Below are 62,626 nucleotides of genomic sequence, written 5' to 3'. Positions count from 1 at the left end.
GGGGAAGGTGGAGGGTCAACAGCGGGAGGGCAGCATGGCAGAGACAAATCAGTGTATGTTGGTTGTAACTATTAATGTAGATGGCCTCAATTAAGCAGTAAAAAGATGCACAAGGAGAGTGGATCAAGAAACAAGATCCACTGATACACTGTATATAAGAAACACGTTTAACTGGAAAGGAATTTCATAGACTGACAATCAAAAGAGAGAAAACAATTGTTCTATGAGACAGGCGACCAGAAAAAAAAAAAAGGAATGGTTACTTGCCCATCAACTACAGAATGAATAAGAGAGACATGGTATTTTCTTACAATGGAAAGCTACCCACCTATAAGAATAATCTCAAGGCTGTGGTAGGTAAATGGATGTAACTGGAGATCATGTTCATGAGTGAAACAGTTTGTACTCATACTGGTGAACTCTAGCATAAAAAACAGAAGGAGTTTATGGGAACTCCTTGTAAAAGTGATAGGGAGGAAACTTCTGAGAGGCAAAGATGTTAACTACTGTTAATTTCTTGTGGTCTTGTCTTGAACTCTTGTATTGTTTTCACAATTTTGTTAGGTTTGGCTTTGTTCTGTCTTGTTTTGTTAGATTTTACTATGATGGAATGGGCAGCTATTTTGAACATAATGGGATGTACTATGGTAATCATGGTTGGTTTCCTATTATCTTGTTTTGAAGTCTCATAATGGTTTCATTCGTTTGTTTAATTGGTTTTATTCTGCTTTGTTCTGTTTGATTTTATTATGTGTGATGGTATGAAAAGCTATTTTGAAGAAAATGAGACATTATGGTAGCCATTGCTGATTTTCTATCATCTTGTTTTGAAGTCCTATCATGCTTCTATTGTTTTGATTGGTTTTATTCTGTTGTGTTTTATTTAATATTATTATGTATGATAGTATGCACAATTGTTTTGAAGAAAAAGAGATAATATAGTAACCAATGTTCATTTCCTGTTGCCTGGTTTTGAAGTCCTGTAATGATTTCATACTTTTGATTGGTTTTATAGTATTTTATTATGTTTGATATTACTGGGTGTAAAGGAATGGACAACTATTTCAAAGAAAATAAGAGGCATTATGGTAGCCCCTGTTGATGTCCCGTTGTCTTGTTGTGAAGTACTGTGTTGCTTGCATTGTTCTGCTCTGATTTGATTTGATTTGTTCTGTTCTGTTCTATCTTACTCTCTTTAAAATAAAAAAAAAAATTTAAAAAGAGGGAACCACTAAAGCTGTGGCAAAATGAATCTGAGGCCAGCTTGGCCTCTCAGGTCCTGGTGCTGCTTATAGTAGGAACATGTTCAATGTGTGAGAAAATAAATGAGAGACTCAATTCACATCCCAGCATCTCAAATGAAAATGCATGCCTCCACATAAATACAAGACTGAACATGCATAAGGTCTTTAGATATACTAATAAACCCATAAGAATATTGAATATTTTATCTTCAACTGGTTTTTTACCCATTTTTATATTTAAAGATAGATCTTTGTCAGTCATTGAGGATATGTCCCTATACCTGAGAATGACATAAAAAATAAATTCATAAAGTGTCAACAAGAGACTTAATTGTCCACAACAAAGAACCAACAGATAACAAAGTCTTCATAGAGAAATCAAAAATGTTTTATACATATGGTCCCTATGAACCATAGCTCCCTTACCCCCGGCACGTGCGTCACCACCATATATGTGTGATGGGCACGTATCGTGGCAACTTCACATAATGATGCTCAGACTTTACTTAAGGTTTTGTTTTGTTTTGTTTTGTTTTGTTTTTTTCCTGTGTCACTCTGAGGAAGTCAAATATCTTAGATATCAGTTCATCTTGGCAGAACTTTGTAATTCAACATGGTTCAATAATTTTATTATCCTGCTGAATTTGTGTAATCAGTAAGATCAAAATGCTAGTAGAAGACAATTAAGTGGGGCCCAGGGACACAGGAAGCCACTATACTTGCTGCTCAATTTTTTGCCAGCTTATGATTGCTCTAAAGATAAGGTATATTTTCAAAAATTAAGAAAAGTTATTTTCTTGCAGAGTTGTTTTTATAAAAACAACTTGAGCCACACACAACACATCTACAGGTATAAACTAGATTACATGGACCTGCATATATAGTGAGTGAAACTAAGGACTCAGCATGTTCATGTCTCCATTTCTTCCTCCATAAAAGCATTATTTTGATTCTTCTGAAACTGTTATACATATATATCCCATCCTCCAAGTCTAAAACCTAAGTCATTCTGTGGAGGTGAGGTCCGAAAGTGTAAAGATAGGAGAAATGAATCTTTACTCTCCCCTTTAAAGCACAATAGCACGTGTCCTGATCTATGCAGTAACCTGCTCTAAGCACTTCACACATATGCACTTATCTAATTCTTACCATCAAAGAGTAGTGCTACTACTATACCTGTTTAACAGATGAGAGTCCTGAAGCACCAGGGTAAGAATCTTATTCTGACCAAAGATAGCTGTGTACCTTACTAGCTAGTGAGTAGTGTGGTAAAGATCCAAACTTGAGCAGTTTGCCTACAAAATCAGTGCCTGTAACAAATCTACAGCTTGCCCAAAAGTCTCAGAGCCCACACACACTTCCCACATAAAGACCATAGAGTATTTCAAACTCATGCGATCTCCCCACCTCCCCACACATTAACTAAGGGCACAGAGCAAGGCTGAACAAATATGTGTAGGCTTTATGTGGAAACCAGACTCAGACTCCTGACACTGCAAATTTGACTGACACTGCAGTTAAAAGTAACCTATGTTTGGAGAAAAAAAGTGTAACCCTGACATTTCATTCACCATTATATTGATATTTGCTAATATACTTTGAAAATGAAAATCCAATGAAACTTTCAAATATTTTGTCCAGTCTTCTTAGTATAGTCTGACTGATCTGCATGTTCCTCCTGCATGTCCAAGGCTTTTAATTAACCTAGCTATTTGCCCTCAATTGATAAAACAGCTTTCACTCTACACTGGAAGATATTTAGGAATTAAGCCTTTATTCAATCTATCTCTAATGGGTAAGATACTAGATATTTTATGAGTACAAAGTCAACAAGTGTTTGCAGAATTGCTAATAAACATTTTAGAAAAGCAGCCAGTTTTCTTGTTTCATTTTATCACAACAAGATTAATGAATTTAATGGAGAACAATATTACCTGTAGCTTTTATAGATCAGTTTGTTTCATTCCTATATATAACAAATCACCACCTGAATTTCCTGACACAGGCTGATTTTTATTTGATTTTAAATATTATCCTTGGGCCTGGCATATTGACACTGCCCATAATCCCAGCAGTCTGGGAAGCTGAGGCAGGAGGATCACAAGTTGGAGTCCAGCCTGTACAATTTAGTAATTAAGCAAGATCTTGCCTCAAAATAAAAATTAAAAAGAGCTTATGATATAGCTGAGTATGAAAGTTCTGGATTCAATCCCCACTACCATGAAAAAAATATCATTAGACAATGTATACATTTTATAGCTTTCAATTTAAACTTGTAAAGAAAACAGAAACTGTTTGACCTTGAACATTTATCTTTTCTTGGAAATATGATCTTCAAAATTTAATAAAAGAAGCACTAGGCTTTTATTACAGAATCCTACAGGAAATGTAATAATGCTATCTATAATTTTAAATAATTCTAACAGCACTTGTAGGCAATAAAGAAAGTCCAAACAGAACAACCTTGTCTGAGATTAAGACACCAGTAAGCAGTAGTCCCAGAGGGAAGCCAGTTCTAACTTAGAGAGAAACACCTTCCATGTCTTAGCATCCATTTAAAATATGTCTGTGGCCCACAGAAAAGCAGGAAGGTTTCCCAAATGCTGCACAAACATCCATGACACACATTTGTTATGTGTAGCCATCAAAACTCTGCTGCCAAAATATTTTATTTTTATGACAAGTAAAAGGATGAAATTAGGAAATAAGAATTGTGGTTCAGTTATGTTTTATAAAGTTGAAATGTAAGTCTGTCTCTTAGAAACCATCAAAGAAAATTGAGAATTTACACATGAAAAGTGAAAAAGAGCAAACAGTGAAAACTCCAAAGATGCTCATTAACTGTGTATTTCTGTACATAAATACCTATTAACTGAGTCTTGATGAGGTTTAAAAAATTATATTTGATACATTTTGTTTGAAAGATCAGTCTTTGTTAACTGATGTACGAGAGGCCTCTTCAACTAAAAGTGAAAATTAATTCATATTGTGTTTCAACATGTGGGAAATTAAATTTTAAAAAGTCTCAATGTAAGTTTACTCGTCAAGCCACACATCTGATCTAGTTTTTTTAGATGACTAAAGGCCACTTCAGTTAAGTGCATTAGGTCATCTGACATTCACTAGAATCCACTGCATTAACTCACACTCTGAAAGACTAGTATAAAACAGTGACATACAGAGAGAAATGAACAGGGGGTATAGTCACCCATGGTGAGAACCATGTAAGCTGAAGTGGAATTACGTGACTACTCAAATCTCAAGGTAAACATTAATGATTAAAATGTGGGTGGTGGGTCTCAGCTTTTAAAACTTGTACTTGAGAGAGTCAAGGTTATCATTGCTTCTCTAAACAAAGTCTGAAGCCCACGCATGGTAACCTTTGAAATCTTAACTAAGAATCACCGGGGCTTCCTGATTGCTTCAGTTTACATGCCACTGGTCACAGAACTTTGAACTGGCCAGTTTTGTTTGGAAAACTTGTAGATTTTGTATCTATTTAAGTTAAACAAACCCTTGGACATACACACATGCTTTGTGGTCAGTATTTTTCCTAAAATGGAAAATTTCATTGGTAAGGAGTTAAATGAACACTACAGACCAAATCTATTAGTTCCTAGGGTGAAAAATACTTGTATTTCCTATCTTTTCTATCATCTACATCCTGTATGAAAAGAATCCTCTACCTTTCTGTTTTATTTTTCAAGAAAATGATCCCACATGATCTTGTGTTGCAACCATTTAGAAATTTATATTAAAATGTTTGTTATAGATATCATAAACCTTATTCTCTTTGCTTTATAGTATCCTTTATCAAAATACAGAGATGTTCCTGCATTTCTGCTTACCAGTATAGTTCTGTTTTTCCATTGAATTTTGATAATATATCAAGGCATATTTTTATGGGAGAAAATGTAAACTTTTGATAAATTAAAGCCACATAAGTCTATATCATGGATAATTTAAATTATGGGGTCAGGGGTTTAGCTCAGCGGCACAAGTGAGGTCCTGAGTTCAAACCCTAGTACCAAAAAAAAAAAAAGAAGAAGAAAGAAAATTTAAATTACTTAAGTAAATGAATCCAATTACTCATAAATATTGACAATGCTGTTCAGAATATTAATGCTGTTTCTGGGCTGTGATTACTACTATTTATTTGAGTAAAAATATTAAAAAGAAAGTAAACACCTGTGTTAAACCTCAATGGTATTCTGCTATTTCTGCCTGTACTGAAGAGTGTAAAACATTCAGGTCTTCTGTTTGCTGTTGTTCTAGATTGTTCTTGTGCTTCAGAAGAAGCTACATGTAATTCTTACCAATGAAAAAAGTGCCTTGCTGCAAGCATTTGGACAACACCGAAGCCACCCATGCTAACCATTCAAGTGAACTGCTGCCCTTACTTTTTCATTTCCTAGGCTTCTAACTTAATCATGAGCAAATATAAAAGCTGAGGTTTAACTTACATATTTATTTGATATGGGCCAACTTGTACGACCAATTTGTATGACCAGTTCACAATGCAAAAGAAGCTAAAATTCAGTAGGTATTCCTTCTCTCTACACCTCAGTCTAACATAAATAGTATTAAATACCTACTTAGTAGCATAGATATTCTTGTTCACTCTGAAGTAAAAAAGGTTTAATCCCCAATACGCTTTCCATAACAGGCATTGTATGTCGTTAGATGGAGCATGCCTCCCCAGTTCACTACCAAAACTCAGTCCAAACAATCTAACACTCGGCCTAATTCAGACATTTGTGTCCTACCTGTTTGGTCTTGGTAGATTGTTGAGTTTCTAATTGTTGTGTTAAACTGACTTATGCACATCAGAGCAAAGGTAACTTTAGAAAGATACTTCGTTGAAAACTAAGGCGAAGTTAGTTAGTTTTTAAGTCTAGGAATATTTACAATTTTATAAGTCCCACCCCTCAAAAAAGAAAAGAATAATCACAAACATCCAAGGAGTGTTAGACTTCGCGGAGTTCTGCAGACCTCCTCGTTGCTCTAGCAAAGGAGTCTGAGTGCAGACTGCCAGTGAGGTGGCTTCTAAGGTGAGACCTGAGGCTTGCCTCACACGTCTCCTGTAAGACACAGGAATCAACACACAAGTTGGTTCTTAATAAAAATTCTCAATGTATCCTGCGAAATCTTTCCAAAGTGAAAAGTCATATTCATGAGCCCAGCAGGCACGATGGCTTGATGATCACATTTGTTTAACTATTCACTTCTGCAGTTCCTCCAGGTGACTACTATCCCCACCACTGCTTTGAAACTGCATTTCAGGTCACCGTGTTCACAGGAAAGAAATTGCTACCTGTCCCTGTGTGTAGAAGGATGGTAGTCAGTGACATTTAGTTCATCTCTTCTATGTTATTTCAATGAAATTACATTAGTCTTGATCCAGTCTTCTTTATGAACCATTTGTGGCAAAAAGACTTCTTTGCATCTTGTTGGCCAGTCAAGACATGGTTTTATTTTTAATTCTTTCAATCTATTTGTCCTTTCTATTTCTCTTTTCCTCTCTTATTTCTCTTTTATTGTAGTAATGTATTAAGAAGTATACCTACTTCAAAACACATACATTCTCAAATGCACATTCTCCTGTACATCAACAAATATATTTTGTAGAACATCATATACGTTTGTTACTTTATTTTATTCCAAAGCTTATAATGGATTTTTACTTCTATGAAATGAAATCCAAATTCTAATGATGTTCAGGTCTGTTTAGTAGAGAAAGGGAAGCCGATGAGAAATGAAAACTTTTCAGAATCTGAATCACTTGATGAACCTAAGATGACAAATGAAAGTTCTTTTAAAGCAGTGAGAATTCAACAATTTGGTGAAGTACAAGGCGTCAAAAGGAGAAACTTGTTCGTAATTAGTTCTGATATATGCTCATCAGTGAGAAGGGCAACCAGCTTTCAACTGGAGGAGGAAGTATATTGAAGAGATAAGAACTAAACACTGTATAAAGGTCGGGAATCCAACCACGCTATTGGGCAAAGCAGGAAAATAAGAAACAGCGGTGAACTTAGAGACAACATGAGCCAGATGGAGAGAAACCAGGGCGAAGGTGGCAGTAGTTCTCTTCAAGGCTCTAGAGAAAAGAATAGGAGAAGCTTGGAAAGAGCTCAGCAAATTCAGGGAATATGGCCACGTTAGCAAATTAGAGAGTATAGCCCTTGACTGAAGGCAGGAAAGAGGTGTATACATAGAAATAAAAGTATTATAGATATTTAACAAGAATAATTTTTGAGAAATATGTTCTTTTTAGTATCCTTATATATCATTTTCTCCCTGTTCAGTTCTTTGGTGAAAATCAAAACTGCTGCAACAGAATGCAAAGAGAAAGAAATGTGAATATCCTCTATCACTCTGGACTTTCCAAAGGATACAGCGTTCAAAAGTAAGGGAAGAAGATGTTAGTCTTTCATCTTGTTCTTCCACAACTCAAAAATTAAATCTGAATGGTGTCAATCTACAATGTCTGTTTTCTTCTTTTACAGGACTTGGATAGTGAGAAACCTGAATGTAAATAAGGAACATTCCATTCTACCTAAGAGTAAAATAAACTTTTCAGAAACTTGAAGTTCAAAAAGAATGAGAAAATAGGATAAATATGTCACTAATGTCACTTGGAGATTCATCATCCCCTAAAAAGGAACAAAATGGAAATTCAGATAGATTGAAATGAAAGTCAAAAATAGTTCTGCAGTGAGAAAAAGGCAGCGTCTTCTGAGAATCAGCCATACTGGAACTCTGGAACCGATCAAGAAAGTAACCAGCCATCCTTCCTGGTCGGCAGCGTGAGCTGCAGGCCCGCCAGGGAGAGAGTAACTGTCTCCTGTGAACTCACCTACAGGTGGGCTGAGAATCAAAGTCTCTTCCCCCCTCTCCCTGATAGCAACAGGATGGTTTTAAGTCAGCCATTGATAGCAACTAAGGTACATAAAGCAACTAAATGCTTGGTTGGTTGATTATGCTGACCTGGGACCAGGATCTAAGCATCTCATGGGAGGATGACTGTATGTAATATAGCAAATATAGGGGATTTCCTTCTAACATATCTTTGATGGCCGAATTGTTTTCATTGTTTTGCTTTGTTCTGATTGTTTTGCCCTATTCAGTATTCTGCTTTGATTGGTTTTATAGTGTTCTTGGTTTGATTTGGCTATATCTGCTTGAATGGACCACTATTGTGACAATAAGAAGATATACTATGGTACCTGTTACTGTTATCCTGATATCCTGCTTGAAGTTCTGCCCAATTTCACTGCATTGTCTTGATTGGCTTTGTTCTATACTGTTTTGTTGTATTTTATGATCTTTAAAGTTAAAAAAAAAATAGTTCTGCAGTGTTTCTCATTTGGAAGCCTTAAAAATACTCCCTAAGAAAGTACACACCTGAGCAGCATGGAGAGGCTCTTGTAGAGAAGAAGCAATTGCAATTATGTCATAACAGCACAGTTCTAAATGGCTGGGGGATTGTGTCAGGAAAATTTACAATCACATTCTACATGAGAGAACGGCAGTCATGTGCACTAGGCCCCTACACCTGTGCACAGGCCTGACGTTGGGGTAGAGCAACCCTACTTTGTGAATCCATCTGGTAAGGTATGCGAGAACAACAAAACCTCTTTCTTCAGAGCTTCCACATGGATGCAGAAGGTTAAACTGTGGGGTTTTCAGATACACAGGCTTTGAAATATCCACACAGGATAGTACACTGTGTGGATAGCAAGTGTAGGGGTTTGTGCAGTAAAATAATTAAAACCAAGGACACTGAGCAAAAGACTGAAAAGTGCTCTAGAACAATAAAGCTTAGAACCTTGCATACTTGGTAAATTCTGGAGTTTTCCTTTAGATTATCTCCACATCAAAAAGAAATGAAGTCCTGAAGAGCGATCATCATTCTAGTCATACTCTGTGCTTAGTACAACATCACGCTGGGGTAAGAACATGGTGTTCTGGTCAGGTTTAGGGCAAAGCCATGCCAACCGTGAAGAGGCAACAGTCCCTCTGGCAGCAGTTTATCAGAAAGTCCAATGTCACATAGAAAATCATCTAGATCATTCACAACGTGTCTTGCCCAGGGACCCCACCCCCGCATGTCTGTCACGTGTTCTTCCATGAAACCTCACCAGTGCCGACTGAGAAGTTGTTGTCTAAGGCCATGTTAATATATTATCATTTCCAATATTGAACAGATATCAAGAAGTCATTTATTTATCTAATCATTGATAAATTTTATCCCACTATCATGGTAACCATAGGAAAGTATCACTAATCCCATGAGAGATGAAGTTTAAAGTCATGCATTTCAGATACTATATCATATCGCTGATGGGGAGAAAATTCTGATCCATTTCAAAAACAGCTGCTGCTAAACTTGGTCCATGTTCAGACCAATCTTGAATGACACTGGTTTTGGTTACTGCGGACAATGAACAAGTCCAGCCAGTGCCATTAGAAATTACTGCTTTCTCTTTCTCTCTTCCTCTTTCTTTCTTTCTTTCTTTCTTTCTTTTTCTTCTTCCTTTTGGTTTTTCTGAAGCAAGGTCTCACTATGTAGCCCAAATGATCCTCTTGCCTGCTTTGGACATCCGAGATTCAATGCCACTGAAGACTCCCTGAGAGACTATGTGGGACATACTTGAAAACTGTTGAAACTCCATTACTTGTTGATTGAAAGTTACTTCTGGGAACATGAGTGCCCACCCTTCCTCCATGCACCTGCTTTTGGAGCAAGACTTCAAGGGCTCAAGACATAATAAGCTATCAATAAATACTTACTAAGTGAATAAATAGCATATGGAGAATTTTATGAAGATATCAAATAAAATAGGAATAAGAAAGAAATTTGAAAAATTTTGAATTTATTAATGTTTCTAAAATTAGGACTTCTGGGAAAATGGTAGAGTGATAAGCAACAACATCTCAGCCTCACTGAGACTCAGAATCCAGATGGTGTATAAATAACAAGTTGAGGAAAAGAAAAAAAGATAAAAGTTAATCTCAGGGATCAGAAATGTCCTGACAGGAAAATTATATTACAGAGAAATTGAAGATATAGAAAAGAAAAAGGACAGTCTGCTATTTCTGCCCAGCTTCTAGCTTGCAGAGAGAAATTAAGGTCAAATCACAGAGACACAGAGAGTGGGGCACCGCAGAAGCGTCAAGGAGAAACACGTGGAAGGACAGACTGCTGGAAACTGGATGCTGGGCCCCAGCACCTGCCAGACCTTCTAAAGAGAGCACTTAGGCAGACGCAGTCCCAGAGGACTGACTGCTTGACTCTGGGACACAGAGGAGCCGCAGTTGATTTCAATTCAAGCTTCCAGTGTTGTTTGCACTCACATAATGACTATGAGAGAGACATCCCTGGGAGACAGCTGTGGCCAGGGAACCATGGAAAGGGTATCACTGTGCCCTCACCCTAATCCTAGTGCCTGCTGGTGCCTGCACCCAGCATGGAAGTAGGTTCTGACTGCTTTTTAATTTACGAACATGAATAGGGGCATGTCTTGACATGGACACTACTCCAAAATTGTAGACCCTGGAATATGTAGACATGTTCAGAATCATAAATTTCTTCTTTTCCATTGTTATTTTATTGGAGAGGAAGAGATTTGGTGTTTTTGTCTTGTTTGTTTAGTTGGTTGGTTTTTATCTGCTGTGTGCAACATCTTTTGTTTTGGTTTGTTTTGGTTTTGGATTTTTTTAGTATTTTTCTCATTTAACTCCTTTCTTCTTCACCAGTTTATTGAGGCTTGGAGAATTTTCCTTTGTCCTCCTTTACATCTTTTTTTGTTTTGTTTTGTTTTTGTTTTTTAGGACAGAAATGCGCCACATCAGGAGGGAAAGGCCAGCAAACAGGGCCATGCTAGCTCCTCCCACCTCCATTCTGAGGCCTCCTGCCAGTATCCAATAATCCTTATTAAAACGTGCTTTGCAGCCTGGCATGGTGGCACATGCCTGTAATCTCTAAATTTGGGACACTGAGACAAGCGTACCTCCATGAATTCCAGTCAAGCCTGGACCACATAGTGAGCTCAATACCTTGTCTCCAAAAAGAAAAAAAAATCCAACACTGATCAGTAATTCAATCAATGTGTTTTGCTACATCTACAGGCCAATGCTTCTTGTTTTTCTTAAATTTTTTATTTTTATTTTAAAGGGGGTAAAATTGAACACAACAAAGCAGAACAAAATAGGACATAAAGAAGCAGTGTAAGAGGTATAAATTTCAAAGCTAGACAACCTGAGATGTTCACTATCTATCATATTGTCTCGTTTTCTTCCAAATAATTGTGCATATCTTCACCTACAGATATTTCATACAAAACAACATAGTATTAAACTGATCCAAACAGAATAAAGAAGACGATTTAGGTCTTCAAAACCAGACAATAGAGAAGTCACTAATGGTGGTCGTAGAATCTCTCGTTCTCTTCAAAATAGCTGTCCATACTTTTATGTACATTGAAGTTCAACAAAACAAAACAGGAAGACGGGGAGAAGTTGCTTGGTTTCCTGGTGCTCCAGGTCCCAGCATGGCATGGTTCCCAGTAAAGCCTGGAGGCTCCTGTCCTGGGCCACCAGAGCACACCACACTCACAGCGGCTCACCAGGGGAGGGAGGGGTTGCTTAGTTTTCCAGTGCACCAGGTCCCAGCATGGCGCGGGTCCTAGTAAACACCAGTGGCTCCTGTCCTGGGTCGCCACAGCCTACCACACTCATAGCCTCTCATGGCGGGGAGGAGGTGTTGCTTCAAGCTGTTTCTTTCTAATGAATTGACCACTTCACTGCTCAAGTTCTGAAATGCTCAATAGGTCATAGAAAGATATCTCTTTAGGTTCCTGCTTAAAATCAACAACATCAGGAAGCTGCCGGCCTTGATTCAGGGCCAGTACATCTTTTTTTTTAAATTAATTTTATTGGTACAGTTTAGATACACATAATGATCACATTCATCACAGAAAATGATGATGTTATTCACCTGTGAATAACATACCTGAATTCCTTTTTCCCCAACCCCCTCCTCTGCTTTCAACCCCTCTTCCTCTCCATATTTAAAAGATTTGTTTCTATTTTTCTTTATTCTCTTTTTTCATTTACCTTCTTTGCTCTCCCCTAACCCTCTTGTTCCCCTTTCCATTTGAATATTTTCTTCCTATTTCAAATTATTTATTTTGAATCTTATTTACCCTTTCAATTTCTCACACAAGAAAGAATGCAGTATTTAAACATGTGTGTACATTTTGTTTGACTTGATCAGTGTGGTCTCAAAATCCACCCATTTACGTAGAAATGTCTCAAATTTATCCAAATTTATCTTTACGGCAGAACAGTATCTATTTTATACAATAAAAACCACACTTTATTTATCCATAATCTGTTGATGAACATTTAGGCTGTTTCCAGGATGTAGCTACTAGAAACTGTGCTGCTATAAACATGGGTTTACATACATTACTGTGCTGTGGTGCTTTTAACTCTTTCAGGAAGATGCTGAGAAGGTGAATAGCTGGATCCAGTGGGACCTCTAGTGCTAGTTTTGTTAAGGAATCTCCACACTGAATGCACAGTTCCACAATGGCTCCACTTCCTCCAGCAGTGGAGAAGGGTACCTTTTTTGGCAGCTCCATATGCATTTCTATTGGTTGATTTCTTGATAAGAGCCATTCTTTCCGGAGTGAGATGGCTCAAATGTGAAGTGGCACTGAGCATTTTTTCATATACTTATTTGTCCTTTGTACTTCTTCATCTGAAAAGTTAATTTCAGATGTTCATTTTTGGGTTGGATCTCTACATTTTGTGGCAGTCTGACTTTTTTGAGGTGTTCACATATTCTATATATTATCGCTTGGTGTGAAGTATTTTCCCACTTGGCAGAAGTATTTTCCCACTCTGGGGGTTGTCTCTTCATTCTGTTGCTGTCTTCATCACTTCTGCACCTTTTGGATAAGGTCAAATGTTGGTGGTTTCTTTTGCCATGTAAAAGCTTTTTAATAAGATGAGAACCTTGTTGTTTTTCATAATGCATCCCATAAGATTAGAGGTTTTTCCCACAAAGTCTTTGTCTACACCTATGTCTTCAAGAGTTCTACCTGTTCTATTGTCCACCAGATTTAGTAATTATTTTAATACATATTTGATCCATTTTAGTTAAGTGCATAGTGAAAAACATGGGTTGTAATCTTTGGCATATGGAAAGCCAATTTTTCAGGCATGACTTATTAAAGAAGCTATCTTTCTTCCAGTAAATATGTTTGGCCCCTTAGATGAAAGATCAAGTAGTAGGGTGTGTTTGCAGTTGTTTTTGCATCTTCTAATCTGTTCCACTGATCCTTGAGTATTTTTTTAAATCACAATAGCTTTATAGGATAATTTGATGCAGGGATTGTGATATTCCCTATCTTTTCTTTCTTCCATGGAATCACTTTTACTACTCTGGGTCTCTTCTGGTTCCAAATGAATATTTGGGCTATTTTCTCTAATGTTGTGTGGTACACTATTTTTGCATTTTGGTTGGGATTATGTTAAATCTATATAACAATTTTAGAAGTATGGTCATTTTCACTATATAGTTCTTCCTATCCAAGAATTAGGAAATCTTTCCATTTTTTGATATTGTATTTGATTCCCCTCTGAGTACTGTAGTTTTCAACATACAGGTCTTTTACTTCCTTTATTAGAGTGATTCCCAAGTATTTCATTTTATTTTGATGTATTATAAAAGGTTATTGTTTCACTGATTTCTCTTTCACTCAGTTTATTATTTGTGTACAAGAATACTTTTGATTTTTCAGTGTTAACTTTGTATCCAACTACATGACTACATTTGTTAGTAAATCTAGAAGTCTTGGTGGAGTTTTTAGGCTCTTGTATCATTTGCAAATAATAATAATTTAACTTCTTCCTTTCCTAACCATATTCCCTTTCATTCTTTCTCTTGTCTTATTGGCCTGTATTATGTTTTCAGAACAATATTGGATAGGAGTGGTGTTGGGAGCCGCCGACACCAGTTGCCTTACTTGGCGGACGTAGGGCCTGTGGGTGGGAGCGGAGCCTGAGCTAGATTGCCCCTCCCATCGAGTGAGTCAAGTTGGCGCCTGCTTCCTGCCCCCTGATTGCGCTGGCGACTTAAACAACCCGCTCTGTAAGATAGTCTGCCTAGCAACAACTGATGTTAGCCAATCAGCCCGCATCGCGCGCTTTGAACTGATTGGCCACTGTCACCCTATAAAAGTGAATGCCTCTCCCGCCACGAGACAGGAAGCACAGAGAAAGCACAGAGAGAGATAGAAAAAGTCCACCGGCGAGAAAGGGCTGGTGGCAGAGTGGAGGCCTCGCGGGGCCCACGCGGAGATAAATAAAGGCAAGGTTGCACACCGCCAGACTTTGTCGTGTGTCTTTCCTGCCGGCCGGGAGCGACCTCAACATTTGGTGACCCGCACGGGGACTGATCAACCCCGAGACACGGCGGTGGTGTGCAATGCTCCAGTGTGGTGCTGCCGGACAGGTGAGTTGGGGATAAGCCTGGGCTCTGGGTGGCGCGCACCTACAGGGCTTTTAGACTCCCCTCAGGCTCACGCGTAGGTGACGGGTTCTTTAAGTCACACGCGGTGAGTAACAGCCCTTAGAGGTTGAGGATGGGTAATTTACCGAGCGCGGAGGCGCGGCCCTTGGTAAAGGCCCTTAGAAAGCTTTTAAAAGCTAGAGACCTCAGGGTAGGTCAAAAAACACTGGAACTATTCATAGCAGAGGTAGATAGGGTGGCTCCCTGGTTTTTACCCACGGGGCATTTAAACCTGCCGTCATGGGAGAAGTTAGGCGGGGACCTCGCTTCGGCGGAATTGGAAGGGGATATTTTGCCGGCTATTCGCCCCCTGTGGGAAATGATACATGCGTGCCTTGACTCCTATGCCGAGTTGCGCCGCGAATTGTGTGCGTGCGCCGCTCGAAAAAAGCAAAGAGAGGAAAAAGGGCCCCCGAGCGCTCTCTGGCGGGGAGGAGATAGAGAGCCATCCGCTCCGCCCTGGAGCTCTTCTCCAGAAGCGGCTCCCCGCCGAGAGGACGCTACAGGGAACCCTCCCTTCTCTCAGCCGGCACAGGAAGTGACGCCCCGTTCCACTCTGTCGCGACCGCCGTCCTATGACGTTGCGCTGCGGGGCGGACGGTATTTTCATGGGCGGCTACTCTGCCGAGCAGGCTGAGAAAAACGCCGGTTGAGGAAACGGGGGCTGGGGATTTAGCTTAGCGGCATAAGCGCCTGCCTTGTAAGCAGGCAATCGCGAGTTCGATCCCTGGCACCGATAAAAAAAAAAAAAAAAAAAAAAAAAAAAAAAAAAAAAAAAAAAAAAACGAAAAAGACCAAAAATAAAAAAAAATAAATAAATAAAAAATAAAAAACAAAAAGGGGGAGTAAGCCAAGGCCTGCCTCCAAAGGCGCGGTTATCTATGGCATGACAATGGATGGGCCCGGATCCGGTGGTTAGCTGGAACCGAGGCGCGGTTTGTGTTTTTCCGCAGGAACCGAGACGAAAACCACTGTGGGTCCCAGAGAGGTTGACGCAACAAGTCCCTCGACTAAAGATCAGGCCTGTTCCACCAGAGGCCAACCGCAGACCCAACAACAAGATGAGCCCTAAAAGAACTGCAGGACAATCCCTTTTTGGGGAGCCTGGAATGGCTTGCTCCCCTATGTTTTACCATTGTTAGGTCCCCTGTGCTCCTTGCTTCTGCTCTTACTTGTAGGACCATTCTTGCTCCGATGGGTTACATCATTTATTAATGGGCGCCTTGCGGCGGCCCGGCGTCAAGTACGCCTGGTTGCCCATGCGGCCCTGGCAGCAGCCTGTGATGGGCACAATGACCCCCAGGCTTACGCATGGCTCGCTCGACTGGCCTACGACCGGGTCTAGGTGTGGCGGGTCTTCCGCATTCCTTCCCTAATGACACCACACAGCAGGGTAGGTGAGTCAATGACGGGTAAGAGCGTGCCTCCCCAGCACGACTCGACCTAAGCCAGGCCCTACCCCATGGCGCACGAAAGCCGCTGGATTACTAGAATCTGCCCAGATCTAGATACCTCTCCGAGGGGATCACACGGAGGGGCATGAGTGCATGCCTATGTGCATCCAGGTTCCGTCCAGTTCACTCCTGGCCCTGGAAAAAGGACGAGGGTCTCAAGGCCTTGGCGGACCCAGGGGCGGCCGACCAGGGTCCAAGCCAAGGGCCTACGGTGGGCCTCAACACAGGGCATAAGCCTCTGCACTCGATCCAGGGCGGGCTGTGATGCATACATTCATTCAAAGTAAATAAAATAGGGGGAGATGTTGGGAGCCGCCGACACCGGTCGCCTTACTTGGCGGACGTAGGGCCTGTGGGTGGGAGCGGAGCCTGAGCTAGATTGCCCCTCCCATCGAGTGAGTCAAGTTGGCGCCTGCTTCCTGCCCCCTGATTGCGCTGGCGACTTAAACAACCCGCTCTGTAAGATAGTCTGCCTAGCAACAACTGATGTTAGCCAATCAGCCCGCATCGCGCGCTTTGAACTGATTGGCCACTGTCACCCTATAAAAGTGAATGCCTCTCCCGCCACGAGACAGGAAGCACAGAGAAAGCACAGAGAGAGATAGAAAAAGTCCACCGGTGAAAAAGGGCTGGTGGCAGAGTGGAGGCCTCGCGGGGCCCACGCGGAGATAAATAAAGGCAAGGTTGCACACCACCAGACTTTGTCGTGTGTCTTTCCTGCCGGCCGGGAGCGACCTCGACAGAGTGGTGATGTGGACATCCTTCTCTGTTTCCTGAATTTAAAGCAAAAGCTTTCAGGTTTTGCCCATTTCTTATGCTGTTAGCCATTGGCTGGTCATAGATGGACTTTACGAGGTTGAGATTATGAATTCTGATTTTGTGTAGGGTTTTTATCATGAATGGTTGTTGGACTCCCAAGAGCTTTTTCTGCATCTATTGAAATGATCACATAGTTTTAATCCTTGATTCTATTAGTGTGATGTATTGCATTTATTGAATAGCATATGTTGAACCAACTAGGATGGTTCCTAGATGTTCATAGTGTATAATGTTTTGATGATTGCTGCGTTCTGTTTGCCAGTATCATATTGAGGATTTGAGCATCTATGCTCATTAGGGAGGCTGGCCTGTAGTTCTCGTTCTTGGTTGGGTCTTTGTCTGATTTTGGTATCAGAGTAACACTTTCTTCCCAGGATGAACTTGAGAGTACTGCTCCTCTTTCAATTTCATTAAAGAGTTTGGGGAGTACTGGCAATATATCTCTAAATTTCTTACAGAATTCAGCAATAAATCCATCAGGACCTAGACTTTTCTTTACATTTTCAATTTCATTGACTGATAGTGGGTTGTTTAGAATTTTTATATCTCCTTGATTCTCTTTGGCAACTCACATGTATCTAAGAATCTGTGATTTCTTCTGTATTTTCCAATGTATTAGAATATAAATTTTTGAAGTACATATTGATGATCTTCTGGATTTTGCCAGGATGTGTTGTGAATTTACCCTTTTCATTCTTAACTTATAGATTTGAGTCTTTTTTTCCCCCTTATTTGATAAGGTTGGCTAAGAGTTTGTTAGTTTTATTTCATCTTTCAAGAAACCACCTCTTCAAATCACAGATTTTTTTGTGCTTTTTCTTAGCCTCAATTGCATTAATTTCTGCTCTTATATTTATAATTTTCCTCTTCTACGAGCTTTGGGCTTGACTACCTATTCTTTTTGTAGAAACTTGAATTTCAATATTAAATTGTTTATGTGAGCATGTTCTGTTTTAGTAATATAAGAATTCACTTCTGTAAGTTTTCCTGAACCCACAAGCTCCAGCATATTTTATTGGCATTACCATTTTATTGTAGAAGCTGACTAATTGCTTCTTTAATTTCATCTGAGGACAATTAGTTGCTCAAGAAGGTACTATATAACTCCTATACGTTTATATAGTTCTTGTGGTTTCTTTTGTCATTGATTTCCAATTTCATTGCATTATGGCCTGATAATATGCATTGGATAATTTCAGTTCCTTTGCATTCTTTAAGCATGCTCTGTGAGCTAGTATGTGGTCTATTTTAAAGAACATACCATGCACAATAGAGAAGAATGTGTATTCTGATACTGTGGGGTGGAATACTCTGTAGATAATCTACTAAATCCACTTGTTCAAAGGTTTGCTTAAGTTGTGGTATTTTGTGGTGAATTTTTGGTCTAGTTGATCTGTCTATTTGTGACAGTGGGGCATTAAAATCTCTCTGCCATTACAATTGCATTAGTGCTTACTTGATTTTTTTATATCCATTAATATTCTATACAGTTGGGTCTACTGGCATCTGGTATTTGTGAATGTTATCTCTTCCTCTTGGAGTGTTCCCTTAACAAATATGTATTGACCTTCTTAGTCTCTCTTGATTAGTCTTGGTTTGAAATACACTTTGTGTACAAATAGAGTAGCTACCCCTGCTTATTTTTGAGTTTCTGTCACATGAACTATTGTTTCCCATCCTTTGACTTTCAGTCTATGATTTTCTTTTTGAGCTAATTGTGTTTATGTAGCATATTGTTGGATTTTGTTTCTTTATTCATTCTGCTGATGTTTCTTTTGTTTGGTGAATTGAGACCATTTATAGTGATGGTTATAACATATTTATTGAATTATATTTGCCATCTAATTTTTCTGTTGTTGATTCCCTTTATTTCCTCTCTGTTAAATTGCTTCTTTTGCCTGGAGAATTAATTCTATTAGGTCCATGGAATTTCTAGAATATTCTTCAGAACATTTTGGACTGCTGGTTTGGTGCTCTCATGAATTTCTTCAGGTGATTTTTCATGGAAGTCAACCTTAAAGCAAGGATAAAAACACTAAGACATATATAGTTATGGATAACCAGGAGGGTTGTAAGTCCAGACAAAATGGTGGTTCACCAGAACCAAGCCCATGACCCAGGGCCCATCACAGATTTTATTATTTCTCCATGAGGATAGTGGCTCAGGGATGAGTGACAGTGAGAGTGGGGGAAAACACATGAGTGCTATGAACTGGGCTAGGCCTGAGATCACCTCTGCAAAATGCAGGGGGACAGAAATGCAAAGAGAATAATCTGCATAACACAACTGAGACAGTGTCTAATAGTTTGGGGTTGGTGCTTCAGCTTTGATGTACAATCTTTTCTGCCCTGGGAAGTCATAGCCTCTTGTCTCATGGCTCAGTCCCAGGTAGCAGTGTGGAGTCCGGATGTTCATCCCACTGTGTAAAATTTCAGTAGAATTTTTTAATTTCCTGGATAGCTGTTTGAAATTGTTTCATGGATTACATTTCTTTCCAATGTTGGGCATTCATGGTATCCTTCATTTTCCTAAGCACTTCTATTTTTTAATCTGTATCTATTCTGCATTCACTAACTATGTCTTTATTATAATCATCATCCTTTAGTTATTCAAAAAATTATTTCTAATTTGGTTTTTTTCCACAACCTCATTTATCTGCTTTGTTAATTTCACTGTTATTTCAAGAGTTTCAGAGTGTTTTCAGCTGCGCCTCTTGGATCCACTAGATGGAGCCAACCCGAGGCTACTCTGAGTCTGGGATTTAGCTGACCACTTTCCAAATGGTGACTGAACAATCTCCCTCTGCTGAGGACGTTTGAATTGGATTGGAATCATTCACCAGACACTGAGGTGCACAGCATCCACTGTTCTGTTCTATCGGTGTGTTTCTCCATGGAGGTTTTGGGGATCACTGGTCACCAACATGCTTCTTTAAGTTCAAGTCACCCCTTAATGCAGAGCTCATTAAGGAGAAAGTCCCACTTGCCACTTCTCTCTTCTGCATTGCAGTCCCCTCTGAATCTCCTGTGTACCTCAAGTCTTGGTTCATACCCTTACTGGGCCCAGAGAGCTGTCTTTCTTCTCTTCCTCACATTGCTGTATTCCAGTGTCTGGGCTTGCAGTCTGAAAGAGGCTGATTTTCTGTTGCTCAACACTCTGCCATTTTCCTGGAAGCCCTTCTTTGCTTCTTATCTTTCTTTTCTTACTTTTTTCCTTGATTTTATCATCTTCTCACTGTAAACATTTATTCTTTTAATATTTGTCACTTATTTTTACTTTCCATAATATTTATTTTTTCTACCTTTTTAATCTTCTGTCATTGATTTCTATCTCATATCTTTACCTAACTCTGTAACATCCTTCTACCATGCCGATAAGGTCCTTTGTTCTGCTTCTTTCTCCTCTTTCTCATATCACACACTTTAAGGTTTCAAAATTTCCCTCTCGTATTCCTCCATTTCCAAAGCTTATATCTTTAATAATATAGCCATAAGTTTTGTTCTTCTTCAGATAGTTCACTTTGTTAAATTACTGTCATTTTCCATCAGAGGCGCTTTAGCCATCACATTTAGTGCATATTAGCTGTAAGTCAATACCTGCATTGTCTTAATATTTATATCATAATTGTAAATTTCTTCTCTAGCCCTAAGGTTACTACATAATTGGTTTGTATTCAGTTTGTTTACTACTGTAGCTGATTGACTTGATAATAGTATTATAAGAGTTATATTGTTGTCACTATTTCTTTGTAACCCCACACTCAGATTAAATTCCGGATATTAAGAATACAGGTATACTTTCCCAGAGAACTTGGTTATTGCACTAACCACACTGCTTCCTCTCCTCCCATATTAACCAAGGTGATTTAATCGTGAGGTTGAGGCAAAGGACTACAGATAGCCATGCCAAACAACAACACAGAAAGATAGCTGAAGAGATCTCTTATAGCAACAAAGTCTTTATAACATAAGCATCCACAAACCTTAGCACAAAGCAAAGAAAACAAAAGACAAGGCAGTCAATGTCTCTCAAAACTCGCAACTACACAAAACTAATTCAGGAGCACTGGATACACACAGCAGTATAAGCTACAGACCAGAATTATTCAAAAGGAAAACACACAAGGTGAGAAAACAGGCAAATAGGAAACAAATGGCAACAGAAACGATGTAACTAATCAGATAATGAAAGCAACAATCAAAAAGATTCATGAGCTTTCAGAAGTTGGTAATAAAAACAGAGATGAACTCTAAACAAAATGCTACAAAACCACTGATCAGCCAGCAAAGTTTCAATCAAAAATTCAGGAGATTAAAAATCATATCAAAACAGCAATAGAAACAACAATGTGAGGATCAAATTTCAGAACTAAAAGATGATGCATTCAAAAAGCAACTACTAAAATACACTTTTTAAAAAGAGAGCATAAAAAATAAATCCATCAACTGTTAGATGTTGCAAAGAACATTAAACTAAGAACTGTAATAAGCAAAAAACAGAAGATGGCACAGAGGACATAAAACACCAGTTCACAGAAATATAGGAAGAAGAAGATAGAGCCAAGCCTCTCCCCAAAAGTTAGCAGCATTTACAGACGGGGGAGAGAGAACAAAGGCACACTAGCAAACAAGCCTGGTCTAGGAGCCAGCACCATGCATGGGCTGCCACTCAACTGGAAACAGCTAGATCCATGCCTCTCTCCATGAGTCAGTGCCATTCATGGACTGGGGGAGAGAGAACAAAGGCCACACCAGCAGACTAAGAAAACCCAAACCCCATCGCCCCCACCCTCTGTGAGCAACCGGTTTATCCAGAGAAACACAGGCTATGATGGGATAGCTACTGAGGTGAAATGCAACTGGACTGTGGTGCTTTGGTGGTGCACTAACATTGCAGGTCTAGGGCCAATGGTCTGATCATAGGTTCAGAGGATAGTATACAGTGTGGCATCTAGAGGGGCTCTCCTGAGGGTTACAGCCATTGTTGACTCCCTATGGTCATTTGGAGGGAACTGGACTGAGCCAGGGGAACCTACTCCGGCCTTGCTGACCACCTACTCTCTGGCTGGAGAGCACACCGCAGCTGCCCAGCCTGGAGGAGGAAGCTGGGCTGAGGCACAGGAACCTGCTCCGGCCTTGCCTGTGACTTTCTTTCAGCCTGGAGAGCACCAGCACTATTGCCACTGCCAGGAGGAGGGAGCAGCCCTGCTGAGGAGGTTTGAGGCCTACCTAGGCCATAGGGGTGACATTCTATCAGCCCAGGGAGCTTTGCCATCCAAGGAGGTGGATGGTAACACAATATCCAATCCCTGGGAGAATGAGATCCATGCTGTAGGAGGTTGGGGGCCCGCTGGGCTTGGGCCCACACTAGATTGGGCTTAGCGGGATTTGGGCCTGCCAGGACCATTCTGGGTGACCTTCTTTCTGTCAGGGGAACTTTGCTGCCAGAGAGGGGAGTTGGGCAGCTTGAAGAGGCTTTAGCCCTACCTGAGTGGAGCCTGGCAACCTTCTTTAATCCAGAGGATGCGCTGTGCAAAGGGGAGCGATGCTACCAGAGGAGTCCCAGGAACCCAGGACATAGGAGACAATACCTAACGGGCCCAAGGAGAATCTTTGGAACAACACTTGAAACACGAAAATACAGGAAAATGACAAAACAAAAGACCAAAATGCAATCTCAAACATCCAGGTCATCCCAAGAAAACCTAGGAGCCATGTACAGAGAATATATATGCCACATACCAGAAATACCTGAAATAATACTAACTGAAATAAGAAAGAAAATCTGGGAAGCTTTAAAGGAATTCAAACAAGAAATAATCTCCAGGTAAAAGAAGAAATGATAAAAGAAATGAAGGAGATGCTAAACATATCAAAAGAAGACACAGTTAAAAAATGGAGGAACTAAACAAAAAGAAAGAACCCCTAGATGAACAATATAAGGAACAAACACAATGCATGAAGCAGATGCAAAGAGATATACAGGAAATCAAAAACTCCATTAAAGTTGTAAAAACTGCCTCAATGAAAGTGAAGATAGAATTTCAGACCTCAGAGACAAGATTGCACCTAGTGAACAGGAGAGGAAAGATCTTTTAAAAAGAATAAAAAATCAGGAAAATAACGATTCAACAACAGCAAGATGACGCAAAGAAAAACAACATAACATTGATAGGCATAAATGAAAAAAGGGGGATGACCTAAAGGATGTCAAGAGGATATTTAGAGAAGTAATAGCTGAAAATTTCACAAACATGAGATCGGAAAAAGATGTCAGGATCAAGAAGCATATAGAACTCAAAATAGACACAATCAAAATAAAACTACAACCAGACATATAATAACCACCATCCCAGAAATCCAACAAAAGAATACAATATTAAAAGCTGTCAGAGAGAAAAGACAGAATACCTATAAAAGAAAACCTATCAGAAACATAACAGACTTCTCAGCACAAACAATAAAGTCAAGAAAAGCATAGAGTAAAGTATTTCAAGTCCTAAAGGAAGATGATTTCCAACCTAGGCTGATGTACCCTGCAAAACTGTCCTTCAAAATAGATGGAGAAATAAGATACTTCCATGACAAAGAACAGCTGAAGAACTTCATGATCACCAAGCCAACCCTGCAAAGAATACTAAAAGACTAAAGTTTAGATACACTTAGGAAACAATCACTAAACAAAGCAGACAAACAGAACAGAAAGATAAAGATGCAACAGCAGAAAGATAACATGTCAAAAATAAATCAACATATAACAGTTATAACCATTAATGTAAATGGTCTCAATGCATCAATTAAAAGAAATAGACTGTGTGAATGGATTAAGAAACAAAATCCAATCATATGCTGTCTACAAGAAACCTCTAACCCAAAAGGACACTCACAGACTGAAAGTCAAAGGATGGAAAAAATACTTCATACAACAAACATCCAAAAGGAAAACAGGGGTATCTACACTTTTTGCAATCAATGTGAACTTCAAACCAATAATGATCAGAAGAGATAAAGAAGGTCACTACATACTGGTTAGGGGAAAACTTCAAGAGGAAGAGATAACTATCTTAAATATATATGCACCAAATTCCAGAGTACCCAGTTATATAATACAAGTATTAACAGAAATGAAAAACCAAATTTGCAGTAACACAGTTCTAACATGAGATCTTAACACACCGTTGACACCAATGGACAGATCAAACAAACAGAAAATCAGCAAAGAAATAATAGAACTGAATCACACCTGTGAACAAATGGACTTGATAGACATATACAGAGTGTTCCATCCAACAACATCAGAATACACGTTCTTCTCAGCAGTACATAGGTCATTCTCTAAAAATAGACCATATATTAACTCACAAAACGTATTTAAATACATGCAAAAGAGTTGAAATTATCCCTTGCATGTTATAGGATCATAGGGCTATGAAATTAGAAATAATGATAAAAGACACTGCAAAAATCTGACAAATATATGGAAACTGAATAACACACTCAAGTAATCAGTGGGTCACAGGGAAAATTAAAGAAATTAAACAATACCTACAACCAAATGAAAATACAAATACAATTTACTGGAATCTGTGGGATGCAATAAAAGCTGTCCTCAGAGGAAAATTTATTGCACTGAGTTCCCACATCAGGAAAACAGAATGAATACAAATAAATCACCTGATATTACACCTGAAACATCTAGAAAAAGAGCAAGTCAAGCCCAAAGACAAAAGAAGAGAGTAAATTATAAAAATCAGAGCAGAAATCAATGAAATAGAGACTAAGAAAACAATCCAAAGAATAAATGAATCAAAGAGTTGGTTCTTTGAAAGAATACATAAAATCAAAAAGCACCTAGAGAACTTTATTTTAAAAAGAAACAAAAGCTCAAATTCATGAAATAAATGAAAAAGGCAGAATCACTACAGACTCTATAGAAATACAGAAGATCATCAACACCTATTTCAAAAATGTGTACTATCAAAGGTATGATAACACAGAAGACATAGACAGATTCTTAGAAACATATGAAGTACCAAAGCTGGGTCAAGAAGATGTAAAACTCCTGAATAACCCAGTTTCTATTAATGAAATTGAAAATCTAATTAAGTCCTTACCTACAAAGAAGAGCCCAGGCCCAGATGGATTCACTGCACAATTCTACAAGAAATATAAAGAAGATCTAATGCTGACACTCCTCCAACTCTTCAGTGAAGTTGAAAGGGAAGCAATCCCTCCTAAGTCATTCCTGGAAGCAAATATTACTCTAGCACCAAAACCTGAGAAAGACCCAACTAAAAAAGGCAACTCCAGATCAATCTCCCTGATGCACAAAGATGAAAAAAAATCCTCAATAAAATATTGGCAAATAGGATGCAGCAAATCATCCAGAAGATCATAAACCATGACCAAGTGATATTCATCCCAGGCATGCAGGGGTAAATCAATAAATGTTATCCACCACATCAATAAAGCCAAAAGTAAGAATCACATGATCATTTTCAGAAAAAGCTTTTGATACGGGCCAACACACATTTATGATAAGAACCTTACAGAAAATTGGGATACATGGACTTTACCATCTATTATATCTACAATATACCATATATTAAATCTACAATATAATAAAGGTCGTCTATGACAAACCAACAGCCAGTATCGGACTAAATAACCAAAAATTGAAGGTCTTTACTTTAAAATCAGGCATAAGAAAAGGATGTCCCTTATCACTGCTCCTTTTTAATATAGTACTGGAAATACTAGCCAGAACAATTAGACAAGAGAGAGAAATAAAAGGAGTAAAGATAGGAAAAGAAGAAGTTAAAATATCACTATTTACTGATGACATGATACTGTACATAGAAGACCCCCAAATGCTACTGAAAGACTTTTAGATATAATAAATAAATTCAGTAATGTAGCTGGATACAAAATCAGTACTTAAAAATCAATAGCATTCCTATACACTAACAGGAAAATCACAGAGAGAGAAATAAAGAAGCCACACCCTTCACACTAGCAACAAAAAAAAAAAATTTAGGAATTACTCTTACAAAAGAAGTGAAAGACCTATACAGGGAAAATTATAATACACTGAAAAAAGAAACTGAAGAGGATCTCAGAAAATGGAAAGACATCCCTTGCTCATGGATAGGAGGAATAAATATTGTGAAAATGGCCATTCTCCCAAAACTAGTATACAGATTCAATGCAATCCTAATAAAAATACCATCAACATACCTCATAGATCTTGAGAAATCACTCTTAAAATTCATCCGGAGTGAGAAGTGACCCAGAATATCAAAGACTGTTCTAAACAGCAAAGGCAAGGCAGGAGGCATCACAATCCCTGACTTGAAGTTATACTACAAAGCACCTGTAGTAAAATCAACATGGTACTTGAACCAAAACAAAACTGAAGATCAATGGAATAGATTAGAAGATACAACCACAACTACAAAGACACTGAACCACCTTATCTTTGACAAAGGGGCCAAACATGTTCACTGGAAGAATGACAGTCTCTTTAATAAATGGTGTTGGAAAAACTGGCTCTCCATATGCCAAAAACTAAAACTAGATCCATGCCTATCACCATGTACTAAACTAAAATCTAAATGGATCAAAGATCTGAATATTAAAACAGAAACACTAAATCTATTCGAAGACAAATTGAGTAAAAACCTTGAAGACATAGGAGTAGGTAGAGAATTCATGAACAGGACTCAAACCGCATGAGAATTACTTCCCAGAATCAATAACTGGGATCACATCTTATTAAAAACCTTCTGCACATCAAAAGAAATCTCCAGCATAGTGAAAAGAAAACCCACAAACTGGGAAAAAATCTTAATGAACCGTCCATCACACAAAGGACTTCTGTCTAAAGCATATAAAGAATCAAAAAAATCAGACCCCCAAAATTCAAAGATCCAATCCAAAAATGGGCATCTGAGATGAATACACAATTCTCAGATGAAGAAATATAAATGGCAAATAAATACATGAAAAAATGTTCATCATCATTAGTCATTAGAGAATCACAAAATAAAACTGCATTCAGATTTCATCTCACTCCTGAAATAATGGCCAGGATCAAGAAAACCACCAACAACAAATGCTGGAGAGGCTGTGGGGAAAAAGGAACTCTCCTGCACTGTTGGTGGGAGTGTTGACTGGTGCAACGATCGTGGAGGTCAGTTTGGAGATTTTTCAAAAACCTAGAATTGGAAGTCCCATTTGTTCCAGCTATTCCACTTCTAGGCATATTCTGAGAAGAACTGTTGGAAGTGCTCAGGTCATGCTTATATAGAACTGAATTTTACTAACCATATAGACTTTGTTTTGTTTTATAGCATTATTGGGAATTGAACTCATGCACTTCACACTGAGCCACATCCCTGGCCCTTTTTAAAGTTTAATTTTATTTTGAGATAAAAGCACGCTAAGTCTCTAAGTGGCCCCAGCTGGGCCAAAACCTGCACTCCTCCTACTTCAGCCTCCCAGAGTGCTGGGAATGCAGGCTTATATCACCACATCAGCTTAATCATATAGATCATTAACTATAACCTAGCATAATTTATGCAAAGAAAGCAATGCAGTTGTGATAAGGTTACACTTCAGGAGAATTGCTGCTGCTTCTATTTTTTTCAGGTTTTTTTTTCTTTTTCTTTTTTAGTCAGTCCATGTTTACAGTACATGACAATTGCCTTCATTGTGGAGAGTTGATGTACGTACATAACACATCTGAATTCTTTTATCCCCTTCACCACCTCTCCCTCTCCATGCAGCTATTTCTTATGGACAATTACTTAAATGACTAAGGCTCTTCTACTGGTCCCTAAATTATAAGACAAGAAATTTATCAACATGGTGGTTAACAAACTCAGTTCTCTTTACTGAGCTGGATGAGAAAGAAATCAATTTCTACTAAGTTTGATTTGGCTACCATCCAACTCAGTTTACAACTCTGGAGAAGATGCTGTGGTTGTGTTCATCATCCTATGCAAAGTTCAAGAACAGAAGCAAAATTTTACAAATGTTTCCAGTTGTGACGTGGTACTATAATTCAATTCTTATGAAAGAAAAGGAAATAGCACCATAAAAATTTTTTTGACATCTAGAAATCAAATATCTCTCAAAGTGAGTCTAATTCATATACTTATGATAGAAAGCTATTTTATTTATCTAATATTTAAGTATCTTAGGGGAAGCTAAAGGTGAAAATATTCCCAATCTAAAGAGTGTTTTATATTACCTTTGCTTGCCATTAAGCAACCAAAATCATTTTTGTCAGTTTATCAATATTTTAAACACCTCTAGTGTTCTTGGTCTTTATCCAAATGTTTGTTTTTCTTGTTGTGTTCACTCCATGAGCATGGTAATCCTGAAACATTAAGTTCATCTACTTTTGGACTTCAGGACATTAATTAATGATAGATGTATCAACTGTGTTTTCTACAAGAAAGAAAATAGTTCATGCTGGTTGGATTTAGGCAATTACAACAAAAAAGACAGCATTTACCAAGCATTTGTCATGTATCAAGCACTGACTTCCACAGGTATTATGTCATTTTAAACTTCATAGAAAAGAATAAAATTGAGTATTTGAAAGGTTATTGATCTAGTTAGAAAATAAGCCAGGATTCAAACCCAGATCTGACTGAAATACTGACTCCTTAGTAGTTATGATTACAAGAGCAAATGATTAAATTTTAAAGCATATACAGCATATAAGCAACATTTCTTCCATGTCCAAAGCTATAAATGAAGATGAAAGAGAAGGAAAAGAAAAAGATCTTTTAAAAACACTAATAAAGTTTTAAACTTCTGGCACAGCTAATCAAGAAGAGAGAAAGCATGAAAAATTGAACTTTAGAAAAAGATTATATAACTGGAGCTACAGCAGAGATGATAGGGACAAAATGAGGGCTTCTGCATGTGGGAGTAACAAGATATGTGCTTTAGCTCTTAAAAAGCAACAAATAGCAGAAGGATAGCATGCCAGATATAAACCAGTGTATGCTGGTTGTAACCATTAATGCAGATGGCTTCAATTCAGCAATAAAAAGAAACACAGGGAGAGTGGATCAAGAAACAAGATCCATCCATACACTGTATACAAGAAACATTTAACTGGAAAGGAAATTCATAGATTAAAAATCAAAGGGGAGAAAGTAATTGTTCCATGAGACAGGAGACCAGAAAAAAGGCAAGGGTAACTTGCCTATCAACCACAGGGTGAATAAGAAAGACATGGCTTTGTATAATGCCATAAAAATGGGAATTAGTGGGATCTATAAACAGAATAGATATTATAAAAGTGATAGGGGAGGAAACACCTAGGAGGAGAAGGCGGTAACCAATGTTATTGGTTTTATTCTGTTTCATTATGATTTTATTATGGGTGATGGTATGAACAGCTACTTTGAATAAAATAAGCCATAACAGTAACCATTATTCATTTCCTGTTATCTGAATTTGAAGTCCTGTAATGCTTTCATTATTTTGTTTTCACTGATGTTAGTCAGTTTTTTACTATTTGATTTCATTGTGTATGAGGGTATGGACAGCTTGAAGAAAACAAGAGACATTATGGTAGCCATTGCTGATTTTCCATTGTCTTGCTTAGAAGTCCCATAATGCTTTCATTCTTTTGTTTTGATTGGTTTTATACTATTCTGTTTTGTTTGATTGTATCATGTGTGAAGGTATGGACAACAATTTCAAAGAAAACACAGTAGCCACTTTCGATTTCCAGTAGTCAAATTTTTATGGTACACACAGCTGATTTCCAGTTGTCTTGTTGTCAGGTTCTGTGTTGATTACATTGTTCTGTTCTCATTTGCTTTGTTCTGTTTTATTCTCTTTAAAATAAAAAAAGAAGAGCCACAGAGGAACTTAGGTGGCTGAGGAAGAAAGCAATTCACCGCACTTCTTGGTAAGTGATCCTGGCATGAGGGAAAGAACCAGTCAGTGAACCATGAGCCTCCTGGTACATAGGCTAAGAATCAAACATCCAAAAACCACACCCCCCATAGCAAATGAGCATCACATGCTCAGAGATCTGAGCATCTCTGGGAGGATGACTACATGCAATATAGCAAATATGAGGGATTTCCTTCTATCTCCTGTTTGAAGGCAAATGTTGTTTTTACTGTTTTGCTTTGCTCTGATTAATTGTTTTTGCTTTATTCAATATTCTATTTTTATTGGTTTTATAACGTTGTGTTTGGTTTGATTACACTATACCTGATGGAATGGACAACTACCGTAAACATAAAAAGATATACTATGGTACCTATTAAAACAGCAGAAAAATAAAATGTCAACAATGAACCAATATATGACAGCTATGACCATTCATGTAAATGGTCTCAATTCACCAATTAAAAGAAACAGGCTGGTAGAATGGATCAAGAAACAACATCCAACCATATACTGTCTACAAGAAACCCATTTAACATAAAAGGAAACTCACAGACTGAAAGTCAAAGGGTGGAAAACAATACTTCATGCAACAGGAACTGAAAAAAAAAAGTAGGGGTAGCTATTCTGTTTGCAGATAATGTGAACTTCAAACCAAGAATGATCCTAAGAGATAAAGAAGGTCACTACATACTGGTTAGGGGAAAATGTAAAGAGGAAGAGATAACTATCTTAAATATATACACACCAAATTCCAGAGCACCACGTTATACAAAGCAAGTAATAATGGAAATGAAAAATCAAATTAGCAATAACACAATTATAACAGGAGACCTTAACACACCACTGACATCAAGGGACAGATCGACCAGAATGAAAATCAGCAAAGAAATAACAGAACTATATTACAATTGTGAACAAATGGACTTGATAGACATATACAGAGTGCTCCATCCAGCAACATCAGAATATACATTCTTCTCAGCGGTACATAGGACATTCTCTAAAATAGACCATATACTAGCTCACAGAACATATTTAAATCAATGCAAAAGAATTGAAATTATCCCCTGCATGTTATCAGATCATAGTGCCATGAAATTAGAAATTAATGATAAAAGAAACTGCAAAAACCCCATTAACACATGGAAATTGAATAATATACAATTAAGCAATCAGTGGGTCACGGAGGAAATTAAAAAAGAAATTAAACAATACGTACAAACAAACAAAAATACCAATGCAATTTATCAGAATCTGTGGGATGCAATGAAAGCAGTCCTCAGAGGAAAGTTTATTGCAATGAGTTCCCACATCAAGAAAACAGAATGAATACAAGTAAACAACCTGATGCTACACCTCAAACATCTAGAAAAACAAAAGCAAGTCAAGCCCAAAATCAGGGAGAAAATTATAAAAATCAGAGCAGAAATTAATACAATGGAGATTAAGAAAACAATCCAAAGAATCAATGAATCAAACAGTTGGTTCTTTGAAAAAATAAATAAAATTGATAAGCCACTAGGCAACCTTATTAAAAAAAGGAAAGAAACAGCTCAAATTCAAGCAATAAGGAATGAAAAAGTGGAATCACTACAGACTCTGTGGAATTTGAGGATGATCATCAACACCTATTTCAAAAACCTCTACTCTCACAGGTTTGATAACACAGGAGAAACAGACAGATTCTTAGAAACATTTGAAGTACCAAACCTAGAACAAGAAGATGTAAACCTGCTGAATAACCCAGTTTCTATTAATGAAATTGAAAATGTAATTAAGTTCATACCTACAAAGAGCCCAGGCCAAGACGGATTCACAGCAGAATTCTACAAGAAATACAAAGAAGACTTAATGCCGACACTCCTCAAACTGTTCAATGAAATCGAAAGGGAGACAATTCTTCCTAAGTCATTCCTGGAAGCAAATATTACTCTAGTACCAAAACCTGAGAAAGACCCAACTGAAAAAGAGAACTCCAGGCCAATCTCCCTAATGAACACAGAAGCAAAAATCCTCAATAAAATATTGGCAAACACAATGCAGCAAATCATTCAAGAAGATTATACACCATGACCAAGTGAAATTCATCCCAGGCATGCAGGGATGGTTCAACATACATAAATGCATAAATGTAATCCACCATATCAATAAAACGGAAAGTAAGAATACAAGATCATTTCTATAGATGCAAAGAAAGCATTTGATAAGATCCAACACTCATTCATGCTAAGAACCTTACAGAAAATTGGAATAGATGGTCATTACCTCAATATGGTAAAGGCCATCTATGATAAACCAACAGCCAGTGTCATATTAAATGGCCAAAAACTGAAGGCCTTTACCTTAAAATCAGGCACAAGACAAGGATGTCCTTTATCACTGCTCCTATTTAACATAGTACTGGAAATACTAGCCAGAGTAATAAAACAAGAGAGAGAAATAAAAGGGTAAAGATAGGAAAAGAGGAAGTTAAATTATCATTATTTGCAGGTGACATAATATTCTACATGGAAGACCCCCAAAATCCCATTGAAAGACTCCTAGATATAATAAACAAATTCAGCAATGTAGCTGGATAAAAAATCAATACTCAAAAATCAATACCATTTCTATACACTAACAACAAAATCACTGAGAGAGAAATTAAATAAGCCACACCCTTCACACTAACATCCAAAAAATGAAATACTTAGGAATTAATCTCACAAAAGAAGTGAAAGATCTATACAGGGAAAATTATAATACCCTGAAAAAGTAATTGAAGAGGATCTCAGAAAATGAAAAGGCATCCCTTGCTCATGGATAGAAAGAATAAATATTGGGAAAATGGCCATTCTCCCAAAACTTTTATACAGATTCAATGCAATCCCAATAGAAATACCATCAACATACCTCATAGATCTAGAGAAACCAATCTTAAAATTCATCTGGAACCAGAAGAGACCCAGAATAGCAAAGGTAATTCTAGGCAGCAAAGGCAAGGCAGGAGGCATCACAATCCCTGACTTGAAGTTATATAACAAAGCAACTGTAGTAAAATCAACATGGTACTGGAATAAAAGCAGATCTGAAGATCAATGGAATAGATTAAAAGATACAACCAAAACTACAAACACACTCAACCACCTTATCTTTGATAAAGGGGCCAAACATGTTCACTGAAAGAATGACAGTCTCTTTAATAAAAGGTGCTAGAAAAACTGGCTCTCCACATGCCAAAAACTAAAACTAGATCCATGCCTATCACCATGTACTAAAATAAAATCTAAATGGATCAATGATCTGGATGTTAAAGCAGAAACACTAAATCTGTTGTAAGACAAAGGTAAAAATCTTGACATAGTGGTAGGTAGAGAATTCCTGAACAGGACTCAAACTGCATGGGAAATTCTTCCCAGAATCAATAACTGGGACCACCTCTTATTAAAAAATTTCTGCATCTCCAAAGAAATCACCAGCATAGTGAAAAGAAAACTCACAAACTGGCAAAAAATCTTAGTGAACCGTCCCTCAGACAAAGGACTTCAGTCTAGTACATATAAAGAATTTTTTTAAAAAATCAGATCCCCAAAATTCAAAGACCCAACCCAAAAATGGGCATCTGAGATGAAAACAGATGAATCGGATGAAGAAATACAAATGGCAAATAAATACATGAAAAAATGTTCATCATCAATTCTCATTAGAGAAATGCAAATTAAAACAACACTGAGATTCCATCTCACACCTGAAAGAATGGCCAGGATTAAGAAAACTACAAACAACAAATGCTGGAGAGGCTGTGGGGAAAAAGGAACTCTCCTGCACTGTTGGTGGGAGTGTAGACTGGTGCAGCCATTGTAGAGGTCAGTCTGGAGATTTCTCAAAAAGCTGGGATTGGAAGTCCCATTTGTTCCAACTATTCCACTTCTAGGCATATTCCCAGAAGAACAGAAAGCATCATACCACAGAGATATATGTGCACCTATGTTTATAGCAGCACAATTTGTAATAGCCAGATCTTGGAAACAATGTAAATGTCTATCAACTGAGGAATGGATAAAAAAAGTTATGGTATTTTTAAACAATGGAGTACTACTCCTCTATAAAGAAGGATCACATTGATATATTTATAAATAAATGTACACAACTTGAGACCATACTCATATGTGAAATAAATCAAACCCACATGTATAAATACCATATAGTCTCACTAGTGTAATAAATGGTAAGAGTATATAAAGAGTTTATAGTAATCATGATTCCCCATTACATTGCTCTGAAGTCTTATAATGTTTGCATTCCTTCGTTGGAATGGTTTTATCCTAGTTTGTTTCATTTTGTTATCTGTAATAGTATAAACAGCTATTTTAAAGAAAAGAAGACATTTAGAATAGCCAGAATTGATTTAATATCATCTTACTCTGAATTCCTACTATGCTTTTATTTTTCTATTACCTTTGGTTCTATCCTGTTATACCTTATTTGATTTTATTATGTGTGATAGTATAAACAAATTTTCTATGGAAAATGAGATAATACAGTAGCCATTGATTGTTCTCTGTTATTTGGTTCTGAATGCCCTGTAATGATCTCATTCTCTTGAATGGTCTTACACTGTTTTGTTATGTTTGATACTACATATATATGAAGCTATGCTCATTTCAAAGAAAGAGACATTATGGTAGCTACTGTTTATTATGGGTTGTCTTGTGGTAAAATTCTGTGTTACTTGCATTGTTCTGATCTGCTTTGTTATGTCCTCTTTTGTCTTAATCTCTTTTAAAAATTTTTTAAAAATAAAAAATAAGAATATAAAGTCAGCTTAGTACTAAGAAAATAGCACTTACACAGAACTAAGAGCTAGTTTAAACCATGCAGCTACTTTTAAGCTTAGAAGTGTATCAGTGAACATGAGAAAAAGCATAAAAAGTTAGGATAAGAATCCTTCTTCCAAGAAAAGAAACTTCTAGGCACAATTTGTTAGTTTAATTGACTGCTATTTCCTAGCACCTGGCTGGACTTGGAAGAACTTAGAAATTCAAAGTAACCAATTTCCTTTTAACTTGGCTTCCTATAGCTTGGACAGTAACTGACTTTTTGCAAACCACATTACAAAGCCTCTGAAAGCACTAATTATCAACATAAGACCAAACAAAGAAAGTGTCAGGGAACTCCACTTTGGAGTCCCCTTTTGGAAACCAGGAACTATTTTCCTTTTTATTATCTCCAATAAACACTTCTAAATTTTTCTTAGTTTTTAAAAATCTTTCTTAAGAGAAGAATACATTTATTAGAGAAAGCTTCTATCTGAGAGACAGAGGCAAGACTCCATCTTTTCTAGGAACTTTATAAAGCAAAACCATGAAGTGAGGCTGGTCCAAAATGGCAGCTCACAAGGTGGGCGTAAAGTGGGACAGAACTATGGTCAACCTGTAAGATTAATTGCACAGGCAAAATTTATTAAATCAAAGACCATGGGGAAATGAGTCACATAGCAAGCAGGCATGAATACAGAACACTGACTCTTCCTGTCTGGAAGAGTCAATGGCAAGTAATTAAGTATGTTTGGACTAAAAAATAGAATTAATAGGATAATCATGAGTACAGTTCACAAAAATTTGCACCTTGAGGAGCTATTAATGGCTTCCCATAGGGAAGATAAGGATAAGGTCCAGGGAATTTTAGAGTCTGACATGTCACTGACTTGTGTCATCTAATATCTTGAACAGCTATTGAGATGTTAGTAGAAGAATCAGGAATGTATATACATTTGGTTTTTACAGTTGCACAAGTATGTCCTGTGTCTAATTCCATCTGCTTCTGGAGGATTGTCTGTTCTATGAATTTTACTTTTTTATCTAGGAGAGAGAGATCAACTGCTATTTCATTTAAGGCTTGTTGGGTATAGTTAGTTAAGGCCTCAATATATGTTACATAAATAACCCTTTCTGGACAAGATCTGGTAGGTCCCAGTAAAAGGAATCTAATGTATTAGTTATTGGTTTTATCTGTATGATACCTTGTGTTTGGCACCTTTTACAAAACAACAAATTTTAATCAAATCGTATATAATTAAAATTTGAATACAAAGGCATATATTATCAAAGCATGGGCCTTAGAACTGACAGGTAAGTTTAGAAACTGTTTCTAAGGAATAGCAGTTGTAGCCCATTGACACCTAGGTCACTTTATTGATAGAGTCTGACATTTTGTCATAAGTCTGTCTAGCTTTAGTTATAATTATCTCTAAATTTGATAACTTAAAACCAGGTTAATATATTATTTTGATAAATGAAAAACTCTCTTCTTAAGTTTTATCCATAAACAACAATATGTACCGTGTTTGTAAAAGCCAGTCTCAGCAGCATCTTGACTAGTTGGTAGCCTCGATGTAGATTAAAGCATTTGGGCAGGATAAATCTCTCCAAGATTGGAATCAGACTTTTAGACATAACTAAAAGGAATGACTGAAGAAAAAGTTATCTCAGTTATGTTTAAAGAGCATATATTTTGGTGACTTTGTTAGGCACAATGTCTGGAAGAAAGGCTAGAGCTGAAAAGGAAAAGAAATAAATGTCAATGTCTAACAACAGCCTGGTTTTTACATCTTATCTGATTACTCTAAACTCCTCCACAGAGATGACAGGTAGAGAAAACAGCCCAGCAAGAGGGAGGAGATGAGTGCCCTGAGGCCCTTTAGTCCTCCTGGACCACCTGGGGAGATAATGTGAGCTCTGGGGCCCTGCCTCGCAGTGTAGTTTTGTTTCCTGTAGCAGCCTTTAGAGTCAGGACATGGCTTGGGAGGCCTCCTCAGGCAGTCTGTCTTAAGGTGGCCTGGCTTTCCACAGCAGTGCAGCTCGGTCTAGTCCTTGAGTTCTTCTTAGAACCCCCAGAATCAAACTTAAGGTCTGTTTCTTTTAAAGCCACAACAAAGGCAGTCACTTTTTTTTCTGTTTTCTCTCTTTGACTTTCTCCTAGTCCTGATTATAGAATACTAAGGGGCAGTTTTTTACTAAAGTATCAGGTGAACTATCTGGAGCAAAAGCCATCTTTTGTAGTTTTTCCCAATATCTGAGGCTGACTGGGTAATAAAATTATCTTTAAGAATAATTTGTCCCTCTATTGAATCAGGATCTAAAGAACTATATTTTATGACTGCTTCTAATAAACTACCTAAGAAGTCAGAGGGTTTTCATCTTTCTCCTGAAATATAGTTGACAATTTAAAATAACTAGAAGGCTGGATTTTTTACCTTCTTAGGCCTTTAAGAATATACCCTTGAAACTATCTCTTGCTCCATCTCTGGTCCTGCTGGGGTCTTGGGTAGGAGCTGCTTGTACACCAATGGGAATTGGTAGTTCCCTTTGTTAGGTCTGAGAGAAGGGGGAGGCGGAGAGAGAAGTCCGTGGGAGGTATGGAGCAGACGGCCGTGAAAGTAGTGGTCAGCGGTGGCTTTATTCTGGGAACGCGGGGAGGGGGCCCCCCCGCCGCCGCCGCCGGCCCCGGGGCGCAGCATCTCTGCGCCCGGGGCCGGGCTGTGGTCTTTCCGGGAACACGGGGAGTGGACACTGGCGCGCTGGCCGGCGCTGGCCGCTGGAATCTGGCGGTCTCTCTCTCTCTCTGGCGAACTCTCTCTGGCAAACTCTCTCGGACACGTGGCATGGGGGAATCTAAATAGCCTAAGCTTAGGGCAGCATCCTAATGCCATTAGAGATGCACAGGTGTCTCATTGGTGCACAGATTCTTAAGGATGGGGATATAGGGTTACAATCAAGTGCATAGGGGGCAGGGGGGGGAGGAGTTTAGCTGCAGCCTTTTCTGGTTACAGTGTTTCATCTGGGCCAGCAACTCTTTCATATCCCGTCTTCTGGTTATTAGGAAAAGGGGCGAAGATCTCTTTCTGTAACTACTTCCTGCTGGCTGAGGGCGCTGTATTGGGGGTCTAGGGGAGTTTGACGGGATGAAGGTTGATGCCCAGGTAGACACTGATGCCAGGTGTTTTAGCCAGGACAACTTCACTGGTGAGTGTACGTGTGTCAGACTGGAAAAACAAAGAGACATAATGTTATTAGGAGACATGGCACTATTATATTTAAGGACCCAGGTGAGGTAGATAGGAAGGTGACTTTGGCTTTGAGATGGTATTTTATCAGGGTGACATTGAGGTGGCAAGGCAGAATTTTGAAAAATAAATGTGGGATTAGGAGGAGTGAAGTTATGAGAGGTGTTTATTCCCCCCTATGAAAGCATGAAAGTTAAAAGGTAGGTAGGTAAGGCTTGTCTCTGGTATATATGATGTTGGAGTCTGTAGGCAATCGTGTTAGGGACTCCTGCTATAGAAATGATCATTAATAGAATGTGAGAAATTAAGAATCAAACTCGACAACAAAACATGACAACCTGTGAGTCATAAGGCAGAGATGAGCATCAAAAGGATGGTTAGATCTAGGGCCTGAGTGATGTGAAAGAGGAATGGCAGTTTAAAAGGGAATAAAAGCATTTTATGATTTAGGACTGGGACCTGTATAAAAATGGGCCTGTTTGTAATGTAAATGGCATAGGTTGACCATCAATACCCTGTCATAGAGATTGATGACTTAATATAGCAGCCTGAATACTCAGGAAGAACTCTGTATATATGGCCTCTATGTCCACAAATATAGAGAATGTCTTACCTGAGACTTTAGTGTGACTTGGAATCTGAGACGGACACCTTAAAGGGGGCTGTTGTTGCCCTGAACTTCCTCAGTCTTCAGCAGTGGATTTTCTGTCAGTAACGAATCTGGCAGTGTCGACATTTCTTATGAGGGCTAGAACTTAGGATGGCTTACCCACTCTCTGGTGGCTAGGACAGTCCAGTAGCCCTGGAGTAAGGTCTCAAAGAATGCCAGGATGGGGCATTTTTTGTCCAGTATCTTTTGCTGCATTTGAGCGTGGTCCATGGAGGGGGCAGGCAGCTCCACCTTGTGTAGGTTTACCTGTCTCAGAACTCCAAGTGTCACAAGTGTTAAAAATATAAAAAACCATATTAAGATTTTTCTAAGGTTTGAAGGTCAAGTTTTGCCTTTTTGTTTGGGATTTGGACTATAGTAGAATTAAGTAAGTATGCAGGAATTTAATATTGGCATTTTGGATTAGAGAGCAGGCTTTATCTGGATGGCATATTGCTTTTTTTTTTTTAGGGTGACACGTAGAATTACTGTCAGATTTTGAACACATTTACTTTTAAAGTTGTTATTTGCAGTACTATGAACCAAGACAAATAAAATAAAACTTTGAAGAAAACCCTTGTCTTGAAATAGAGCTAGTGGTTCCCAGCAAAAAGGAATTTATAACCTTAGTTTTTAAACAGGAGATTGGTGAAGGCTTTGATTGATAAACAAGGCTGGTAAAATTATCAGGTGGCCAGTAACTTTGATTAAATGGTTTGAGAATTGTAATAAAAAAGCATCTCTTGAGCGGAGCCAAATTGTAAAAAAAAAGCATGCCTGAGCAGAGCCGCTGAGCTGCTGTGTGTGCGGTGCCGCGGAGAGGTAGGCAAGGAACCGTAGAGTGGGCGGGGCGAACGCGGGACACCATAAGCAGAGAACGGAGGCTTACTGTGACGCGCTAAGCGGCGCAGGGAAATGAACTCTCTCGGACACGTGGCGTGGGGGAATCTAAATAGCCTAAGCTTAGGGCAGCATCCTAATGCCATTAGAGATGCACAGGTATCTCATTGGCGCACAGATTCTTAAGGATGGGGATATAGGGTTACAATCAAGTGCATAGGGGGCGGGGGGGGGAGGAGTTTAGCTGCAGCCTTTTCTGGTTACAGTGTTTCATCTGGGCCAGCAACTCTTTCACCCTTGACTGTCTTTCTTCTGGTCTTTTAAAATTAACAATATGATACTCATCTGCAAATGCAATAGCAGCTTGTAATGCTGCTTGTCTCTTACTAAAAGTTAATGTTGAATTAAAGATTAGCTTTACAACTTTCCAGCCTAGAGTATAGGTCTGAGTAAGTTCTCTAAAAACACTGATGTGAAAGAGTTTTGGCCCAGACAGGACTCTGTAGCCAGAAAAGCCTCAACCGAACTAGGGAGCTCCTATCTCCCCACCCCTAGAGATTTACCTGTGACTCTATCTCCCCCCACCCTTAGGAATCTACCCTCTGGCGCCAAACATGTGCGGATGAGATACCTGTGCATCTCTAATGGCCCTAGGGCACTGCCCTAAGCTTAGGCTACTTACATACCCCCCCACACACACACCATGTGTCCGACAGAGAGAAAGCCAGACTCCAGCGGTTGGGGGGGTTTGGTTCTCTCTCTCCATGTTCTCAGAATAAAGGCCTCCTTTGTTTTATATGTCTCATCTTTTGGATATAATCCTATCATGATGTACTTAACAGAGTCATCTGAAAATTTGCCTAAGTCACTGAGAGACAGACCTGTGAATGGGGGTAGTATCATAAATCTCATAAATCTCATACCTTGAGCATAAATAAGAATAATTTTGAAATGTTAAAAAAAGCTTGAACATGAAGCAATTCTGACCATTTCCTCTTTCTTACATGATTTTAGTTACAACAGAACATCAAAATTCATACTTCCCTCTGTATTCAATTTTAGTTCTAGGGGTAGGTAAGCCATATGCACATGTGCAGAGAAATATCTGAAAGGGTTTTGGCCCAGGACCGGCACAGTAGCTGGTAAAGCCTCAGCGGGAACCAAGGAGCTCCTATCTCCCCCATCCCTAGGAATTTACCTGTGATTCATTTTCCCCACCCCTAGGAATTTATCTCTGGCACCAAACAAAGACCAATGGGCTACCTGTGCATCCCTAATGCCCCCTTAGGTTCCACCCCAAACTGAGGCTACTTATGTGCCTCACTCCACATGTTCCATGGAGAGATCATCGACCCTGGGGTGGAGATGCTGCGCCCCAGGGGATCGGGGGTGTCTCTCCCCACATTCTCAAAATAAAGGTCATTTATATTTCTTTTTTTTTTTCTTTTTTGTCTTTTTTCTTTTTATCGGTACGGGGGATCGAACTCATGACTGCCTGCTTGCAAGGCAGGTGCTTACGTCGCTGAGCTAAATCCCCAGCCCCCCATTTATATTTCATACTTCTTATCTTTTCAGCCGCCGCCAGTCCCCCACAGTTCTATCAATATCAAAGGCTATTTTTTTTATCGGTACCAGGGATTGAACTCACTGACTGCATGCTTGCAAGGCAGGTGCTTATACCACTGAGCTAAATCTCCAGCCCCTCAAAGGCTGTTTTTGACACAGAAGTGAAACATCTTCCAGTGCTTAAGAATGCATTTCAAAGGAGTAAAGGCTTTGGCATTAAGTTGTCAATGTCTGTAATGTAAAAGGCCCAAGGGACTTTGTCCTTGAGCTAGCTTTCTATACAACAAAAAAAATAATTAGATATCCTTTTCTTATTCCTATTTGATAAAAGTCCTCAAAGCGTCCCTCAGGTTAATTCTAGTCCAGGGCAGGTGGATGCCCTCTGGAGAGGGCATAAATTCATAAATTCAGCCAATCTATCCATCCTCAAACTGGTACATAATCTCATCTTCCCAGGTAGCTTGTGAACTTTGTTTCCATAAGTCTCATTGTTGACAGGAGTGCTTATAGAAGGAAGCATAACTTTATAATAAATTATTGCTTTTTGTTTATTGTAAAAAGGTGAGCACTTCTTTGGCTTTTCTTGTGAAGATTTCCTCAGAAATAGATCAGGATAACAAATAAACTTGAGGAACTCCATTCCGTGCCCTTTGGCAAAGTCTCCGAAGCATTTGTGTTCTCCAACCAATTACCTAGGCAATCCTACCTAGCAGAAGGACATGGTTATGCTTTATTTGAGTCTCACAGGTTATATATATTTATCACCTACCAATTACATTTTACAAGTTAGTAGAGGCACATTGGTTTTTTATGCACACACAAAAAAGGTAACTAAAATCTCTCTTTTTCTTCTTAGTTAACATATGTAAGGCACAAATGCAAATCATTCCCTACTTATTTATTTGATATGTGAACAGTTGCTGCAGGCTGCCTCAGCCTAATTGCCTGGAAAGTTTGGGAAACATCTTTAGTTTACTAGCAGATACATACAAATATATAGGTAAGTGGAGATTTTCTGTGATCTCGAGCCAGTGTGCACTGAGGAGTCTTTGGGTGTCCACCAGAAAGTCACCTTGGTCAGGAGTCTTGTTTTTCTCAGTTTCTATTGGCCCAGATAACCAAAGGTCAGTCTTCAGGAAGGAATCTAGCTGTCTGTCTGGTCAACATTCCATTGGCCATTGGCATCACCAAAGAGATGCTGGGGAAAACTGTGCTCTGCTTTTAAGAGTGAGCTGCTATAGCAGTAGCTAATTAGCTGGCAGAATATAAGGGATAGGTAAAAGCCTGGGCAAGATCATTACCTAGCGCTTTATAAGCTTACATTAAATGTTTTATAGTCCATAACTTGAAAGTTTGGAGATCCTCTTTAGTCTAAATGTGTTTGGGTTCCATAAGTGTGCTGCTTTTGGAAATAGCTCCTCCTGGTCTCACCCAGCAGTCAGTTCTTTTCACTGCCTCTGGCTGAGTCTCTGGAGGAGACTTGCCCATAACACTAAGGTGGAACATGGCTTCTATGTGTGTTCCCTGGATGGGCAAAATTCCCATGTCTCATCTGACCCAGAGATAGGGTTTGCATCTTCCATCTAATAATATGCCTTCTCCATCTTCAGCACTGGCAAGTGCGCATTTTCTATGGATTTAGTAGGAGAAGAAGGTTGGAACAGGATAGGGTTCTTTTCTGATTTTATGTGCCTCTAAAAAGAAAGGTACAAAGTAGAAGGAAAAGAGCAGAAGTAAAGCCAAAAAAAGGAAACTTAATGGAAGCAGAACAGGCCTGACATTTCCTCTAGAGTATAGAGGAGAATCAGAACCAGGCTGTCTCACTGCAGCCTGACTTCCAAGTCTTAAAAACCAGCCACTAGGCTAGTTCTGTTTAAATGGTGGGAGAAGGCCCATATTTTGTTATAGGCATGTGTATTTTCTAATCTGAGCTAGATGTTATTTAAGGTCCATTTTACAGAAGTTTATATTAAAGTCTACTGGAGGTATTCTAACATTACTTCATCTAGCACTATTGTCTAAATAAAATCAAGCAAGGGGTATCAGTAAATTCAGTAACTAGCTTAAACGCAACATGTACAACCTTATAAGCATCCCTTGTTCTAACTTAGATTTAGGATTATTTGAACAAAACTGTGTGAGATAAAGCAATTATGAACAAAGGGCAAAGACAAATGACAAGGAATTGTAAGCAATGGACAAAGAAAAAGCTACATTTAAAGCATAAAAATGTGTTACCTAAATGAGTCCAAGTCCAGAGTCTATGAAACAAAAGCAAATTCTTCTTACTCTGTCCAGTGATCTTGGTGAAAGACCTCCAAACGATATAAGGGAACAAAACTCCCAAGCTACTATTTGCCCACTATGAATCTGTGTTCTCTAAAATTGAAGAATGAATTTAGGAACATTGGAGGTCAGGGGCAAAATATATTTATTGAGAGCAAAAAGCTTATTTTCAAGAGACAGAAGTGGTTCTGAGTGCATTGCCCTCTCTTAACATTTTGTTTCTCTCTGCAATTTCATTCTTCAACTTTATAAGACCGCAAGCTGAGGTTTATGTGGTTTGTACAGCTGGTCTGAATGGACTGCATCATCAGCTGAACTCCTTGCCCTGCAGATCCCATGGGTCTCCAGATTCACAGGTGCTGTAAATGGAAAGCCTCATGATAGGTGGGTGGGTTTAAGAGAATGAAGCACTGAAATTTGGCTGCATCTTTCTGTGGGGACCAGAACTGTGCTGGGCACTCACCTGGAGCGAGATGCCCTCTTGCTACTGTTCTGTTCTCTGCCCATTCCCTTGTTTCTTCAAGCCCAAGAATAGCATAGTTTGCCCACTCGGGGCCCTGAAATAGTTTTGTTTTTAACTTAGCCTGCACACTTGTAAAAAGTCCTGTGAAATTACCCAGTCTGAATGTAATTTCTGATTCCTAGCAGTTCATACTTTTTTAAAGTGATACATTTTTTATGGTTGATATTAAAGACCTCTAGTGGTGGGGATTTTTTAAAACTGTAACAAAGTTTTACTAAAGGTAGAAAAAGAAATAGGCTGTGTAGAGTAAGTTTGGACCAAATAAAGTAGGAAATGAAGTACAGCCTACAGCAAGAGTATGGACCACCATGCAAGAGAGAACATAGTAGCCATGATGGTGATGTTTTGTTTTGTTTTTTTAATTTTATTTAAGGGAGAAAAAAAACCAAAACAGAATAAGGGTACAAGTAACACAGAATTTTAAAAAAAAAAAAACAGTAAGAAATCACAAGTTAATAGATTACATAATGTCGTTCTGGGAGAACATGGCGGACAGATAGCAGCAGCTATGGAGGCTCTCTGAGAGACCCAACTTAGAATCCAGGAATGGTGCAGAGTGATGAGTACTAAGCAAGGGGAGATATACCCTGCTGACCCAAGAACGAACTGGGCTGAGAGAAACCAACTGGGAATGCAATCCCAGTGCTATAACAGGAACAGATAAAGCCTCAGCATGGAAGCTGGAGCCCATGCCATTGGAAGCCATGATTTGGGTTTCCTGCTGCCACTGCTACATCTGAATAAGAATGGCAGGGAGAGAGACGCACGAAAGCTCTGAGAACAGGAATTGGTGAATGGAGTTGAGAGCTGGACAGGTGGGAAGCCGTGCATCAACCTGCAGTGAGTGAGAGAAACGGGGACTCTTCCATGGTCTAGGAGGCTCCAACAGAGGACATTCTGGGACTGGGCAGACTAGCCAGAACAGGATGCTGCAGTGATTTAGTCGCATAGTCCCCTCTCAAGCAGGATTGGTGGGGTGTGCCTAGCCTGGGTGATGTTGTGGACTAAGACCCAGTAGGCTAGCCCAAACCAGGTCCCTGTGCCTGGCCAGGTACCCTAGCAGTGAATCCTTCAGTAGGTTGGCTGACCTGGAGGGGTGGGCCCAGCAGAGACTGCCCAGGTCTGTGTCTCCCTAGTACACTGCAGTGGGCAGGAACACCTAACCAGCACAATTCAAACAAACTGTAACTGACAAAGAAAAAAAATTGGGCCTCCTATTCACACTTATATGGAAGAAACAAAAAATATGGGAAGAGGGAGCAAAAAGAAAGGGTCCTCAGCCCCCAATCCTGAGAACACTGATCCAGGAAACGTAAATACAAAGTTAAAATGAGGACAGAAAACATGCAATATCAGGCACAGCTCCAAGAGATATAAAGCGATATCTCCAGAGCCTCATAGATGAATTTAAAAGTGAAGTATTTAATGAAATAAAGCAAGATATAAGTAGAATAGTTAGAGAAATGCTAAGCACTGCTCAAGAAAAAACAGATGGTGAAATGGAAGAACAGGGAAAAAAAGGGAGGATTGTTTGATTGAGAAAATAGAGAAAACATAGAATACGTAAAGCAGATTCAAAGAGATTACCAGGAAACTTAAAAACTCTATTGAAAGCTGGCATAACAGCTTGAAAGAAACTAAGGATAGATTATCTGAACTGGAGGACAGATTTGTAAAGTGGGAGCATGAAATGAAAAACTTCTTAAAAATAACAAAGAAACAAACAGCAATAATACAAAGGCTAGAAGATGATAAGAGGGTTTATAACTTAAGAATTAAGAAGAGGGGCACTGGGGATTTAGCTCAGTGGCATAAGCGCCTGCCTTGCAAGCAGGCAGTCATGAGTTTGATCCCTGGTACTGATAAAAATGAAAAAAAAAGAAAAGAATTAAGAACATAAAAGAAAAGGTAAGGACACAAACAAATGAACTACAAAAGCTACTTGCAGAAATAATCCAGGAGAATTTCCCTAATTTAGGAAAGGTAAGGATACTCAGATGCATGAGACTTACAGGACCCCGGCCAACTACAACCCAAACAGAGCTACACCCAGGCATATAATAATCAAAATTCCAGAAATCCAATATAAGAACAGAATATTAAAAGCTGTCAGAGACAAGAAACAGATCACTTACAAGGGAATACCCATCAGAATTACAGCAGACTTTTCGGCACAAACCATCAAATCACAAAGAACGTGGAGGAAAATAATTCAAGCTTTGAAAGATAATAACCTCCAGCCAAGATTGATATATCCTGCACAACTGTCCCTGGAAATCGATGGAAAAACAAGGTGCTTCCAGGATAAAGAGGAACTAGGGGAATTTGCAACCACCAATTCCACTCTACAGAGAATACTGCAGGATATTCTAAAAAAGAAAAATACCAAGATTCCAGAAATAGTGGCAGAGAGGCCACAAGGAATGGAGCAGAAAATAAAATGAAGAAGACAAATTGACAACTAATGACAGAAAAAGAGCTCAACAGAAATGAGGCAGAGAAGATTGGATGGTAGGAACAGCTATTTTGGAAAAAACAACATCATAATAGGTAATGCTGATTTAATATCATCTTGTTTTGAAGTCCCATCAAGCTTTTGTTCTTCTCTCTCCATAAGTCTTAACATGTTGTATCTTATTGGATTTTATTATATGTGATAGTATAAACAAAACCTTTTATAGACAAGGAGATTATACAGAAACCATTGTTCATTTTCTGTTAGTTGATTCTAAATACCCTGTAATACTGTCATTCTCTTGAATGGTTTTACATTGTTTTGATATGTTTGATGCTACAGTATATGAAGTCATACTCAAAGATTTCAAGGAAAGAGACAATATGGTAACTACTTTTATGTTGGGATTATCTTGTGGTGAAACACTATTTTGTTTAAATGGTTATGTTTTGACCTGCGCTATTTTGTTGTTATGCCCTATTTTATCTCAATCTCCATTTTATTATTTACTTTTTATTTTTATCCTTTTAATTAAGGGAAAAATAAATAAAAAATAGCAGGACATGTTATAGTAACCCACTTTGATTTTCTATTAACTTGATTTGAAGGCCTGTATTGCTCTCACCATCTTGTTTTGACTGATGTTCCTCTATTCTACTTTGCTTGATAGTACCAGGTTCAAAAGTTTAGGCAACAGCTGTGAAGATAGTGGGATTCATTCATGACGCCCATTCTGGTTGACTATTATCTTCTTTTGAAGACCTGTAATGTCTCCAATGTTTTGGTTTTTTTGGTTTCATTCTTTACTGTTTTGTTCAATCTTATTATAACTGATGATATAGGCAATTCTTTTTAAGATAGCAAGAGGCATTATGGTAAGCATTGCTGATCACCTTGTATTATGTTTTTACATTATCTGTTATGTCCACCATTTTGATTTGACTGACTCTGTTCTGTTATGTCACATTTGGTTTTACTTTCTTCCAAAAAAAGTAATAATAACTGTGGGAGTAATAAAACCCAAAATGTGTAATACTCATTGTACAAAAGAGAGGAAAGGAAAGTGCTCTAAATGATATAACTGCATGTATATTTAAGTGTATAAGATAGACAATGATATTACTGAGTTTTGTTGGATCATTGAACAGAACTGTTTGCAGTCTCACTGTTTGAATGTCCACTTTATATGCTTTAATTTTGTAACTTGAACAAATATTTCTAAGATGACAATATGTAATCCATTAACTAGTGATTTCCTACTGTTTATTTTTTTCTGAAATTCTGTATAACTTGTACCCTTTTTCTGTTTTTTTTTTCTTTTTCTCCTTAAAGAAAATTTTTAAAAAATGAAAAAAAGAATACATAATGTCATCTTAGAAATAGTTGTTCAAGTTACAGGATTAAAGCATACAAAGTGGACATTCAAACAGTGAGACTGCAAAGAGTTGTGTTCAATGACCCAACAAAAACTTAGTAATATGGTCATCTATCTTAATCTAGTATAACATCATCTAGTATAACTTCAAGTCAGGATTGACTTCAAGTCAAGTCCGGCCTTACCTTTGCTGCTTAGAATTGTCTTTGTCTAAGAGACCTAGACTGGTCTCTTCTCGCTCCACATGAGTTTAGGAGTGATTTCTCTAGATCTATGAAATATGTTGATGGTATTTTTATCAGGATTGCACTGAATCAGTAAAACAGTTTTGGGAGAATGGCCATTTTCACAATATTTATTCTTCTTCGATGAGCAAAGGATGTCTTTCCATTTTCTGAGATCATCTTCAATTTCATTTTTCAGTGTATTATGATTTTCCCTGTATAGGTCTTTTACTTCTTTCATGAGAGTAATTCCTAAATATTTCAATTTTCTGGTTGCTAATGTGAAGGGTGTGGCTCCTCTTATTTCTCTGCCAGTAATTTTGTTGTTAGTGTATAGGAATGCTATTGATTTTTGAGTATAGATTTTGTACCCAGCTACATTGCTGAATTTATTTATTATATCTAAGAGTCTTTGAATGGAGTTTTGGGGGTCTTCTATATAGAGTATCATGACATCTGCAAATAGTGATACTTTAACATCTTCTTTTCCTATCTTTACCCCTTTTATTTCTCTCTCTTGTCTAATTCCTCTGGCTAGTATTTCCAGTACTATATTAAATAGGACCGGTTATAAGGGACATCCTTGTATTTCTTTTTTTTTTTTTTTTACGTCCTTGTCTTGTGCCTGGTTTTAAAGAAAAGGGCTTCAATTTTTGGCTATTTAGTATGATACTGGCTTTTGGTTTGTCATAGATGGCCTTTATTATATTGAGGTAAAGACCATCTATTCTAATTTTCTGCAAGGTTCTTATCATAAATGAATGTTTGACCTTCTCAAAAGCTTTTTCTGCATTTATAGAAATGATCATGTGATTCTTACCTTTGGTTTGATTGATATGGTGGATGAAATTTATTGATTTACATATGCTGAACCATCCCTGCATACCTGGGATGAATCCCACTTGGTCATGGTGCATAATCTTGATGATTTGCTGCATCCCATTTGACAATATTTTATTGAGGGTTTTTGCATCTGTGTTCATTAGAAAGCTTGGCCTGTAGTTTGCTTTTTTAGTTGGGTCTGTCTCAGGTTTTGGTACTAGAGTAATTGCTTCCAGGAATGACTTAGGAAGAATTGTTTCACTTTCGATTTCATTGAACAGTTTGAGGAGTGTCGGCATTAGGTCTTCTTTGTATTTCTTATAGAATTCTGTAGTGACTCAGTCTGGGCCTGAGCTCTTCTTCGTAAGTAGGGACTTAATTACATTTTCAATTTCATTAATAGAAATTGGGTAATTCAGCAGTTTTACATCTTCTTGTCCTAGGTTTGGTACTTCATATGTTTCGAGGAATCCGTCCACTTCTTCTGTGTTATGGAACCTGTGAGAATAGAGGTTTTTGAAATAGTTGTGGATGATCTGTATTTCTATAGGGTCTGTAGTGATTCCATGTTTTCCTTCCTTACTGCATGAATTTGAGCTGTTTCTTCCCTTTTTTAATAAGGTTGGCTAGGGGCTTATTGATTTTATTTATTCTTTCAAAGAACCAACTCTTTGATTCATTGGTTCATTGGATTGTTTTCTTAGTGTCTATTGCATTGATTTCTGTTCTGATGTTTATAATTTCCTCTCTGCTTTTGGCTTTGGGCTTGACTTGCTCTTTTTCTAGATGTTTGAGGTGTAACATCAGGTTATTTATTTGTATTCATTCTGTTTTCTTGATGTGGGAACTCCATGCAATAAATTTTCCTCTGAGGACAGATTTCATTGCATCCCACAGATTCTGGTAAGGTGTATTTGTGTTTTTCATTTGTTTGTAGGTATTGTTTAATTTCTTTTTTAATTTCCTCTGTGACCCACTGATTACTCAACAGTGTATTATTCAGTTTCCATGTGTTTGTGGGATTTTTGCAGTATCTTTTATCAATTTCTAATTTCATAGCGCTATGATCTGATAACATTCAAGGGATAATTTTAAGTCTTTTGCATTTATTTATGTTCTGTCAGCTAAGATATGGTCTGTTTTAGAGAATGACCCACGTGATGCTGAGAAGAATGTATATTCTGCTGTTGGGTGAAATACTCTGAATATGTCTATCAAGTCCATTTGTTCACAGGTGTGATTCAGTTCTGTTATTTCTTTGCTCATTTTCTGTCTGGTTGATCTGTCTCTTGGTGTCAATGGTGAGTTAAGCTATGCTGTTATAATTGTATTACTGCTAATTTGATTTTTCATTTCTGTTAATACTTGTTTTATATAAATGGGTGCTCTGGAATTTGATGCATATATATTTAAGATAGTTATCTCTTCCTCTTGAAGTTTTCCCCTAACCAGTATGCAATGATCTTCTTTATCTCTTCTGATCATTATTGGTTTAAAGTTCACATTGTCTGCAAACATAATAGCTACCCCTACTTTTTTTGGGTTCCTGTTGCATGAAGTATTGTGTTCCTTCCATTGACTTTTGGTCTATGAGTATCCTTTTGGGTTAGATGGGTTTCTTGTAGATAGCATATGGTTGGATTTGTTTCTTAATCCATTCTCCCAGTCTTTTTCTTTTCATTGGTGCATTGAGACCATTTACATTAATGTTTATAACTGTTGTATGTTGGTTTATTGTTGACAAGTTATCTTTCTGCTGTTGCATCTTTATCTTTCTGTTCTGTTTAATTGTCAGCTTTGCTTAGTGGTTTTTTCCTAAGTATATCTAAACTGTCTTTCAATATTTTTTGCAGGGTTCACTTGGTGATCATGAAGTTCTTAAGCTGTTCTTTGTCATGGAAGTATCTTATTTCACCATTGATTTTGAAGGACAGTTTTGTGAGGTACATCAGTCTAGGTTAGAAATCATTTTCCTTTAGATCTGGAATACTTATTTCATGCTCTTCTTGATTTTATTGTTTGTGCTGAGAAGTCTGCTGTAATTCTGATAGATTTTCCTTTATTAGTGATCTGTCTTTCCTCTCTTACAGCTTTTAATATTCTATTCTTGTGTTGGATTTCTTGGATGGTGACTATTAAATGTCTGGGTGTAGTTTTACTTTGGTTAAGACTACTTGGAGTTCTAAATGCTTTACTGATCCTGATTCATGTTTCCAAACTCATGTTTGGGAAATTTTCAGCTATTACTTCTCTAAATATTCTCTTGATGTCCTTTATTTCATCCCCTTCTTTTTCATTAATCCCTATCAATCTTATGTTGTTTTTCTTTGCATCATCTTGCAGTTGTTGAATCGTTATTTTCTGATTCCTTGTTATTTTTAAAAGATCTTTCCTTTCCTGTTCACTAGCTGCAATCTTGTCTTTAAGGTCTGAAATTCTATCTTCACTTTCAGTGAGGTGGTTTTTACAGCTTTCAGTGGAATTTTTGATTTCCTATATATCTCTATGCATCTGCTTTATGTATTCTGTTTGTTTCTTATATTGCTCATCTAGGGATTCTATCATTGTTTAGTTCCTCCAGTTTTTTAACTGTGTCTTCTTTAGATATATTCAGCATCTCTTTCATTTCTTTTATCATTTCTTCTTTTACTTGGGAGATTATTTCTCATTTGAATTCCTTTAAGACTTCCCAGAGTTGCTTGTTTATTTCAGTTGCTATTATGTCTGATATATGAGATGTATGGCATATATTTTCTTCTATGTACATCACTCCTCAGGTTTCTTTGGATGGGCTGGAGATTGTAATTTGGTCTTTCATTTTGTTTTGTTTCGTTTCATTTTGTTTTCTTTGGATCAGCTGGAGATTGTAATTTGGTCTTTCGTTTTGTCATTTTTCTATATGTCTGTGTTTCAAGTGTTATTCTAAGGCTTCCTTGGATCTGTTCTAAATCCTCTTCTATGCCTCAGCTCCTGAGACTCTGGCACCCCATTTCCTGGAATGACAGAGGGTCACTGGGGGTTGAGCAAGCTGGCTCAAACCCAGCCTCTGAAACCGATGTCACCTGCCTGCTTGCTTAGCACTCCAAAGTCCACCAAGCACAGATTGGAGAGGTGAGGCTGATACTGGCTCCCCAGACCTGCCAAGCTGTTCCAGTGCACCCATAAGCTGTGAGGTTCTCTGACCAAGCCAAGCGAGAGTCCCAAACAAGCTGGGCTCCAGGGAAAGTGTGCAGGGCACTTACACCAGGCTGCTGGGCCTCTGGAACAAGTGGCATCCACCTGCTAGCCTAGAAAGACACAGTCCATGAAGCACAGCTGGGAACAGGGTGCCTGATGCTGGTTCCCCAGACCTGCCGAGCTGCTTCAGTGCACCTGGAAGACGTGAGGTTCCCTTACCAGGCCAAGCAAGGGTCATAAACAAGCTGGGCTTGGGGAAAATTGCACGGGGCACTTATGCCAGGCCGCCGGACCTCTGGAACCAGTGGCACCCACCTGCTTGCTTAGAACTCCACAGTCCACCAAGCACAGCCACAGGGAGGCTGATGCCAGCATCCCGGACCAGCTGAGCTGCTCCAGTGCACCTGGAAGCCACTGATGGTGATGTTTTTAACCTAAAGATAAAATAATAAATGTCAAAAGAATTTCCTATGGCAATTTAACTAGCAGAGAGGTGCTAAGTGTTTTTTTACAAACCAGGATTCATTCAGAAATTAATAGGATAGATTATACCTAAAAATTAGAAAGTTCATTTAGAGCAAAAAATAATGTATGAAAACCATTATTATCACCCTCTCCATGGGCATAAATTTATATTGTCATTTTATCTTTTTTGTGTTGTTTTGCCTTTTGGGAGAAAGCCTCCCTCTGTAGTTGAAGCTGGCCTTGAATTTACTGTGTAACCTAGGCTAGCCCTGAATTCACTGTAATCCTCCTGCCTCATCCCCTGAATGCCAAATCACAGGCATGCACCATCAAGCCCAAACTAATACTGTCATTTCAAAGAACAATAAATTAAGAATTGTTAGATAATGTCTCCATTGTGGATTGCACTTATTATCCTATAATTCCAATGCTTAGAACAGTACTTGCATAGATGCAAACACCACTGAATTGTTGTACCCCAAAAATGAGACCCCAAGATGTTGTTCAAAAAATGGGGCAAGACATCTTTAAAAAGAAGCATTTTATTTTAGCTCATACCCAGTGACACAGCCTACATTGGAATCTGCAGAACTATGTAACTAGGTTAGGTTACAGGGGTTTTTTTAAAGGTAAAGACAGTAAAGAAGAGGAAAAGGAGAGGGAGCTTACACAAAAAGGGAGTTAATCTCTGCAAAAATGTTTTACAACCAGAGCCAGTGGTCCTGGGACAGAGTGTTTTACAATCAGTGGTCAGCAAATGTTTTACAATCAAGGGTCAGTTGGTTCAGGGGCCAAATTGCTGTTCTGGAAGGGGATAATTCACAAGAAATGAGAGTTGAAACACAGATCAGGGTAACGACACTTACAGTACAGGATAGTGGCACCTTAGCCAGGTTAAACATGAATTATTATTGAATGAATTAATTAGGAAAAGCACTGTAAGCAAAAGATAAAATACAGTCTTATGCTTATATAAAGGGGAATATTAAATGGTATCCCAGTTGCTATGTGATAATAAAAATAGATCTAATTTAAATATGGGCCTAAAAAATGTTAAATTTTGATGAATAATAAACAAAAGGATAGATAAACAAATATATCAAAATTACTGGTCCTGCATGGGAACAACAAGTTCCAATGGTTAGGTCCTTTTCATATATTAACTCCAATCAGCAGGGCTTGAGCTGGCCAGCCCACCCTCAGGGACCCTCTCTCAATCCTGTGAACTGGGCAGCCAGAGTCCCAGGAGCTGAGGGCATAGAAGAGGATTTCCAACAGGCCCTGGGGAAGACTTGGAATAAAACTTGAAACACAGAAATAGAGGAAAATGATAAAATGAGAGACCAAATTACAATCTCAAACCTCCAACCCATCCTAAGAAACCTTAGGAGAAAGGTACATAGAAGAATATATATGCTACACTTCAAAATATTGGACATATTAACAACTGAAATAAAGAAGGAATTCTGGGAGGTCTTAAAGGAATTCAAACTAGAAATAATTACACAGGTAAAAGAAGAAATGATACAAGAAAAGAAAGAGATGCTGAACATATCTAAAGAAGACACAGTTAAAAAATTGGAGGGACTAAACAAAAATGTAAAATCCCTGGAAAACAATATAAGAAACAAAGAAAATACATAAAGCAGATGCAAAGAGATATACAGGAAATCAAAAATTCCATTGAAAGCTATAAAAAACCACCTCAATGAAAGTGAAGATAGAATTTCAGACCTTAAAGACAAGATTGCAGCTGGAAAGATTGCAACAGGAAAGGAAAGATCTTTTAAAAATAACAAAAAGTCAAGAAACAAAACTTCAAAGCTACAAGATGATACAAAAAAAAAAACAACATAAGATTGATAGGGATAAATGAAAAAAAAGAGGACAACATAAGGGATGGCAAGAGGATATTTAGAAAAGTAATAGCTGAATATTTCCCAAACATGAGATTGGAAACTTGAATCAGGATCAGTGAAACATATAGAACTCCAAATAGCCATAACCAAAATAAAACTACACCCAGACATATAATAATCACCATCCCAGAAAACCAACAAAAGAATATAGTATTATAAAAGCTGTCAGAGACAAAAGACAGATCACCTACAAAAGAAAACCTATCAGAATTACAGCAGATTTCTCAGCACAAGCAATAAAGTCAGGATGCGCATGGAGTAAAGTATTTCAGATCCTAAAGGAAAATGATTTCCAAACTTGACTGATGTACCCTGAAAAACTGTCCTTCAAAATGGATGGAGAAATAAGATACTTCCATGACAAAGAACAGCTGAAGAACTTCATGATCACCAAGTCAACCCTGCAAAGAATACTGAAAAACAGATTAGATACACTTAGGAAAAAACTATTAGGAAAACAGACAATTAAATGAACAGAAAGATAACAATGCAACAGCAGAAAGATAATATGTCAACAATAAACCAACATATAACAGTTATAACTATTAATGTAAATGGTCTCAAAGCCCCAGTCAAAAGAAACAGATGGGCAGAATGGATCAAGAAACAAAATCCAACCATCTGCTGTCTACAAGAAACCCATCTAACCCAAAAGGATACTCACAGACTGAAAATCAAATGATAGAAAACAATATTTCAAGTAACATGAACCCCCAAAAAAGCAGTGGTAGCTATTCTGTTTGCAGACAATGTGAAATTCAAACCAAGAATGATCAGAAGAGATAACTAAGATTATTAGATACTGATTATGGGAAAACTTCAAGATGCTACACAGATTCAATGCAATCCCAATAAAAATACCATCAACATATCTCATAGATCTAAAGAAATCACTCATAAAATTCATCTGGAGTGAAGAGACACCTAGAATAGCAAAGACAGTTCTAATCAGCAAAGGCAAGGCAGGAGGCATCACAATCCCTGACTTGAAGTTATACTACAAAGCAACAGTAGTAAAATCAACATGGTACTGGAATCAAAACAGAGCCAAAGATCAATGGAATAGATTAGAAGATACAACCACAACTACAAACACACTCAACCATCTTATCTTTGATAAAGGAGCCAAGCAGGTTCACTGGAAGAACGACAGTCTCTTTAATAAATGGTGCTGGAAAAACTGGCTCTCCATTTGCCAAAAACTAAAGCTAGACCCATGTCTATCACCATGTACTAAATTAAAATCTAAATGGATCAAAGATCTGAATATTAAAACAAAAACACTAAATGTATTGGAAGACAAATTGGGTAAAACCTTGAGGACATAGGGGTAGGTAGAGAATTCATAAACAGGACTCAAACCACATGGGAAATACTTCCCAGAATCAATAACTAGGATCACCTCTTGTCAAAAAGTTTCTGCATATCAAAAGAAATCTCCAGCATAGTGAAAAGAAAACCCACAGACTGGGAAAAAAATCTTAGTGAACTGTCCCTCAGACAAAGGACTTCTGTCCAAACATATAAAGAATTTTTAAAAATCAGACCCCCAAAATTTAAAGATCCAATAAAAAAAATGGGCATCTGAGATGCATACACAATTCTCAAATGAAGAAATACAAATGGAAAATAATTACATGAAAAAGTGTTCATTATCATTAGTCATTAGAGAAATGCAAATTAAAACCACACTGAGATTCCATCTCACTCCTGAAAGAATGGCCAGGATCAAGAAAACCAACAACAACAAATGCTGGAGAGGCTGTGGGGAAAAAGGAACTCTCCTGCACTGTTGGTGGGAGTGTAGACTGGTACAACCATTGTGGAAGTCAGTCTGGAGATTTCTCAAAAAGCTGGGATTGGAAGTTCCATTTGTTCTAGCTATTCCACTTCTAGGCATATTCCCAGAAGAACTGAAAGCATCATACCACAGTGATATATGTGCACCAATGTTTATAGCAGCACAATTTGTAATAGCCAGATCTTGGAAACAACCTAAGTGTCCATCAAATGAGGAATGGATAAAAAGTTGTGGTATTTTTATACAAAGGAGTACTACTCGGGTATAAAGAATGATCACATTGAGATATTTATAAATAAATGGGTGCAGCTTGCTGATTTTCTGTCTGGTTGATTTGTCCCTTTTTGTCAATGGTGTGTTAAGGTCTCCTGTTATAATTGTGTTATTCTTTATTTGATTTTTCATTTCTGTTGATACTTGGTTTCTTTACTGGATGCTCTGGAATTTAGTGCATATATATTTAAGATTGTTATCTTGTCCTCTTGAAGTTTTCCCCTAACTAGTATGTAGTAACTCTCTTTGTCTCTTTGGATCATTCTTGGTTTGAATTTCACATTATCTGCAAACAGAATAGCGTCCTCACTTTCTTTAAAAAATTCCTTTTGCTTGAAGTATTATTTTCTATCCTTTGACTTTCAGTCTATGAATTTCCTTTTGGGTTAGGTTGGTTTCCTGCATTCAGCATATGGTTGGATATTGTTTTGCATCCATTCTGCTGATCTGTTTCTCTTAACTGGTGAGTTGAGACATTTACATGAATGGTTATAAACTGTTAGATATTGGTTTGTTGTTGACATGTTATCTTTCTGCTGTTGTATCTTTACCTTTCCATTCTATTTAATTGTCTGCCTTGCTTAGTGGTTTTTTTCCTATGTGTATCTAGACTGTCTTTCAGTATTCTTTGCAGGGTTGGTTTGGTGATCATGAAGTTCTTCAGCTGTTCTTTATTATGGAAGTATCTTATTTCTCCAACTAATTGAAGGACAGTTTGTAGGGTACATGAGTCTGCCTTGGAAGTCATTTTCCTTTAGAATCTGAAATACTTCTCTCCATGCTCTGCTTTACTTCATTGTTTGTGCTGAGAAGTGTGCTGTGATTCTGATAGGTTTTCCTTATAAGTTATCTGTGTTTTCTCTCTAACAACTCTTCGGTTGTTTTTTTGTTTGTTTGTTTGTTTGTTTGTTTAATTTTATTTAAAAGGAAAAAGAGAAAAACACAAAACAAAACAAAGCGGTGTAAGGGTACAAGTAATACAGAACTACAAAAAATAAAAACAGTAAGAAATCACAAGTTAATAGATTACATATTATAATCTTAGAGATAGTTGCTCAAATCACAGTATCAAAGCATACAAAGTGGATATTCAAACAGTGAGACTGCAAACAGTTGTGTTCAATGATCCAACCAAAAACATTAATATGGTCAGCTATTTAACACCCCTAAACACACTTGCTGTTGTATCCTTTAGAGCTCTTTTTTCCCCCCTCTCTTTTTTACAACAAAATTTACACATTTTGGGTTTTATTACTCCTTAGGTCTTATTACTTTTTGGGGGGGGAGAATAAAGTCAAATATGGCAAAACAAAGCTGTCAGCCAAAACCAAGGATAGACATAGCACATGATGTAAAACAGAGTACAAGGTTATCAACAATGGTTATCAACAATGTCTCTTGTTTCCTTAAAAAGAAATGTCCATCTCATCAGACATTATAAAGTTGAACAAAACAGTAGAGAACAAAACCAATAAAACTTAAACATTGTAAACATTACAGGATTTCCAAAGGAGACAACAGTCAAACCAGAATGGGCATCTTAGTGAATCTTATTGCCTTCAAAGTAGTTGCCTATACCCTCGAACTTGATACTATCATATAGAATGTAACAGAGTCTAATCAGTCAAAACAAGATCATGGGAGTATTACAGGACTTCAAAACAAGTTAATAGGAAATCAGAAAAAGTTACTATTATATATCCTGCTAACTTTTTTAATTTTCCCCCTTAATTAAAACAAACATAAGAAATAACTAAATAATTTTTTAAAGAATAAGGGAGAGATTGAGATAAAACAGGACATAACAATATAATAATACAGGTCAAAGCATGACTGTTTCAGCAACCTAGTGCTTCACCACCAAATAACCCAACTTAATAGTAGTTACCATAGTGTCTGTCTTTTTCCTTGAAATATTTGAATAAAACTTCATATACTATAGCTTCAAATATTTCCATATCAAGAAGCCCAGAATAAAGCCTTTCCAATTAATAAGTGAAAACCATATAAGGCTTCAAGGCCTCATAATGGGGAATCATGATTACCACATGTTTTTATATATTTGAATCATTACTTACATTAGGGAAACTATTCGGTATTCACACATGTGAGATTGGTTTATTTCACTTATGAGTATGGTCTCAAGCTGCGCCCATTTATTGATAGATATCTCAATGTGATCCCTCTTTATAGCTGAATAATACTCCATTGTATAGAAATACCACAACTTTTTTATCCATTCCTCAGTTGATGGACACTTGGGTTGTTTCCAAGATCTGGCGATTACAAATTGTGCTGCTATAAACATAGGTGCGCATATATCACTGTGGTATGATGCTTTCAGTTCTTCTGGGAATATGCCTAGAAGTGGAATAGCTGGAATAAATGGGACTTCCAATCCCAACTTTTTGAGAAATCTCCAGACTGACCTCCACAGAGGCTGCACCAGTCTACACTCCCACCAACAGTGTAGGAGAGTTCCTTTTTCCCCACAGCCTCTCCAGCACTTGTTGTTGTGGTTTTCTTGATCCTGGCCACTCTTTCAGGAGTGAGATGGTATCTCAGTGTGGTTTTAATTTGCATTTCTCTAATGACCAATGATGATGAACATTTTTTGATGTATTTATTTGCCATTTGCATTTCTTCATCTGAGAAGTGTGTATTCATCTCAGATGCCCATTTTTGGATTGGATCTTTGAATTTTGAGGGTCTGATTTTTTTGATTCTTTATATGCTTTAGACATAAGTCCTTTGTCTGATGGATGGTTCATTAAGATTTTTTCCCAGTTTGTGGGTTTTCTTTTCACTATGCTGGAGATTTCTTTTGACATGCAGAAACATTTTAATAAGAAGTGGTCCCAGTTATTGATTCTGGGAAGTATTTCCTGTGCAGTTTGAGTCCTGTTCATGAATTCTCTACCTACTCCTATGTCTTCAAGGTTTCTACCCAATTTGTCTTCCAATAGATTTAGTGTTTCTGTTTTAATATTCAGATCTTTGACCCATTTAGATTTTAATTTAGTACATGGTGATAGACATGGGTCTAGCTTTAGTTTTTGGCAAATGGAGAGCCAGTTTTTCCAGCACCATTTATTAAAGAGACTGTCGTTCTTCCAGTGAACCTGCTTGGCTCCTTTATCAAAGATAAGATGGTTGAGTGTGTTTGTAGTTGTGGTTGTATCTTCTAATCTATTCCATTGATCTTCGGCTCTGTTTTGATTCCAATACCATGTTGATTTTACTACTGTTGCTTTGTAGTATAACTTCAAGTCAGGGATTGTGATGCCTCCTGCTTTCTCTTTGCTGCTTAGAATTGCCTTTGCTATTCTAGGTCTCTTCTGGTTCCAGATGAAATTTAGGAGTTATTTCTCTAGATCTATAAGGTATGTTGATGGTATTTGTATTAGGATTGCATTGAATCTGTATAACAGTTTTGGGAGAATAGCCATTTTCACAATGTTTGTTCTTCCTATCCATGAGCAAGTGATGTCTTTCCATTTTCTGAGATCATCTTCAATTTCTTTTTTCAGTGTATTATAATTTTCACTGTATAAGTCTTTCACTTCTCTCATAAGAGTAATTCCTAAATATTTCATTTTTTTGCTTGCTAATTTGCAGAGTGTAGTTTCTCTTATTTCCCTCTCTGTGATTTTGTTGTTCGTGTATAGGAATGCTATTGATCTCTGAGTATTGATTTTGTATCCAGCCACATTACTGAATTTATTTATTGTATCTAAGAGTCTTTCCATGGAGTTTAGGGGGTCTTCTATGTAGAGTATCATGTCATCTGCAAACCATGATAATTTAACTTCTTCTTTTCCTATCTTTACCCCTTTTATTTCTCTCTCTTGCCTAATTGCTCTGGTTAGTACTTCCAGTACTATATTAAATAGGAGTGGTGAAAAGGACATCCTTGTCTTCTGCCTGATTTTAAAGTAAAAGGTTTCAATTTTTGGCCATTTAGTATGATGCAGGCTGTTGGTTTGTCATAAATGGCCTTTATTATATTGAGATAAAGACCATCTATTCCAATTTTCTGTAAAGTTCTTATCATGAATAAATGTTGGACCTTATCGAAGGCTTTTTCTGCATCTATAGAAATGATCATGTGATTCTTATTTTTGGCTTTATTGATATGGTGGATTACATTTATTGATTTACATATGTTAAACCATCCTTGCATTCCTGGGATGAATCCCACTTGGTCATGGTGTATAATCTTCTTGATGATTTGCTGCATCCTATTTGCCAATATTTTATTGAGGATTTTTGCATCTGTGTTCATTAGGGAGATCGGTCTATAGTTCTCTTTTTTAGTTGGGTCTTTCTCAGGTTTTGGTACTAGAGTAATATTTCCTTCCAGGAATGACTTAGGAAGGATTGCTTCCCTTTCAGTTTCATTGAATAGTTTGAGGAGTGTCGGCATTAGGTCTTCTTTGTATTTCTTGTAGAATTCTGCAGTGAATCCATCTGGGCCTGGGCTCTTCTTGGTGGTAAGGACTTAATTACATTTTCAAATTCATTAACAGAGATTGGGTTATTCAACAGTTTTACATCCTCTTGATCTAGCTTTGGTACTTCATATGTTTCTAAGAATCTGGCTATTTCTTCTGTGTTATCAAACTTTTGACTGTAGAGCTTTTCAAAATACGTGTTGATGATCTTCTGTATTTCTATTGGGTCTGTAGTGTTTTCTCCTTTTTCATTTCTTATTGCATGAATTTGAGCTTTTTCTTCCCTTTTTTAAATAAGGTTGGCTGGGGCTTATCAATTTTATTTATTCTTTCAAAGAACCAACTCTTTGATTCGTTGATTCTTTGGATTGTTTTCTTAGTCTCTATTGCATTGATTTCTGCTCTGACTTTTATAATTTCCTCTCTTCTTTTGGCTTTGGGCTTGACTTGCTCTTCTTTTTCTAGCTGTTTGAGGTGTAGCATCATGTTATTTATTTGTATTCGTTCTGTTTTCCTGATGTGGGAACTCGGTGCAATAAATTTTCCTCTGAGGACAGCTTTCATTGCATGCCACAAATGCCGGTAAGTTGTATCTGCATTTTCATTTTCTTTTAGGTATTGTTTAATTTCTTCTGTGACCCACTGATTACTCAAGAGTGTGTTATTCAGTTTTCATGTGTTTGCGGGATTTTTGCAGTATCTTTTATCATTAATTTCTAATTTCAGAGCGCTATGATCCGATAACATGCAAGGGATGATTTCAACTGTTTTGCATTTGTTTAAATATGTTCTGTGAGCTAATATATGGTCTATTTTAGACAATGATCCATGTACTGCTGAAAAGAATGTGTATTCTGATGTTGTTGGGTGGAACATTCTGTATATGTCTATCAAATCCATTTGTTCACAGGTGTGATTCCGTTCTGTTATTTCTTTGCTCATTTTCTGTCTGGTTGATCTGTCCCTTGGTGTCAATGGCATATTAAGGTCTTCTGTTACAATTGTGTTACTGATAATTTGAGTTTTCATTTCTGTTAATAGTTGTTTTATATAACTGGGTGCTCTGGAGTTTGGTGCATATATATTTAAGATAGTTATCTCTTCCTCTTGGAGGTTTCCCCTTACGAGTATGTAGTGACCTTCTTTGTCCTTTATGGTCCTTGTTGGTTTAAAGTTCACATTGTCTGCAAACAGAATGGCTACTCCTGCCTTTTTTTGGATTCCTGCTACATGAAGTATTGTTTTCCATCCTTTGACTTTCAGGCTGTGAGTATCCTTCTGGGTTAGATGGGTTTCCTGTAAACAGCATATGGTTGGATTTTGTTTCTTGATCCATTCTGCTAGTCTGTTTCTTTTGATTGATGCATTGAGACCATTTATATTAATAGTTATTACTGTTAAATGCTGGTTTATTGTTAACATGTTATCTCTCTGCTGTTGCATCTTTATCTTTCTGTTCTGTTTAATTATCTGCTTTGCTTAGTGGCTTTTTTCCTTTGTGTATCTAAACTATCTTTCAATATTTTTTGCAGGGTTGGTTTGGTGTTCATGAAGTTCTTCGGCTGTTCTTTGTCATGGAAGTATCATATTTCACCATCAATTATGAATGATAGTTTTGCAGGATACATCAGTCTGGGTTGGAAATCATTTTGCTTTAGGATCTGGAATACTTCACTCCATGCTCTTCTTGACTTTATTGTTTGTGCTGAGAAGTCTGCTGTGAT

General features: G+C 37.8%; 1 long non-coding RNA gene and 1 other non-coding gene across 2 annotated transcripts; one reads left to right on the top strand and one right to left on the bottom strand.

The window, feature by feature from the left end:
• Nucleotides 1–4,404: 4,404 nt before the first annotated feature.
• Nucleotides 4,405–9,053, top strand: LOC134474087 (uncharacterized). The gene is made up of 3 exons (XR_010044688.1): nt 4,405–4,508; nt 7,553–7,653; nt 7,754–9,053. It is a non-coding gene; the product is annotated as an uncharacterized LOC134474087 (long non-coding RNA).
• A 2,967-nt stretch (nt 9,054–12,020) lies between these two features.
• LOC111756123 (small nucleolar RNA SNORA2/SNORA34 family) lies at nt 12,021–12,157 on the bottom strand. The gene has a single exon (XR_002790613.1). It is a non-coding gene; the product is annotated as a small nucleolar RNA SNORA2/SNORA34 family (small nucleolar RNA).
• Nucleotides 12,158–62,626: the final 50,469 nt, after the last annotated feature.

Source organism: Cavia porcellus, unplaced genomic scaffold (assembly GCF_034190915.1).
Source record: "Cavia porcellus strain 051 isolate PalLab524CR breed Dunkin Hartley unplaced genomic scaffold, mCavPor4.1 scaffold_30, whole genome shotgun sequence".
Taxonomy (NCBI): Eukaryota; Metazoa; Chordata; class Mammalia; order Rodentia; family Caviidae; genus Cavia; species Cavia porcellus.
Note: the sequence above shows the minus strand (reverse complement) of the source record. Positions and strands in the feature narration are given on the sequence as shown.